This window comes from Phaseolus vulgaris, chromosome 4 (assembly GCF_051622355.1).
Source record: "Phaseolus vulgaris cultivar YP4 chromosome 4, ASM5162235v1, whole genome shotgun sequence".
In the NCBI taxonomy this organism is placed as follows: Eukaryota; Viridiplantae; Streptophyta; class Magnoliopsida; order Fabales; family Fabaceae; genus Phaseolus; species Phaseolus vulgaris.
The window spans coordinates 8,520,010-8,592,098 of NC_143501.1; the positions used below are offsets into that span (position 1 = coordinate 8,520,010).

General features: G+C 31.2%; 6 protein-coding genes and 1 long non-coding RNA gene across 8 annotated transcripts in view; 2 read left to right on the forward strand and 5 right to left on the reverse strand.

Annotated features, from left to right (window-relative positions):
- The first annotated feature begins 10,490 nt into the window (after positions 1-10,490).
- Positions 10,491-12,524, forward strand: LOC137836406 (Heavy metal transport/detoxification superfamily protein). The gene is made up of 3 exons (XM_068645130.2): positions 10,491-10,613; positions 10,698-10,773; positions 11,905-12,524. Exons 1-3 carry the CDS (start codon positions 10,572-10,574, stop codon positions 12,225-12,227), a joined length of 441 nt encoding a protein of 146 aa, XP_068501231.1. The 5' UTR covers positions 10,491-10,571; the 3' UTR covers positions 12,228-12,524.
- Positions 12,525-17,845: 5,321 nt separating this feature from the next.
- On the reverse strand, positions 17,846-25,584 carry LOC137837109 (bystin-like protein). The gene is made up of 11 exons (XM_068645970.1): positions 25,117-25,584; positions 24,104-24,230; positions 23,928-23,979; positions 23,434-23,761; positions 22,916-22,995; positions 22,188-22,235; positions 21,864-22,010; positions 19,670-19,742; positions 19,512-19,587; positions 19,052-19,140; positions 17,846-18,120 (listed from the first exon to the last, which is right to left on the reverse strand). Exons 1-10 carry the CDS (start codon positions 25,420-25,422, stop codon positions 19,061-19,063), a joined length of 1,317 nt encoding a protein of 438 aa, XP_068502071.1. The 5' UTR covers positions 25,423-25,584; the 3' UTR covers positions 17,846-18,120; positions 19,052-19,060.
- Positions 25,585-29,901: 4,317 nt separating this feature from the next.
- LOC150027873 (uncharacterized) lies at positions 29,902-33,118 on the reverse strand. The gene is made up of 3 exons (XR_016520358.1): positions 32,983-33,118; positions 30,214-30,369; positions 29,902-30,142 (listed from the first exon to the last, which is right to left on the reverse strand). It is a non-coding gene; the product is annotated as an uncharacterized LOC150027873 (long non-coding RNA).
- On the reverse strand, positions 32,652-40,934 carry LOC137837110 (UBP1-associated protein 2A). Of its 2 annotated transcripts, none has more exons than XM_068645972.2 (2): positions 39,409-40,934; positions 32,652-33,173 (listed from the first exon to the last, which is right to left on the reverse strand). In XM_068645972.2, the coding sequence occupies exon 1, from the start codon at positions 40,759-40,761 to the stop codon at positions 39,409-39,411; it is 1,353 nt and encodes a 450-aa protein (XP_068502073.2). In that variant the 5' UTR covers positions 40,762-40,934; the 3' UTR covers positions 32,652-33,173. The 2 variants fall into 2 exon arrangements, with proteins under 2 accessions (XP_068502073.2, XP_068502072.2); XM_068645971.2 differs by lacking the exon at positions 32,652-33,173 and adding an exon at positions 36,718-37,083 and having other exon boundaries at positions 39,409-40,875.
- A 1,402-nt stretch (positions 40,935-42,336) lies between these two features.
- On the reverse strand, positions 42,337-43,362 carry LOC137838231 (putative disease resistance protein RGA3). The gene has a single exon (XM_068647486.1). It carries the CDS (start codon positions 43,360-43,362, stop codon positions 42,337-42,339), a length of 1,026 nt encoding a protein of 341 aa, XP_068503587.1.
- A 3,805-nt stretch (positions 43,363-47,167) lies between these two features.
- Positions 47,168-50,777, reverse strand: HIT3 (HIS triad family protein 3). Its single transcript, XM_068645973.1, has 5 exons — positions 50,504-50,777; positions 49,960-50,017; positions 48,839-48,928; positions 47,545-47,662; positions 47,168-47,427 (listed from the first exon to the last, which is right to left on the reverse strand). Exons 1-5 carry the CDS (start codon positions 50,635-50,637, stop codon positions 47,360-47,362), a joined length of 468 nt encoding a protein of 155 aa, XP_068502074.1. The 5' UTR covers positions 50,638-50,777; the 3' UTR covers positions 47,168-47,359.
- An 18,916-nt stretch (positions 50,778-69,693) lies between these two features.
- LOC137837114 (ABSCISIC ACID-INSENSITIVE 5-like protein 3) overlaps positions 69,694-72,089 on the forward strand; it is a 3,987-nt gene continuing 1,591 nt past the window's right edge. Inside the window, exons 1-3 of the mRNA XM_068645977.2 lie at positions 69,694-69,840; positions 70,068-71,231; positions 71,337-71,408. Coding sequence (XP_068502078.1) covers positions 70,473-71,231; positions 71,337-71,408 — 831 coding nt within the window. The 5' untranslated portion in view covers positions 69,694-69,840; positions 70,068-70,472. The remainder of the gene's footprint in view (positions 69,841-70,067; positions 71,232-71,336; positions 71,409-72,089) is intronic.

Here is a 72,089-nt window from a genome sequence, read left to right on the forward strand (position 1 = left end):
AATTTCGGATTGGCACTTCCAATAAAATTTCGGATCCACCAATCCGTAATTCAAAATATGCATTTCACATTCAAAAATCCATCATTAAAAAAAAAAGCATTCTGGATCCACCAATCCGTAACAGAAATATGAATTCCGAATTCACGAATCCATAACAGAATTAGCCTTCCGGATTCAGCAATCTGGAAATCAATAATTTATGCAAAAATTGCTTTCAGAACACCCCCTCATCCGGAAAAAAAAAATATTCAGTTCCGGATTGATGAATCCGTAGCACACTCCCAGATTCTTATTTCTGGTAACTACGGTGTCCTTTTTCAAATAAAAGATTAAGGTCAATTTAGAGATTTAGAAAATTGTGAGGGTGCAGGAAGAAAAATGTAGGGGTGCAGGAAGAAGAAGCCTTTTTTGAATCATTTGTAGGCCCAATTAAGGCCTGAAGGTTGCCCACTTATGTCTCTAAAAAATGTTACAATTATAAGGAAATATGCACATAAGAACAATATTTATAAGACTAAGAACAAAGAAGAAATTCCTAGTATTCTATTCTCCAAAATACTAGAGTCTTCTTCTTTGAAGCTTCATCTTCTTCTATGGGCATTGTGGCTGAATGGTTTCCAACTCTCATTTTGGGGGAAATCAATTTCTATTGCAGTTTATGTGTTGAACAAGTGCCCTCACAAAGAAGTTCAAGGATAAAGTTCGAGAAGATGTTTGGTTTGACAAAAAACCCAACAGTAAACCATCTAAATTTTTGGTTCATTATGTTTTAAACAAGGTCAAAATGTTAAAAGAAGAAACTGTAAGATAAGAGTGAAGTTATGATCCTAGTAAGATATCATTCTACAGGAGCCTATAGACTTTATGATCCAGCAACTAGAAAAATATTTATTAGTAGAGATGTGGTTGTAAATGAAGCATAATCTTGGAACTAGACAACTCATAACAACAGTCTCAAAACCAACTTAGTGAACTTAAATTTTTAGAAGCTCATATTCAGTCACATAGATGCCTAGGTAGAGAAAATTATCAAGAACACTTGTAGATTTTGAAATATTTCCTAACAATGCAATAACAAATGAAGGATATTTGCTGCATTTTTCTTTGTTGGCAGAGGTTAAACCTATTGATTATGTTGATTAATGAACTAAAAAATGTGGAGATCTGCAATGATAAAAGAACTACAAGCCATAGAAAAAAAACCTGGATTTTAACTAAAATGCCCTTTAACAAAATATTAACAGATGTTAAATGGGTACTTAAGTTGAATCTTAGTCCTAATGGATCAATTGTTAAACGTAAGGCAAGATTGGTGGGTAAGGTATTCTTACAGAAACAAGGTCTTGGTTATTCAAAATTATTTGCTCCAGTTGCTAGAAATGAGATAAAAGACTAATTATGGCATTAACAAGTGGAAAAGGGTGATCCTTATTTTAGTTACATGTGTGAAGTCAACTTTCCTAAATGGCCCAGTTGAGAAAGATGTATATGTTACATAATCACCTAAATTTAAAATTAAAGGTAGTGAAAACAAAGTATATAAATTGAAAAAAAAAAAACTTTGTATGGCTTGAAACGACCCTTAAAACCTAGAATAAGATTGTAATTTATTTTGTATTGAAGCATCATTTTCATAAATGTCAATTGAACATGATGTCTATGTAAAACTCCCAAATTATGTGAATTTGCTACGAATGTACATTTGTGTATATGGTCAACTAATCACGAGAAGTGATCTTATTGAGAAAGAACATTTTAAAACTTTATTCACGTCTGAATTTGAAATGAAAAAATTAGGAAAGTTGAAATATTTCTCAGAAATGGAGTTTGTAGAAAATTGCAAAGGAATTGTGTTTCATTAACAAAAATATGCTGAGATATCGAGAAAATTTAATATGGAAGATTGCAATGGACAAGTCCAACAAAGATGAATATAAAAAAGTAAAGAATTGAATGGAAAAAAAGAGGTTGTGGACATTACTTTGTAAAAAAAATGGTATAGTATGTCTGATATTTGCCTTGTAATTGGATTGATCAGCAAATTTGTGAATAATAAAAAAAGGTACATTTACTTGTTGCTAATAGAGTTTTGAGGTATATTAAAGGAACAACAACATTTAGAGTATTATTTCAAAATAAAAATCTAACTACAAGTTTATTTGTTGAGTTATTTATTTAAATTGGTGTGAGAATAATAATGATAAAAAGCGTCAGTCCGTATTTATTCAAATTCTAAGATGTATCAATCTCTTATGATCTGTTTGGGGTCTACTATTCCTCCAGACGAAAGTGAGGGTGCACCTCTATTTGGATCAACAAATAAAGGAGGGTGGGGTAGCAAGGGAGTGGGTCGATGGGAACTCGAAGTCTCTTCTCATAGTTGTAGAGAAATAAGAGAGATAAGAGAGAAGAGAGAAAGCCACATAGAAACGCACATGCAATGACCTATGTGCCCTCGCTTTTGTTTATGATATTTTCTATGAAGTGTCTTTGTATCTATTTTTTTTTTAACTATCCTAATAAAACATACAAAAAATAAAACTAAAATTATAAAAAGATTAATTATAAAAATATAAAATATATTTATAAAAAAATATATTAATAAAATAAATATTTAAATTTTAAAATAATAATGATATTTAATATCAGTTAAAATAAATTTTTAAATGTGTAAAATAATAATAGAATTAATCAAATGTGTACAATAAAATAAATTACATCCTCCCCACCGTTCAAAAGAAAACCTAAGAAAAAGAAAACATAAAAGTAAGTTTAGCCCATTTGTTTATCCCCAAACCTCTTTTAATCTTACTCGTACGTATTATTAATTTGTTAAAGCTTAAACATAATTATTACTTATAAATTAATATTAACCACCTAATAGATCAAAAATACTAAAAAAATAAACCTATTTTTTTCAAAAACCAATTTAATAAAGAAAGATTTGTACTTATTTATATATTATAAATTGATTTTATATTATTTTTAGTTAAGGTACGATCTTCAATACATCTTTCTCGAATCGAGATATCTATATTTCATGCATGTGATCACTATTAAAAAATAAAAAAATCTAACTATTTTTAGGATTTGTAAAATAATAATTACTCTCACTTTTATTTATTTATTATATATATATATATATATATATATATATATATATATATTATAGGAAGGTTTTGGTTCTTTGATTTAATTGGAGAGTGGTTGTGGGAAAGGGGATGAAAGTAAAGGTGGAGAGACAAGAGAGTAATATATTGAGGCATATGCCAATGCAATGGTTGTAAGTTGAGATTTGTGAGCATTGGCTTGGTTTGGTGCCTACCTTGATGAAACATATCACAACTTCATCTCAACTTTAATGTCCCCTCAACTAACAAGAATAAATAGCTAAATAAGAAAAGAAACAAAGCACCTACACCCAACAACATAAAACTACACGTATATAAACCTTTTTTTCTTATTTCAAGCTAATATTTCCCACTTTATTTCATCTTCTTCATAAAAATACAAATATCTTTATTTATTTCTAAGACTTTTTTATTAAAAATATTTTTTAATACGTCCACATTATAACATTAAATGGAGAGGGTATAAAATTTAATTCATATGCATTGTTACAAAAAAAACTACACAGATATTAATCAAAATTCACTCGTAATACAATAAAATCATGAAATAGAAACCAATTTTAGAAACAAAAAATAATTAGTTGTTATACTGAATAAATTAGAAATCATTTTAAAAATTAAAAAAAAAACTGATTTTTAAATTAGTTTTTATTATTGTTAGATAGTTTTTAAATTGGCATCTAATTAGCGACCAAGGTTTTTGCTACCAAATTTAGAATCTAAATAATTAGTAGTTAAAACATTGGTAACTAATTAGATACTAATTTAGAAACTATTTAACAATAATAGAAACTAATTTAGAAACCAACATTTTTTTTACCCTCTAAAATGGTCCCTAATTTAGTCACTATAACAACTAATTATTTTTTGTCTCTAAATTGGTTTCTATCTCATGATTTTCGTAGTGTCGGTTTCCTCATTAATTATATAAATGCATATATTTGTGATATTTATTTATTTATTTGAAGTAGCAATATGTATAAATTAAATTAAATTGAAGAATATATACTGCTAGTGCTTAGGTTTAATATGATACGATTTGAGTTTATTCCAATTTGACTTTGTTATTAAAAGATGTTTCCGATGTTAATGACAGTGTCAATACTTGTTGAATGCACGATGAACAATTTTCACACTTTAAAGGGAAAAAATAGTTGAGAATGAATGAAAAGGGTCTCAAATAAAATTCCTTCTCGAGATTCTTACATATTTCATGTTTCAAATTCATAAAAAGGAGAAAAAAAAATGGAATTTGCAACCCATGTGGCTGTACGAGGATGGAATAAGTTCCTTTGTAGAAGTTGTACGTTTACCAAGAAATTAACACCATGATTTCAAAATCAATAATTATTCATGGTACATATACAATTTTATTAATAATCAATTACTAAAAAATTATTTTATATAATATTAATTATTTAACCATCCATGTAGAATAAAAAAAATTAAAAACTTATAGTATTTTTCAAAAAAAAATTGCAAAATCTATTATTTTACATTGAATACTAATACAATATATATATATATATAAATAAATAAATAAAGGAAGTTCTTCTCTTTAACTGTTTGTTTTGTTTTATCTTGTATATTTCAGTCATTTCATTATTTTTTTAAGTATTTAACAAATAAGTAATTATTTTTATAATTAATTGAAAACTGTTTTTCTTTTTTGTTTTAAAAACTAATATTCTATCATTTTGTAAAAAAAATTACGACGAGCAGGTTTTTTTCCCGTATCTTCATCTCTTTTAAAAAATTATAGTTGTTATTTCTTCTTATCATTTGATTTCTTATTCTTTCTTTGCAAAAAAAATATGAATGAATGGCAGCAACGGTTTCTTCACCGATGACTCAATTTGTGACTGTGATCTCCGTCAACAACATTTGGCGGATGACCATCTTCAAATGCCTCGCGTGGGCGATCTAGATGGAGATGTGAATGAGGAGCAAAACAACTTATTCTTCTTCACTCCAATTACATCCTTCTTCATGGATCACCTATTCTTCTCATCACAAATGTGGTATCGAAACTTTTCCAAATTCACCAATAGAATTTTGAGTCTATGATTTCTCGCACGAGACAGGAAAGATTGGGTCTTCATAACTTGGATTTGCAATGGTAACATGTTGTTTGTTCAGCCTTTCGCAACCAAACCTTTAAAGTCATTGCTGAGGAGCGGTGTTCACACTCCCTTCTTTATAGGTTCGCTTTTTATTCATTTTTGTCAAATTGATCATTCTTTCATTTATTTGTTCATTAAATTAAGAATTATTAATAAATATAAAATATAAAATATTTGTTCTATTAAATTAAGAATTATTAATAAATATAAAATATAAAATATTTTTTTTATTGTTGTAGTAATATTATAAATTTGGAAATATTAATGATAAAAGTAAAAAATGTAAACACACAGACACATTGTGTTTCTGCTAGTATGTAGAAAGGTAATTAAAACTTTATAAGCAGTGACTTTTTTTTATTTTTTCTCATTGTCATCCTACCACTATAATTACTTTCTTACTTATTAAATTAACTATTAAATTAGTTTTTAAATATTAGGGTTGGCAAAAAGGTTTTTAACGTTAGTTAAGTTAAATATAATGTCATCCAAAAATTTAATTTAAAAAATTAAAAACTGTAAAATTATTTTTTTCTTTTAACTAAAAAATATTTGTGTTAAGTCGCTTAATAATGCGACACAAGAGGTTTCTTTTCAAAAAAAAGTTAAAATAAAAACATAATTTTTAAATTAAATAACTTTTAAAATAGACAAATTTCAGCATGTGCGAAGTCTACGCTAAATGAAACAAATTTTAAAATAAAAATAAGTTTAATTATCTTTGTCATTTTTATATTTAAGACAATATTTAATATATTACAGTGATTTTTAAAAAAATTAATTTTGTTTCAAATTTTTTTAAAAGTATGCAATTGTTTCCTTCTGTTTAATTTTCATTAGCAACGTTAACGAAGATAATGTGACATATAACGTGGCAGAATTATTCATAGTTGGAATTCATGTATTGATGTGTACTCCAACCTAAGAAAATATTGTTAATCAAAATAACAATTTATAATTAATATTATATTTATTTTTAAATTTTGAACAAAGACTCATAAACAGTTGACGGAATATATGGCTAAGACATTGAGATTTGCAGTTGTGGATGAGGAAGAGAGTAGCTACAGGAACAATGCCAAAGAAATGGGAAAGTTTTTCAGTTCCACCAAAATGGGTCTTCAATTACATCACACAGTCTACATATGCACATGCACAATTATTGTCACATCATAAAGTTGTTAATAGAAATTTAACATAATAGATCAAAATTAAATAATTTTTTTAAAAATCATAAAATATATTAGTATTAATCAAGTTAATGATAAATTAAATAAATTTTAAAATAAAATAAAAAACATTAGTGTAAATCAAGTTTTTAAAATAAAATAAAAATAATTTAGGACCTAAGGCTAAATTAAATAAATTTAAATAAAAATATTAATGTGGATCAAATTGACGCTAAATTAAATAAATTTAAATAAGAATATTAGTGTGGATCAAATTCACGCTAAATTAAATAAATTTAAATAAAAATATTAGTGTGAGTTAAACTGACGCTAAATTAAATCATTTTTAAAATAAAATTCATTAGCGTAGATAAGTCAGTACAAAATTAAATAATTTTTAAAACAATAAACACTAGAATGGGCAAACTAACACTAAATTAAATAACATTTAAAATAAAAATATTAATATGGACCAAGGCGACACTAAGTTAAATAAATTTTAAAATAAAAAAATATTAATGTAGGTCAAATCAACACTAAATTAAATATATTTCAAAATAAAAAATCAAAAGTGAGGATCAAACCCATGGTAAATTAAATAAATAAAAAAAAAAACATTAACGTCAGCCAAGGTGACGCCAAATTAAATAAAACTCATTAGTGTGGATCAAGCCGACACAAAATTAAATCAGATTCTAGATGAATCTGATCGTTTCAATCTTAAATCGGCTAGGACTTTTTTCTTGGAACCAGAAGTTCCTTGTGTTGGGGTAAATTCATTTGGTCTTCATATATTTCGCCTTCCAAAATTCTAGTACTTTGGAAAAAATTTCATGGACGACTTTGTACAGATCAGCATATTCAAAATAAAGGTTTGCATATATGTTTTATGTGTACGCTTTATGAAAAGAACGAGAAATCTCTATTTTTTTAATGTTCTAAAACTTTGCATATTTGGATTCGACAGATTTTTCTTACTTCTCCTTTCTCTAATAAGGATGATATTCTTTCTTTTATTAAGAGTGATGGTAGTCCTTTGATTAAATTGATTAAGCTTGTTGTGATAACTTTTTCTATTTGAATGATATGGCATATGAGGAATTATGCTAGATTTCAGGATAAGATTGATGTTTCTAGGGCTATTTCAGTAATTAAAGATTTAACTTGTCTAGTGTAAAATTTGTCTAAAACTTCAATGTATAATGATATGTTGGATTTCAACATGATTAAGTTTTTTGGTATTGCTTGTACTGGTAAAGCTCTTCGTCCTCTACCTGTTATATGGGAGGATGAGAGTTTCCTTCACCAGGTTGGGTTAAAATTAACATTGTTGGGGCTGCTAGGGATATCCTGGTCTTGCTACTTGTGGAGGTATTTTTCGTGGAAGTATGGAGGAGTTTATTGGTGCTTTCTCTACGTTTCTTGAAGTTCAGACTGTTATGGCGGTTGAGTTTTATAGAGTTATATATGTTATGAAGGAAACTCAAAAGATGAGGCTTACTAATGTATGGTTTGAATGTGATTATGTTTTGGTTTATGCTCCATTTATTGCTATGACTAATGTTTCGTGAATGCTTCGTAATCGATGAAATACTTGTTTTAACTACTGTGGAAAAATCAGGTTTAGGGTTACTGTATTTTTTTATAAGGGAATGTGTGTGCTGATAAGTTAGCTAATTTAGGATTTATTGATAAAGAATCATTGCATTGATATAATAGGCTTCCATGTAGTTTGTTCTTAGAATTATGTATGAATAACTATAGTCTATCTATGTATTGTTTTAGTAAGGGTTTTGGTCTAGTCTCCCATATTTTTTTTTTAATAATACTTTTTCATGTGATGACAAATGATTATTGTTACTTGAGGTGTAACCTAAAATGTCAAGTTGCATAATAATATCTAACATGAAAACCTTTATAAAAAAGAAGAAGAAGATAATATAATTAAATTTATATAATAAATATTTACATTTTTATATCAAATCATGTAAATTGCAACATGGTCTATTCTTTTGTCATGATCTATTCGTGATTTTTTACATGTTTTGTAAATTTGATTTGTTATCATTCTTACATTGAGGTGTAACCTAAAATGTCAAGTTGCATAATAATATCTAACATGAAAACCTTTATAAAAAAAAAAAGAAGATAATATAATTAAATTTATATAATAAATATTTACATTTTTATATCAAATCATGTAAATTGCAACATGGTCTATTCTTTTGTCATGATCTATTCGTGATTTTTTACATGTTTTGTAAATTTGATTTGTTATCATTCTTACATACTTTTTATTGCTTCCGACTATTTTCATTTTTGATTAATTGCATGACTGATAATATTCTTTGCAACTAAAGTTGTGATTTTAGACACACGAAAATTGTAATTCAGTTTTTATTTATTTATACAATTTAAATATTTTTCACTTAAAAAAATTATTAAATAAAAACTAATTTTAGAAACAAAAATTTAATTAGTTACTATATTGACCAAATTAAATATTACTTTATAGATTAAAAATTTATTGATATCTAAAATAGTTTTTACTATTAATAAAAAATATAAATTATTTTTTAAATTAACATCTCATTAACTAATTAATATCTAACTAGCTATCAATGTTTTAGTTACTAATTTTATAATTGAAAGTTGTTGGTAGCTAAAACATGATAAGATACAAATTTATAAATTTTTATTAATGATAGAAATTATTTTAGATATAAATAAATTATTTTATCTATAAAATAGTATCTAACTTAGTGATTATTTATCTATAAAAAAAATTATTAATTATTTTTTGCTTTTAGTGTTCTAAATTTATATAATATAGCTTTATTATATATTTATGTTGGTTTTTGTTATGATTCTTTCAAATTAAAACTTTATCTTACCTAGGTATAGACTTTTTATTTTACATGGTGTGAACACTCCAAAATCAAACAATTCATAAAAAAAAATATTTTCTACATCATTATTAGAATGTTCATTTTGTATATTAATTACGTTCATAACTAAAGAAAAATTTATAAATCATATTCAATATGTTTGATATTAATTTATGTAAAATGTACATATATTCTAGATTGAGTATATATATACAAGTAACCAATGTAGAAAAGTGTATATTTAATGAATTAAATCCGTTAACATTCAATTTTCATTATAGATTTAATATAAAATCTTTATTATCACCTGTATAGAATATCATTTTACGCTGATCAAAAAATATAAAAATATATAGAATAGTGTTGGGGCATGAATTGAGTTTCACTGTTCTGATATTGCAAATAAAATCAAATACCCCCAACTTAAAAAAATAGTACTATTTTGCTTTATCTAACCCAATATATATAACACATGGATACGGACACTAACACGGATATGGAGATACGTAAAACTACTTTTAGGATTTGGGAACATAAATCTATATATTATATAATTATGAATTATATAAATTGATAATAAATATTTATGTGCATAAGTATCTTTCAGATTTTTTGAGAGCATGGAAGATTTTTTCATGATTGGTTCAAATGAATTTGTTTCTTATTTCTATAATCATAATAAAAATTTATACAATAAATTTGAATTTTTAGAAAATTATTGTATTTATCTTTTTTAAAATTATGTTAAGACCATACAAGAATTTTCATAAATCGAACAAATATTTTTTGAATTGAACACTTTACCGATAAACGTCCTACGAGTGTCGACACCGATACGTGTGTCTAACACGAATACGCCATTTAAGATAAATGTCCGATCCTCGTAAAACACAAATATTATTCTATAAAAAATATTAAAAAAATATATAGGAATTTTAGTGAGGAGATATATTTTAAGATTAAAAAAAATGAGACAAAAAAAAAGGACAGGTGATTTGTGTCCAATAAAAACACATTTTTTCTAGCAGACAAAAGAGAGAATAAAAATAAGTATTGATTCGTCCACCTATCAGTTCCAAATATATTCCTCATCATGATATTCCTAAATCTTAATGTTAATGTTTCAAACTCCTATCTTCTTCATCAATATTAATACCATGCACATGATGCACTTGCAGTGGCTTTTCTAAATGCATTGTTTCTTGAAATCTTCTTATATATAAATGCAGAACCATTCTTACTCCTCCCAACATCTGCAACATGTTTGGGTGGAGGAAAAAGAAACTTCCCAATGTTTTGTCTGTAAGTGCCATTTTTTTTCTCACTGCAATGCAAGAGAATTCATCTGTGTGGTTTAGTTTCAAAGTTTGAAGTTATTTGTTGCAGATAGTTGAACTTAAGGTGCATATGGATTGCCAAGGATGTGAAGGAAGAATTAGAAGGGCAATCTCCAAATTGAATGGCAAGAGCTCAACCATGCACACTTGCACATTGTTTCTTTTCATTAATGTTCTCTTTTTCTAACCTTTAATTTCATGCATTTTCTCTTTCTACATATCTTCCTTTATCATTTGCATTCCAAGTTAGTCTTTACCCCTAATAAAATGTGGAAAACTCACCCAATTATATATCTTTTACATTTTCAATCCAATTTGGTTACCCTTTTACATATCCAAATCTTCATTTTTCCATCACCAAAAAATTAAATGTATTTAAAAAATACTTCTATCATTATTTTTATTTTTTCATCAGAAAAAAATGATTAATTAATAAGAACATTTTAGAAATATTTTAACCTTATGTATAACCCCAACATAACCTCTTAACACATACTAGTTACAAAATATCATATACCCTATAAGAGGTGTTCATATACCACCATCCTTACACCTACAAACCAAATAACCTAACCAAAAAGATTTTATTAAAAAAAACTCTGGAGGTGATTGGAATGATGTGAGAACTATGAACAATAGAGGTGATGTCTGTTGTATCTTCATAACAGTAGAGGTGATGTCTATTGTATCTTTATTTCTTCTGTATCACAATACCATTATATTACAACTTTTAATATTATTATTTTAATATTTTTTATATAATTTAATCAAAAATTTATTCTTTATTATACATATTATATATAACTATGATAGTTGTCAAACAATTCAAAAAGAATTATAAAATATAAATTAATTTTATAAATAAAAAATAATTAATTGTTATAGTAATTAAATTAAAGAACATTTTAAAAACTAAAAAAAAATTAATTTTTAAATTATTAAATAGTTTTTAAATTGGTATCTAATTAGTTACCAATATTTTAACTATCAATTAGTTAGATTCTAAATTTGGTAGTTGGTAATTAGATACCAATTTAGAAACCATTTACAATAATAGAAACTAATTTAGAAACCAAAAATTTTTTTAATCTCTAAAATTGTCTTTAACTTTTGTCTCCAAATTTGTTTTTATTTCATGAAAAAAAAACAAGTTTCTTCTTTTTCTTAGACCATAAATGAAAGTGTGTGAGAAAAAGCATAACTTGAGTAAGTTAGTGAATTTTAGGGTTGATGGGGTGTGAGATTTTGAAATGCAGGAGTTGATAGCTTGGACATAGACATGGATCAGCAGAAGGTGACAGTTACAGGTTATGTAGAGAAAGGGAAGGTCCTAAGGAGTGTAAGAAGAACAGGAAGAAGAGCAGAATATTGGCCATTCCCTTATGACAGTGAATACTACCCTTATGCCTCACAGTACCTTGATGAGTCCACTTTTTCTTCTACCTATAACTATTACAGGCATGGCTACAATGAGAGTGTTTATGGCTACTTTCCTGATCAAGCATACTGCACTGTGCAGGATGAAACAGTCTTTCTCTTCAGTGATGACAATGTTCATGCACCCTGCGTCATCATGTGAACACTTATTTAAGAACAATATTACTTTCACATAGTTAAAGCCACCATTCTACACTCTTATCAAATTTCTCCATCTTCTCATCAGAGTTAATGTAAAAGATTATTTTTCCTTTTGTGGTTAATTGTTATAATATAGAATAATTCAAAGTTGGGTTGTGAGCGTATGACTCATCATTTAGCTTGGTGTGTTTATGTAGTCATAATTAATAAAGAAAAATGTTACTTTCTTAAATGCATAATCAAATGTATTATTATGTATCCATATTCATATTTCAATAAAATATCACTTTTTCTTTTACTTTTAATCTTTGTAATCTAAAACAATTTAGTGGTAAATTGTTAATGTATTAGGATTTAGGGTATTACACTACAAGAAAATCATTAAATAGAAACTAATTTTAGAGAAAAAATAATTATTAGTTGTTATAGTGACTAAATTAGAGATAATTTTAAAGACTAAAAAAATTATTGATTTCTAAATTTGTTTCTATTATTGATAAATGGTTTCTAAATTGATATCTAATTAGCTATCAAGGTTTTTGCTACCAAATTTATAATCTAAATAATTGGTAGTTAAAACTTTGGTAGTTAATTAGATACCAATTTAGAAACTATTTATTAATAAAAAAAAACTAATTTAGAAACCAATAATTTTATTAGTCTCTGGAATGGTCTTTAATTTAGTCACTATAGCAACTAATTAGTTTTTGTTTCTAAAATTGATTTTTATTTAATGATTTTTTTGTAGTATTAGGATTCTGAAATTTTATTAAGTGTTTATAGAAAAGGAAATAAAAAAGAGAGTAGGTATGGTAGCCATAGAAATATCTAAGAATTTTGATTTAATAGTTGAATGAAATTGGAGATATCAACAGAAAAAGAGAAAGAAGAAGAAGATGATGATGATGATGGTTATGGAACCCATTGAAGATAACCATACAATTTCTCAGATAAATTTTGCATTTGAATAACTCATTATAGCTTGTTTTGAAACATAAAATATATGCACTGTTTCATTTTGCTGTAAACATTAGTCCTTTTGAAAAAAAATTTATAGCATTATGACTTGAATATATTTTACACTTTCAAGTAATTTATTTATAGGACTCTTTTTATGATTAAAAAATAAGAAAATAAATTTACGATGGTCATAAATGATTTTGTACCGGTATGGGCGAGACCGAGTCCACTTGACCGAGATCAGGGGAACCTGGTCGAAAACCTCGGAAGACTTGGTCGAGCGGCCGAGACCTTAGCAGGCTTGGCCGAGACAATCGAGACTACTGGAATATGGCCGATGGCCGACTCATGCCATGATGATTTGGCCGACGGCTGACCCCTATTACAGTTAACGCTCAAAGCAATATCAGTGAAGTTAATCTATTATTAGGAATTAGGTAATGCAACCCTAAGCGGTATCCACCTCGATAAACGAGCCCAACAAGCTAGGCCCATTAGAATAATATAAATAGCATGCATCCCAAGAAGTAAGGTATGTCATTTATTACTGTTCACCTACCTGAGAGCTGACCACCCGCTTTACTGACTTGAGCGTCGGAGTACCTTCGCAGGTACCCCCACCATCCGGTGTTCAGCCGAGACCGAGTGCCGAAGGAGAAGCAGGAGGACGAGAAGAATCTCAGCTCACCACCCAGTCACCTGACCGACCAAAGGAAGGAGAAGAAGATTTCAATAGTTCTCTAGGTCCCATCTCCCTAGTAGGAGGACGAGAAGAATCCCAGCTCACCACCCAGTCACCTGACCGACCAAAGAAAGGAGAAGAAGATTTCAATAATTCTCTAGGTCCCATCTCCCTAGCAGGAGGACGAGAAGAATCCCAGCTCACCACCCAGTCACCTGACCGACCAAAGGAAGGAGAAGAAGATTTCAATAGTTCTCTAGGTCCCATCTCCCTAGTCCCATCTCCCTAGCAGGAACAGATTCTATAGTGATTCTTAAAGTAGCTATCGTTTAAGGTTATCTAGTTGCGTTAATAAAATGTTAAATATAATTGCATTAATAAAAGGTATTTAAAGTGGTTATTTAGGAGATGCACTATTACTACATTAATACCAAACAGTTAAGTTATGTTAAATTCTTTAAATAGTAATTTTTTTTGGATAATTAATATGTAAAAAAAACAGACCCAAATAAGGATAAAGAAAATTTAAGACCATACATAAAAACATAAATACATTTTTTATATTCTTCAAATAATAAGAACCAAAACATTAGCTAAAACTATGTAAGATTAGTTCTAATCAAATTTATCTACTCCTAATTTCTAAAAACTTAGTTGCTCATTTATTCAATAGAACTTTGAAGTGTCTCCATAGGCAATGATTCCTTTTTACTAAATACCTACAACATAAATCATATATATGTAAGTTGTTCAAGTAATCATAGAAATTATATTACACATGTTTCCAAGTATCATCTACATTTCCTAATCACATCTAACACATAATATAATAATCACACTTAAAACTACATGGTTGCCTACTAAAAACAATAATCAAGTATTATATATATTAATATACTATAAAAAAAACTATTTAAAAACAATTAATTTTAAAGACAAAAATAATTAATTACTATATTGACTAAATTATATTATTTTATAAAATAAAAAATTATTAGTATCTAAAATAATTTTTAAATTGATATTTAACATTAGCTACCAAAATTTTAGATACTAACTACTTTAAATTCTAAATTAGTCATTATAATAAAATTCAATTAACTTTTATAAAATTAATCATTATACAAATTCTAAGTGGATACAAATGTTTAATTGGGATAAATTAACAAGTAAATATGTCAACCTCTTTATTAAAGACACCTCTAACTAAGCTAGTTCTTCCTAGCTCAATGACGATGTGATGTGAATATGTTGTGATGGTGCCTCAAAATACTAATGAATACCCACATAAACTCCACTTGCATATACACATCAAGGTGTTTTGGACTTCCTATGGTAATCATCAATATATCTTAATGACCTCATGGAATGAATGTTCCTTGATCGTATTGAACCTATAAGGAATCTTGCAAATCAATTTCAACCATTAACTTAGCACATCAACATGTTTAGAGTTGAAATAGTACTTAATTTTTCAACTCTACCAACCCTACTATACTTATGAAGCTCGGATATGGTCAAAAAGGTGTTGTCGATGTTTCCGATACACCGTGGACACGGACACACGGCGCACGACACAGTCGGACGCTTTTTATTGGAGGAGACAAGTTTTCTTCTTTGAACACGTCAGAAAAGCTAGAAAAAAAACGCGGTTCAGTCTTTTAAAGACCTCTTCTCTTCCACACTAAATCTCAGATAAAATATGATAAAATCTCAAACAAAATATTAAAATCTCCAAAAAGTAAAAGTTAAACACTATGTTTTTCTTGATTTTTTTTCATATAACAAAATATATTACTACATTTTAATTTATATATAGCCGTGTCCCGTGTCCTATAATTTTCAGTTTAACCGTATCTCTATGTCCGTGTCTGTGTCGTATCCGTGCCCGTATCCATGCCCGAGCTTCTTAGTGCTACACACACCAAAACCAAGACTTAATATTGAAGTCCCTGTAAATGTCACAACCCCAACACCATAACATACAAAAATCAAAGTCAACCACCTAAAATTGCAGTAGCATTATTGCCTGACTAAAATCTGCATAAACACATCAGACATTACACGTCCCTATTCTAATCTCCTTCACAAAATATTTACTTGACTTGCTTTCTCAAGTGCATAACATTATTGCACTTGAGATTCAGTACAGCTACATTTCCAGTGGCCATTTGGGTTAATATTTATAATTCTTATGCCATGGAGCAATGATCTAGACAGAGAGATGAACATCACTCTTTGGTTGCCAAACTTTCCATTCATGAGCTAGAGCTTCGAAGACCCTCTTTTGAACTAAGCATTCACTTTAACCAACTAAGTATGGTAATCTTCACCATTTGTTTTCTCTGCAACTTCTCCTTCCTAATCCTCCACGCTCCACTCCACACTTTTTATCTGATATCCCTAGACTGAAAGCAAAAAAATACTCCAAAAAATGTTTAAAACTATGTGTAATTCTAATTCAACTCCCAAACACTTATAAGGTGAAGCATTAAATACAATTTTTTATTTACAAAACAAAATTTATAAGACCTATCATTAACAAAACTCCTTATGATCCATGGAGAGATTGTAAACCAAACATTGAATTTCAATACTTTTGAATCACAGTTCTTCATGGTAAACACCAAGGAAAGTTTTGGAAAGTTTGGCTTCAAGAGAGATGAATGAATCATGCTTGAATACTTTGAAACACCTAAACAAAAGACATCGTTATTAATAATTTCTTAACAAATTTAGTCTCTCACAGTTTGCAAACGTTGTAATCTTTCTTCTTCAATAACTTTTGTAAAGACATCAATTAGTTGATCTTAAAATGTAAATTCATTATCCTTCTTTGAACTTGACATATGATACAATGATGTTTAATTTCGATATAGTTAAAATGTAAACACTATCATCACAAAAAATAAGAATAATACCTTTTAGATGCCCATCTCAAATCCATTCTACGTTAGCTTCGAAAAATCAATTCATGAAGATTCATTAATAGCATCAAATATAATGTATTATACATAAATCTAAACTATTACAAGATTAGAGAAGTAACCTTTACCCACACAATAGTATCTACTTTTCTTTTCTAAACTATTTTTAGTTAGAAATTAGTTTAAACGCATATACCATATTCAACGAGTTTGCTTTGTACAAAATATTTTATTTGGATTGAAAATATCATTTAAAAAGGTAACATTCTCAAATGCAGGAAGTTATTCTACGACACTTCTTTGATTAAATCATTTAAGAATGTATTTTTACATATTTAATGTGTTTTTTCATCCATTTAATATAAACAAATGAAAATAAAATATGTATTCCCTCTGAAACATGAACATAATTTTCATATATTATATATCTTCTTGCCCTGTGGCATTTAATATCTAATCTTACAACATAAGCATAAATCACGAATAGCCAAAGTTCACCCATTTGAAAACAAGAGTATTTCGATTGTTTATCCCTCATTCTCTATATATCTTATTCGATCTAGTCTTATTAGGATTTAGTCTCTTAAATTATATCAACAACAAACCATGAAATTTTCATCTTAGTAACAAATTTTTTTATCACCTTTATCTGTGTAAGAAAATGATTAATTTATTGAAATGCATTCTTAACAGTGTAACAAATTTGAACATGAAAAGTCAAATAATAATTTAAATAATGTACTAAATTATTCTTTTAATGATGGTTCAACTTTCAAAAATTGACCTAAAAAATAGTTTAGCACATATCTTTTAACAAAAATAGTTCGACTTTTATGGTATATTTCAGATCAATTAACCACTCTGGGTCATTTTAATGTTTTTAAACACCCGATGTTGAAAATCAGGCGAAGCAAGCATTTTAATTTTGGAATTTACAAATTGTAAAACAAACCATTGAAGAAAACACAAGTTTTCCTGTAATTTACATAACATGATGAGTACATTATATAAAATGTACTAATATAGATCATTTGCAGAACAAAACGAACGAAACCACAAGTACCCTATATTCCACATATAAAAAACACCAGAAAACATTCTAGCAAGTTTAATTGTGTTTTCGATAAGAATACATCAGAAAAAGAATAAATGAGATTGAATGTCAAAAAGTAACAAAGTAAACATAAAAATGGCCCAAAAATAAAAACAATAAATCTCATGCATTAGAGTACAACATTGCTGACATCAAAACTGCACCCTCGGGAAGCTTAATGAGGGCATGTCTCTTGAACATTTTCTCTATGAGTGAAGCGCGATGAAAATCCCTGCAATATAAGCACATCAAGACTTCGAAAGACATGTAATACCACAAGCTACAAAACAAAAATGATAGAGCATGAAAGCCAAGCACAGCACATATGGAAGGCCAGATAATACAAAGTCATCTATTACAACATATCAAAATTAAAAAAACTATTAGTTAAAACTACTGTACTTCCAAGCTGACTGAAGATCCTTCTCCGTTGCCGTTCAGACTTGCTAGGGGGGATAACATTACTCTAATCAACCATATAAGATATTGCTGACAATATCTCCAACTCAAAACCCCAAGGTTGTGGATCTGTGAATCTTCCTTTTTATACATGTTGCTCAACTTTCTTATTTTTACTCAATCAATTATGTGTTGGGAACACACACGAGTATCCTTATTTATAATGAAGAGATATATAACAAAAAGAAACAAAATCAAAATCGAATAATGAAAAATAATATATTAGATATTTCTCTATCAATTTATATCATAATTCCTTATTTAATGCAACCAAATCATATTTTTAACATAATAAAATCATATCATACACACGCACAAACATATAATAAAATAACCTAAATTTAAAGACATTAATAATTGAATCGTAACTCAGGGTCGGCTGATGGTTTGCAACAGAGATACACATGAGAACAGGGTATCATTTAGCCTGTCCAAAAGGGTTTTATACCATACCCAACAAAAAAGGGAGAAATTATGAAACAATCCCCAAATATTTGGATGAACAACTATCACTTAGGGACAAAGAAAGGTTTTTTGACTACATTTGCTTCAAAGAATACACTACGAGGAGCAAACCAAAAAGCCCAGGGAGGCTTGACATTGCTTCAGTTCAGAACTAATCCATAAATGAAAGTGTAACAGGAAATGCATAAAAAGGATTGCTAATAAAAAGATAAAATCTAATGGCAAGATCAGAACCATACCACATCAAATTAATCCTCCTCCATTGGTACATCTGGAATGTCAAATCTATCTTCTTCAATACTCTTGTTTATCACAAATGCTGGACTAGGTATTGATTGTCAAGGAAAGAGTATGGAACAGCAATATTTATCACAATCATAGCTGAGCTGGTTCCAAGTTAGAATTAGACATGCTACAAGAAGTATGCCAGTTGCCGTAACAAATCAACAATTTCTTGCTCTTAAATTGGTGTCTAAAAACTATTATGGCAAAATTGCATTAAAAGCTTTTTCGTATAATTAGTTATATTATCAGAATTTTTTGTTTCTTGCAGCGTCAATACGGTGAAGTTTACATTCAACTCAGACTTTATACTTAAGCCTCCTACAGATCATACAACATGAGGTAGACTGTAGATACCATGTCATGCATCAACCTTAAGAAAGATAAGTGGGGTAAGGTGGAAAATGTAAAGGATATAAATTGACATAAGGTCTTCCTCCTTTTCACCTCGGTTGCGGCTGTGTTCTAGCTCTCTAAGAATCTCAGGTGTAACCTGCAGTAGGAGTTAACAATATTAATCACGGCCAGAAATTTGAAACAGAAGACAAGCAACCCATTAGATTTTATGCTCTCACCAATTTATGCTTCTGCTTTTCCATTAGATCCCTTAATCTCTCCTTATCTTCACTTTGCAGCTCGTTCTTATACCTGAAATATCATACAAAAGCAACTTAAATTAAAAAGGGGGCAGGAAAATTAATCATTACTGTATTTCACGCTATGCTAACTATAAATATTATTCACTGATTTAGGGAAAATAATGGATATGTCTTGTGTTTGTAAGAAATTAGGTAGTATTTGAACTGAAAACATGTAGGGCCCACTATATTTCATTTCCTCACAACACAGCCATAATTTAGAACAGAAACAGGAATTAAAGGGTGCTTTTTTTTCAAAATTTCAAAACCAATTGTTTGCTTATTATTTCTTATGTTTGCATATAAAAATTTGTTACCAATTACTTTCCACTTTTAGGATAATTTCAAGCACCAAAAACTGAAGCAATGCATCCTTAGATTACTAAATGAAATATTAGTGGTTGGTTTTATAAATTTTGTTTAAGACTTTGTGATGATAATCACGAGAATTATATAAAAGTTATGAAATTAATGTCATTAAGTTATTTTTAATATACTTTTCCTTTATCTTTCTTTTTAGTGCCTGTGTGTGTAAAAAATTGTCCTCCATAAGCTGCCATGCCATCTGTGATATTTTTACCGCAAATTTTGGCTCACCACCATACTCCATTATCCGCTATTATTAACATTGCACCAACATCCAACTCTAATAATGCTAGATTATAAGCATTTTGGGAACCCACACTTAAAAGTTACGTGTTAAATGGGGAGAACTAAGCACTTAAATACTCCATCGAGAATACTCAATGTAGAATTTAGACACTCCATAATACCCAGCTCCTTATCACATTTCTTGATGGGGCTGGCAATCTTAGCCTCCTCCCAGAACTGTTATAGTGGGATACTAGTGGCAAGATGAACGTTATTTTGATTCTGGTGTGTGTATGTGAGTGTGTGTCAGGCGTTGAGCAATAAAGAAAACCACCCAAAAATCTAAAACATATTCTAATTAAATTTAAAATTCAAGAGGTTCAAAACAACCAAACAGAACAGAAAAGAAGAAATGAAAATAGGATGCAAAACTTGATTTTTCAGCACCATAAGCTCCACTAGAAGCACCATTGAAAACACCATTGTTGTGTTTGCCGAAAATTGAGAAGAAAGGTGAGAGGCTTCGGAGAGTGGACTAAGAAGTTATGAAAGTGAAATGAAAAAATGCTTGAGATTCCACATTGACTAGAGGCATGACCAAATTATAATGAGTACAAACCCCACCTAACAAACTAGTTTTGTAAGATTGAGTTAAATTTAAAATTCACTTTCTAAGAAAAATAATTGGAGAATATGTAACATGGCTCTAAGAGGTTATATAGCAGTTTTACCCTTTTACCCTTGAAGAAAAATCAAATCTGGGCCAAGAGGTTATATAGCAACTTTTTCCTACCTTCACGAAAAAAAGATCTGAAACTCAAAACACCACCATTTTGAGGATTCTTCCCCAGCCCCTTAGGTTACATGGAGCCACGCCAAAGTGGCATGATTGTGCACCATTCTAGCCATGAAAGGCATCACTATCGCCACAACACAACCTACAATCACAGTGGGTGGTTGCCCTGCTCCGCACTAGTACTATTGCATGCTATTGAGTACTCTGCTAGGGAAGAGGACCCTTCGATAGAAATCTTTATTTTCTATATCATTTTTTTCTTTTATTCTTTTTTAATTCAATACATACAATGATACAACTTCACCACTAAGTTATTGTTGGTTATTGTTCAATCACGATTGTTGTTAGAGACCCCACGTTGACTAGAAATATACTCAAATTATACTATGTAAATAGATGCAAACCCTCACTTTATAAATAGTTTTGTAGGATTAAGTTAGGTCTAAATCTACATTCTAATATGATATCAGAGTCTTTCTAACTAAATTTATTGAACCTATTGTGTCAACCTCTAATGAACTACCCACAAATATCTAGTCTCACACTCAGATTACTATGTCTCCAATGTGAAAGGATGTGTTTAAAATCCCACATTGACCACAAAAATAATCAAACTATAGTATATAAGTGAGTGTAAACCTTATCTTACAAACCAATTTTGTAGGATTGAGTTACCCCAAAACCACTTTCTAAGAACTGTATAGACAAGTATTAAAAATAAAAAACAAAACGTTAATCACTGACCTCTGCACAAAAGTAAGAAGTGACTGGTGCCATATGACAGGCATTATTCTGGTTTCATTCAAAAATCTCATAAAATGAGCAACAACTGCATCAACCACACGATATGGCAAAGCATATTTTTTCTCCAGTAGAAGCTTTATGAAATAACTGCAATTATTGTAACGGTAAGTTTCTATCAAATATTGAAGGGAAAAAAATAAAAGTTTCATCAAAATGACTTATGGTTCTCTATTGCTGTAAAATATAAACTCCACTCATAAGAAATTGCATGAACTGTATTTTCATAATTATACTTTATTAAAATACTAATGCAATGCTAAATACCTTGTGGTGCCACAATATTCCATTCCAGAAAGCTTCAATAGAGCAACACTGCGTACACATCCAGATATTTGGATACATCAGACATTGAATGACTCAAATAAGTCAAACTTTTACTTTCAGTCTCAACAAGAGATAACACACATACAGCATGTATTCGTTTCATTATGTCAAAATGCCTCATACACTAAGTAGATTGCCAGCTCAGCAGAGTTAGATACTGCCAGAGGTTTCCTAACATAACTGTAATAGCTCTCAATATCAATCCTGATCTTAGTTTAGAGATTCAGAAAATCAATAACACAATTTTCCAGTTTCTCTAAAATTCCCTAAATCTCATAAATCTTTAACATGAACCATAGTTTTAAATCCTAGATTGTGCCACAAGTCAACAAAAACATTATAGTTTTTATTGGGTAATGGTACCAAGTAGATATGTTTAAAATCCTTCTGCTATAAGTTAGGAATGCTCAAGACAGAAAGGCCGGAAAACAAAGCAAACACCTAAGCTATTTTATTGGGTAATAATAACAAGGAGAAATGTTTAAATCTTTGCACAGTAAGGGAAATCCATCCCTACATCATTTCTCCAAAATACTAAATGTTGTGTCCCCTAAACTAAGGTCCAAGAAACCAACTCTCAACCACTATGACACAGATCTCAGTGAACTTTGGATAATAGTTGTTATACACACAAGTTTCAATGTTTCAATTAGACAAAGTTAACATACCTTGAATGAAGTGGAGGAATAGAAACCTTTTCTATAATGCTTCCAACAATGACTGCTTCCCTGAGAGTGCAAGTGCGTGACTGTACATGAAGAAACTTGTCAAACATTGCAACAAAACTTAGCAAACACTTGAATTATAAGTTTTTTTTTAGACTACATATGGTTGGAGTAAACTGGAATTAAAAAGATCTGGTTTTATTTCAATGATTTAATTCAAATCATGAAAAATACCAAAGAAAGCATAAATAAATAAAATAACTCATTTATCATTTATCACTCTACAAAACGGAATACCAGAGCTAATAATTTCACTAATTTTCATACAACTTCGTAGGTAATTTGTCCAAACAACTACACAAAAATGGAAATGAGCAAATTATCAACATATGCGCAAACTAGATATAAAGATTCTGTATTCCTCACAATCAAAGAGGCACTTTCTATCTGTCAAGTTACTGTGATAGAACAAATATGTCATTCACAATGCACCATAAACCAGCATAGACACAAGCAAATACCTCACATAGCGGAAACAGTATTCCCTTAAAGAATGCAGCAGGTTTGTACAATGCCTTTTTCAGAGTTTGGTATAATGCAAAATGCAACCGTTTATTCTTCCTTATATCTTCTCTCACTCTTGGAAGCAACACAAGTTTATAGAAGCGTTCTGCCTTTTTTGCACCAAAATTAGAAGCAAAAATCCTAGTAGCTTGATAAAGAGCATTTGGAGACCAATTCTCAGGTTCAGTTATATACAGGACCTCCTCCCAGAGTTGCATAGAGGGGATGTGTTTAAATGCCTTGGGTATTTTGCCTATTGTATATTTGCTGAGATGGTTCCCAACCCTGCCAGTATGGAAGAAGGCAACAGCAGTAAAGTTGAGGGCAACAGCAGTAAAGTTGAGGGCAACAGATAGAAACTACATTTAACCAGCTAAATAACCTAACAAAAAACAATTTATTAATCTAATTCACATATTGATAACAGAATTGAATAGGAAGCTATACATACCCCTTGTATATGTCAATAATGGATTTATCCAATTTTGGGACAGGTCGCATTTCTGTACACAAAGATATCATAAGTTCAAGAGTGAGAATAATACCTTCAAGAAGGCAGAAAAAACATGCTAAAAACATTCAACACCAAAACCAAAATGAAAGAAAGCATGAGCAGAAAAGTATTGCCTGAAGCAACAGAAGCATCCTTTTCTTTTATTCTTTGGACAATGAGGTCTGCCAGTGTTTTCTGCTGACCAGGATCTTTCGATAAGAAAGCTTCCATTAGTTGTTCATCCTCCTCATTAATTTCCTCCTAAATTTCAAAAAATGATCACAAAAATCACTCACACCATAATAATGGGGGGGAAATTATTAAAAGGAAAAATGTTCACTCGACTGTTCACTGATAGAAAACATGAATTACTAATAGTTTATACTTTCTACATCTCAAAATCTCACTGTAATTCATACATTTAGTCCAACCAAACATTTCTTAACCTCCTCTCCAATTACACAACTACAAATTGTCACCTTATTTCTTTTCTTCAATAAATATCAGATTTTAAAAATAAATAAATAAACTCTAAAGGTACCGAGTTCACATCTATCAAGAACCAAAAAAATAAACTCCACATTAGCCTACTTGAAAAATCTTCCATAATCTACAAAGTACTGATAGCTGAAGAAATTAAAAAGACAAAAAATGAGCTTCTCTACTAAGTTAAAATCAACTCAACTCAAGTCCATAGTAGCATTGACTTTTATAGACACTCTTTCATCTCACTGCTTGAAAGTACTATTTTGAAGTGCTCCTTAAAAAGAACTTTTTCTCTAGAAAAAGAAACATGAAGAAAACAATAAAACTGACTTCTACACAAATTAAAATTTGTTTGTGTACAAGTTATATGACAGCTGGTATATAATAATTCATAGAGAAGCTATAATTAACGGGTAAAGAAGTCAATTCCATTTTCGTTTCATAGTTTTCTCCCTTGAAAGTCCATTCGGAAAAGCTTGATTTTAGCTATGGTTTTTAAATTCCTGTTCAAGACCTATAGTGCAGGGAAAATATAAAGTGAAAGTCATTTGGCAAAGCCAATGGTTAAAAGAAGTGAAAAAAGCATTCATAGTTTTCGGCAGTTCAATGAACAAAAACTCATGAAATGAAGGAGAGCGCAAAGGTGAAAGATTCAACTCACATCATATCCCGCGAACTGGCTCTGCGTTTCAGAGAAGCCGCCAAAGTCATCGATGTCGTCACCGTCTTCCTCCGCGTTGGGAATCTCTTCGAAGAGAGTGGCGGCTTTGTCCTGTGCCGCCTCATCTTCCTCCTTTTGCTGCAGCAGAGCCTCCTTCATGATCTTTGAGCTGAGTTTGGAAGCGATTAATTTCTCTTCCTGCTGGTAATTCTTCGGCGCTTTCGAACGCTTCTTCGTCTTCGCAGGGTCGGCGCCATACGGATCAAACGGTTCAGGGTTCTGAATCCGCTCCTTCCTCTTCGCCATTCTTCACTGCAATTACTCAATGGATAAGGAAAATTCACGGAGTATCAGCTTCTTCTGCTGCCTCTAACACTGAATCTCTGTTATCGCCACCACCACTGAGAGGTTTTAGAGAAGAGGGTTTTCTTTTCTATTCTCCCTGAATAATTGGTAAACCCTAATTATGAATATTTTGATAGATATATTTTTATTTTGTTATAATTATAATCAATATATTAATATTATAATTGCAATATACTTTGATATTTAATATAGAAATATAGTTTTATTGTATATCATATTTAAAAAAATATTATGTAAACTATACTTACAAAAACAAATGATTATTTTCAAATATTCACCTCATTAAGAAGATATTATAATTAAACAACTTTATTTTTTAAAGTTCTATTTAAATCCCTTCTTTTAAAACTGATATTTTATTTCAGTACAAACAAACAATTATTATATATTCTTGTTTTCCATATTTGATATTTAATTTCATAGCCTAATCTCAATAGGTCTCTCCACTTTGATACTACTAAATATTACACTCTAATTTATATTGTTTATTACTTTGATATTATTATTTTCAAAATAATTAATTATAATAAATAACACTTTATTAACATTTTTCTAAGAAACATATTTAAATAATCAATTTTAAAACACATGTCATTACTTATAGGAAATTAGGTGAAATATTGTTGGAGATCTCACATCGACTAGAGATAAGGACATTTCATAATATATAAATGGGTGCAAACATCAACCTTATGAGCCGTTTTTATGGGGTTGAGTTAGGCTTAAAGTCCATTTCGTAATATGGTATCAGAGCCATTTTGAACCTATCCTAGCGAGTATTTGTTGGGCCTATCGTGTCACCCGCTATCGGACCACCAAAAATATATAGTCCCACGCACGAGCTTCTATCTATCACTCTCGGCGTGAGATGGGTACAAACCTCAACCTTATGAGCCGTTTTTATGGGGTTGAGTTAGGCTTAAAGTCCATTTCGTAATATGGTATCAGAGCCATTTTGAGCCTATCCTAGCGAGTATTTGTTGGGCCTATCGTGTCACCCGCTATCGGACCACCAAAAATATATAGTCCCACGCACGAGCTTCTATCTATCACTCTCGGCGTGAGATGGGTACAAACCTCAACCTTATGAGCCGGTTTTATGGGGTTGAGTTAGGCTTAAAGTCCACTTCGTAATAAATATTATTAATTAAATGACTGCTACAAACTTTAAACTTATTTATATAAAATTTAAATAATAATTATTTTTCATAAGACTTGGGTGCAGAAACAACACTTCTATCTAGATCGTGTAGGTCTCCCAATAATATCATGATTATAGAAACCTGTTAAAAAGTAAAGAACATATGGGTTCAGTTTATTCTTCTGCACCCCCAAAATTTTCAACTGCACTCCAAATATAATTTCTATAAACAAGATTTCCAAAACAAAACTTTCATAACAAACTTTCTAAAACACACTAAATACATTTGGAGAAAGCTTTATGAAATAGAATATCCAGAAAAAACTTTATAAAACATCTATAGTACCTTCCAAAATGTATTTTTTAAAACATTTTTCTAGAACACGGGAAATATATTTTGAAACAAGATTTATGAAACAAACTTTTCAAAACACAAATAATAAATTCCAGATCATCCTTCAAAGACTGCAATAGAAAATAAGATGCAAGAACAAAGATGAAACAGCAACAATAAGGATGAAAATTATCGAAAATTATCGAAAATAACTTCATCACAAAAATAATAGCTTAATCCTTTAATGTTTTGCCAAATATATAGTTAGCATGAAAGAAAGAAGCAAGGCAATTGGTAAGACTGTTTTCACCTCCATATTTTTTTCTGCCACCCCATACACAACATGAAAATACAGTTTTATCCTTTTTGCGTCACCCCTATAGAGTAGCTTTTGGATTATGTAATCCGGAAACGCATTTGAAAAAAGATTTTTGGATTACATAATCCGGAAGTTAAAAAAGACTTCTAGATTATGTAATCTGAAAAGTAATCATGTATCTGAAAAAAAGACTTCCGGATTATGTAATCCGAATGTTAATTACAAAATTGAAAAATGACTTCCAAATTACGTAATCCGGAATATTACAGAGAGACATTTTTTAAAATATGAAAATTTATGGAAGTGAGAGAAGAAGGTATGAAGGTGTAGGAAGAAACAGCCAATTGGTAATGGTATTATACGAAATAAAACCAATATCAAGTCCAATTATCAAAAACAATAACAATTTGGGGAAGTAGTGACAACTTCTTCCTGCACCTCCATGATTTCTTCGAGAACCTTCATAAAGTTTTAAAATACCAAAATTATCCTTCAGTAAAAAGATAAAAATGAAAATGTTGTTTGTCTGCGAGTGAAAAAAAAGAAGTTACTTCGTGTGGTGGGGTGCAGCGCTCGAGCTCGAGTGGTGGTGGTCCTTGATGTGGTGATGGAGGTGGTGCTGGAGAAGGTGGTTGAGGTGGTGCACGGTGGTAGGTAGCAGCGGTGGTAGGTGGTGCTGGCATTGTCACCGTTGGTGAGGTCATCATTCTCATACTCTGGTAAGTTCTCATTCTCATTCTTCTGCCTTAAATAATTATTTCCACATTAGTTAATTTGGTGGATCCACGGATCATACAATCTGGTGCCTAAGTAAAGCGTTCCGGATCAGATAACTCCTGTGCATACCGGATTCGAAATCTGTCAAATTCATACTTCCAGATTGTGTGATCCGGTACCAAATGGACTATGGATTACGCAATCCAGAAGTGATTTTAGAACTTTCAATATGCCTTACTTATTACGTAATCTGGTACTCATTTTGTTATATGAATTTCAATTACGCATTACACAATTCGGAAGACATTTGGAACATCAAACATGACTTACGGATTACATAATCCGAAAGTCATTTTGCTGTGAAAATTTTGACTTATGGATTACACAATCCGGAAGTCACTTAAAATGACTTATGGATTATACAATCTGGAAGTCATGTTTAAGTTGTCAATTACAAAATCTTTCGAAAGTGAATGCTATTTTTGTTTTGCAAACTTATGTGAATTATGAAAATTATAATAAAATGAAAATTTATGTTTTATGAATGAAGGTGTAAGTATGGAAGAATTAATGAATTTTGTGCATCAACATGATTGTTTGAAGGGGACTATGGTATCCATTTTACAACAGATGAGGTGAATAAAATTTCATTTCATTCATGTTTATTGCATTATAATTTGAAGAAGTGATTTTGTAATATTGTTATAATAACTCTGTGTAGGTGTTTCCTTTGCGAGAAGACCTACTTAAATGGGTCCGTAGGGTTGGTTATGGACTTAGTTTTGTTATTGTCATTATTAGGTCTGACATAGCAAATGGTAAGCAAGGGAGAAAGACATATGTCTTGATAGGTTGTGAAAGGGGGGTAGTTACAAAAAGTACAAGGATGGTTTGGAGGTTAGTGTAACTGTTACTCGAAAATGTCAATGTCCCTTTAAATTGCGAGGTAAATATGTCGGAAAAGGTCAAGGTTGGGTACTTAAGGTAATATGTGGTACTCATAATCATGATTTGTATAATACATTAGTTGATCATCCATATGCAGGTAGATTAAAAACGAGTGAACATTCAATGCTTATTGATATGACTAAAAGCAGTGTAAAATGTTGGTAGATTTTGTCGAGGCTTGGAAATTTGTGATGGATTCATGGAAGACTATCATTGACTGTACAGAGATTGCTAAATTTGATGAGTTTGTGAAAAAATTTGAAACTATTTGTTCACCGTGACCATTACTTTTTGAATATGTGAAGAACACCTGAATTATTCCGCACAAAGAAAAGTTTGTCAGTGGTAAGTGCATATTCATAAGACTCATGTGCATTGATTAATTGAACTTGTATGCAATCTAATTTTTTTGTTGAATTTTGCAGGCTAGTGTTGAAAAATGGATGACAATACCAGATATGAGATACTTAATAGCAAGCAGATACAATATTATCTTAGAGTATTTGTCATTGAAACAAAATATTACTATTTTTCCATTGCGTACTGCACCCGCTACCGATGCTAGTCTACACTGATTACTATGTATTGGTCATGTGTATGATTCACACTTTGTGCGCGTAAGGTTATTACTCAACACATTATTTATATTCTTTGTTTGCTAATTTCCATTTGTGATGCACGTAAAATTGTTTGATGATTGTCCCATACCTACCGCTGACATTTTATGGTGTACACATTGTTACCCAGGGACAAGGTTATGGTCATCATATTACAGTGCTCGGATGCAATCTTTTACCCAATTAATCAATATTAGCCCGACATATGTGAACCTTGGAGACGATTGATGTAAACATAATTTATTATGTGGGTTTCTGATGCAAAATTTATTACTTAAGTTTTGATTCAAAATTTATTACTTCAATTCCGATTCATAATTTATTCGCATTTATCAGATAAAAATAAAATAACAAACATTATACCATAAATTAATTAAACCATATTGTACACATACAAAGTTACTATTATTACAATCATGTAATAAAAAAATATATCAACGACGTCCACGAACATTACGTGATCGTCTCGTGTAGACTACCCCGTCATCTGTCACGCTCATACTCTCATATGCGCCAATGCCTTTAGTGACCTAACAACAATCTATCATGCACTGGAGGATACTGACAATGTGCCTAAATATACCCTGCACCAATTTCAAAATAAATTAAACTTGTCAAATATATTGTTTAATCACATAAAAATAAAAAAACTTACCGCCTATGCACGCTCATCTTGAGACGAATGACCTGCTTGCTCAGCATTTGGACTACAAAGGCAACGACGTGGTACAACACTGGGTCAATCTCCAAGTTCACCTCTGCGAATGGATGTCGTTGGTCTTTTGCGATCATGATCTGAGATCCACCACCTCTAATTTTAGCCATATATATCCACAACACAATTTGAATTTCAATTATTTACAAATAATAAATATTATAATCATAAATTTTGTACATAATATAAAATTTAAATAAGTTTTTGCCAAGTGGGTTGGAAACTAAATACATAACAAAAACGTAAAAACACAAAAATCACAACTTTGTAAGAACACTACCGAATTACATAATCTGAAACACTAAGTACACAATTTACATACCAAAATCTGTAATTCGGAACATGTTAGCCTAAACCAGATTAGGTAATTCAGAATTACTTAATACCTAAACCGAATTACGTAATCTGGAATTACTTAAATAACTTAAACCAGATTACATAATCCAGTATTACTTTACATTTTCAACTGTACCGGATTACATAATCCGGTGCCTATTAAATGCAGGTTTCAAACGGATTACACATTGAGTACCAGATTACACAGCAGCACAAACACAAGTTTCAAAAGCAATGCAAAATAAGTAAAATTAAATTTACTAACCTGTGAAGAGGGCACTTGTGGATGTGTGAGTGACAGAGAATGTGGGGTTTAGAGAAATTTGAGAGATGAAGAAAAAGAAAAACCTTGAAATGGGAGGGGGTGGTACAACGCCGCTGGAAGGGAAATGGAAGAAGAGGCACGATGAAGGTGAAAGTGAAGTTTAAGTTAAATGTTAAAAGTATATTAAAATATTATTTTAATTTTTTAATATTTTTATTGAAGGGTATATTAGTAAATGTGCTTTTAGTATGGGGTGGGAGAAGAAGTCATGGAGGCGCAGGAAGAAGCTGTCGGAAGTAGTTTAGTAAGCCCAAAATAGAAAAAGAGGATTACAGCAAGGCAATTGCTTCATGCACCTGATCAATTGTGACTGGCACCCGACGAACTATTTAAAATCTCATCATGCCCTTGTCTTCTTTATTTTGAAAAAAATGGAGTAGGGTGCAGAAGAAACTTGGTTTTCCTCTTTGGTGGTGGTTTGAGTCGCAAAGGAGGTTGTTTTAGTGTGGTGGTGGACGGGCCATTTGCACTTTAAGGTCCGTCGGTTGATATTGTTGTGAGGTAAGAAGATATTTAAGCTATTTTTTTGCATTTTGTTCGAGCTGGAATGGTCACGAATATTGATATCTGGAAGTCTGATTTTAATCTTACGGATGTAAGCATCCGAAAGCCACTATTAAATACGTAGTAGAGAAATACGTTATGGATATGATTATCCAGAAGTGGATTTTGCATTCTGGATATACATATCCAGAATAGTTAAGTGTGTTCTGGATTTAGACATCCATAAGTATAGTTTTTGACTTATGGATTTCTAAATCCAGAAACCAAGTATTTTTTTTAATTTCATTAAGGGTATTTTGATATTTTTGCAAATCATGATTGGGTGTCAATTCAAATGTGTTGAACCCGATTAGGTGCAGGGAGAATCAACCTTACATCAATTTACACAAAAATAAGATTCAAAATCAACAGGACCAAGGAAATTTTGTGAACACTGCTTCTTCCTACACCTTCAGTGTGACATCCATAATTTTTTATATATCCAAAATGTTTCGAAATAATTTATATTTTGAATTATACGTTTTTGTATACAAAAATATCTTTTAAAATAATTTATATTTTGAATTAAATAATTTTAAAAAATTCTCTAAATTTATAATTAATTTTTGAATTATGTAATTTAAAAGAATTATTTAGACTCCAAATTACATAATCCAATTTTTTTTTTTAAATATAAAATTAATTTCTATAATTCATAAACTACTCTCAAATCAGGAACAAAAACTTCCGGTATATAATTTAAAATATCATTTTATATAATTTGAAATATCATTTTTTTAAATATATTCTGGATTACTTAATTTAGCTATTTCCAAATCTTATACTAACTTTTAGATTATCTAACCCAAAATATTTTTTTAAAAATAGTTTCCAAATTTATAAATGTAAAAAACACTTTCGAATCCGAAAATATAACATAATAAGGATATGAAGAAGATATAACATAATAAGGATATGAAGAAGTGACATAATAAGGGTATTTACACACAAGAAAACATGGATGTGTAGGAAAAAACAGTCTTTTGTTAAACACCAACTTTTTAAATGACATCTCAAGCATGGCTGCTTCTTCTTGCACCCCATGTATTTTTCAAGCATCCCATAAATTTCAAAAATTCCATACTAGCCCTTTAGTAAAAAATCATTAGAGGTTTCGTGGTTTAATTGTGTTCCAAATAGGATAATCTAGTGCATCTACAGAATGCTTAAAAAATTAGCAATTCTATTTTGAATTAAATAATTCAAAACTCATTCCCGAATTCAGATTATCATTTCAATCTATCTATCCCGCAATACATATAAATTATACAAATTATGTAAGCCAAAATCCGAATTTGAAAGTGAATTTGGAATTACTGGATGCTTATTAATCCAAAAAGATACCGGATTCTTATGAAGTGAAAATATTGAGGGATTGATTCCGATTTACATAATTCGAAATCTTGTGTCTAGTATGGAATGAATTCCGGATTATCCAAACCGGAATGTTCTTTTGATTTATTAAATGGCTTACGGATCATGCAGAGGCTGTAGAGGTTGCTTACCTACATTGAGTCCATGAAAAGCAAGTATGGAACAGAGCCTGGTGGAGCACCATGCGGCTTTCGGCAGAAGTATGTAGCAATTAGCATGCTTGATGGTAGGAACATAATCATTGAGTTTAAGATTCCTACTCTTTACAAGGATGATGAAAAGTTGAAGACCTTGAATGAGATGAAAGATGGGGGATATGTTCCTGATACAAGAACAAAACCTTTGTGAAAAAGAACCACACATTGAAAATTTAACAAGAACAACCACAAATGGCTGCGGGGTGAGAGAAGAGAGCAGAAAGAGAAAGGTAAAAACTATTTAGGGTTTTTTATTTTTTACTGAAGAACAAAACAGTAGTTTTCAATTTATTATGAAGGTGCCTGAAGAACACATGGCTTAATTCAACAAATTGAAACCCACATCAGAAATATAAGTACTTGACAAAATATGGCGGCATCAAAAGATGAAGACGTGAGAAAAATGACCAACAAAAGAGTTCAATCAAAGGAAAAAAATACTCCAGAATCCAACTGATAAGAATCTTTTACTTCAACGTGAGGTATCTGTAATGCATTGGAACGACAAGTTCTACAAACAGGAAGAGAATCAAAGTGACCGCACTTAAGTGGATGGTGTATTTTCTATATAATACACATAATTATACATTATAAACTAACTTACCTTACAATTCATTTCAGTTACCTCTTAATTTGATGACAATCAAAAACCAAGTCCGTTATCACAAGTACTGGCCAACTTTGTCTCGTACTTCAGATGCAGAATTTGTATGAAAAAACATACATGTTTAAACTTGTATGACAGACAACATGCAAATGCATGCAAGCTCTGGAAGAATGCAACCCATTCAAAAAGAAAGTCAAGAAATCAATAATGCATCTGCAAACATTTCACTTATAACTGAAGCAAATTTTAAAACGACGCTGGTAAACCCCATCTATCCATATACAGAGATATAGGTTGTTTCAAAATCAGTTGAGTAATAGGTCCTTTTGGGGCAGGGAGGGGTGAGGAGTAGGGGAGTAAGAAAAAGCGCAATTTAATCAACAGTGATGAAGTTAAATGGGCCAGGAAGAAGTTAAATTGCAATTATAGTAGTATAGATAATGCAGAGGCAGATTTAGGAAATTCATTATGATGCAGAGTGCTGAACCTCAAATTCGCAAATTGCTGCCCTTTAAGATTCACTCTCAAGCGATAACACCTAACCAAAAGCTCACTCATGTTTCTATGGCCCTCTTCAAGCTCTAGAAAGGATAGGATAGGTCAGGTGGCCTGTAGTAAGCTGGCTTTACCAACCCATCCAGTTTTCATGTGTCGCTCCTAAAGAAGATTGTCAACAAACCAGTCTGTTCAAACTCTACCCTAGCCTTTGCACTCCAGGTTCAACCAGTATACATGTTGGATAACAGAGAGGTGTACCATCAAGTGACTTAGAAGTGCTGATCTGGGTAATATCTCCTTCCTTGTGAAGAAAGGCTGTGAGCAAGAATCGAATCTTCGGTGGGAGGGGGTATTGTTTGAAATAAGGGACCTATCTAAAATGTATTCCAGAAAAAATACAGAATAACAGACCCAACTGACTCACGCCAATTAGTTTGGCACTTACACGGGTAAGTGGTTAGAGTTAAATTGGTATAAATAGCAGTGAAGATACTGCACAGAAGTATTTTGAAATTCATTACAGTGGAGATTTAATCCTATTAGTTTCGCTTTCATCCTCTCTCTACATGTACTGTTGTGCAATTTTTTTTCTCGTTCTGTGGATGTCAGCTGCCTCAAAAGGTATTAAAGCTCCAGTCTTGGAGCTGTGAAAATCAAAGATCTAAGGAATGACAAGGACCAAATATTAATAGCATGTGATGATGAGGCAGTGCGGTGTTATCGAAAAATGGTCATGGCAGCACATATGGCATAAAGTGGTTGCCAATCAGGGTTTCCTGTGCCAGCCAATTGTGGCCACTTTTGGATGTCGCAGAATGGCATCATGGAACAGCCACGGCACAAATCACACCCCAGCCCTGCACCTGGTTTCGAAGAACAAGCAAGGTTAGCACAAGCCAAATAGGTTGGTTTTTGGATATAGGGTAGGGTCATACAACCAGACCCAAACACAACCCAAACTATAAAGCCTGAGTTACCTCCCAGCCACAACCCAAAACACAGTTGTTCTATTTCACCAACCTTAGAGCGCCACCACCTTCGACCCACTGCAGTGCCACTGTCTGCCCCTTCCTGACACAGTCCCACTGATCCAAACTGCAAGGTCCCTTTATTTTTCTGTTTCCTCTTTTGTTTGCACCACCCCCTCCCTCTTTTATTTACTTTTCAACTCAATACTTATGTTTAGTCACTATTTTAAGCCTTGAACTTGAACTTACTGGTATTTTGCTTTGATTATTTTGTTATTTAAATTTCTAGACATTGTGTGGTAGTGATAAGAAAAATGGTGGAAGTAGTGAATGTTATCATGACAATAAAGATGATAGTGACAATAGACAAAAGTGTGTGACATGGTGGTGGTGGTGGTAGTTGTCATGACAACTGTTGTATTTGCGACGATAGAGATGACAAATATGATAATGACAATAACATTGGTAGAGAAAATGTATATGGGGTGATGTGATGATGACAACAATGGTAGGAGTGGTGACGACAACAGTGGTAGGAGAGGTGGTGATGACAACAATGGTAAGAGAGGTGGTGGCGACCCCAATGGTGGGTTGGGGTGGTTGCAAAACACTGTAGAAGAATGGCAGTGATAGTTATTTTAATGGAAGTGGGGTGGTGAGAGAACACGAGGAAGGTCAATTTTCTATCCTAATATCTTCTAAACCAGCCCCCCCTTCAGGATAAGAATTACATTGCACTAACAGGATAAAAACATATCCTATCGTTGCAACAACCAATTAATTAGAGCAGGATATGTTGTCCTATCCTATCCTATCATATCTTACAACCAAATGAGCCCCAAAAGGAGGGGAAATAGAGAACCTACAGAGAAGATACTACAATCTTTGTGTTAGAATTAAAATTCTAATCTCACAGATTGCAAGAAATGGCAGCTATTCTTTGGCTGTCTGGCGGAATTGGCTTGAAAATCATGCTTCAATTGGTTGAACATAAATGGAACTTCATTTCAGCAACCACAAGTTGCCTTGAGGACAATGTGAAACTTTTGGCTTTAGAGGGGAATATAGATAACCCCATTAGTAGTAAGTTAACTATGACAGAGTTGGGTGACTAATATAGTACAAAAAAAAGAGAAATGTTGCCTATAAATATTGTGGGGAGATAAAGAGGAAAATTAACTTGTCATTTGAGAAAGGATCAGATTCTGTGAGCGGGGAAAATCCTAATCTGTCATAAATCTATGGAAATCATTCATTTTGTATCTTCTAAACCCAACTGGGATTCTGATGCATTTTTATCATCACTTTTCCACTGGGAGAAGGAAGGGAAAAAGGCAGAAAAAGTCATAGATGAGGAGATCTAATGGTTGCTCATATCTAAAATATAACTGAACAAAATTAGGTAAGCAGGATACTTTTCAACGAAAGTCAATAAGTCAATTATTGGTCTCTAAGCAATTTTTTCAAGGTATACTGACCAAAAACACTTAGCACATTAATCAAATTTCATTTCAGTAATCTTGGGTGAAAAAAGAATAAAAAAACATACAGGTGAAAATTAAAAAATTAAAAATAGATGAAAAAAAACATTACAGATGAACCATATAACAAAACACTACAAAGTAAATCTTGAATACCAAGTTGAAGCTCAACGCCTCATACAAACATAAATTTCAAAACATACTTGGTTCTTTAACTTGGATTTCTCATAATACATATATAAACTAAAACTCATTGTACTAAAATAGTTCTTCAAGGAATTTTTGAACTAAAAGTGAAATACTACAGTATTTTATAATGGAAATAAGTACGCTGTGAAAACAGAACTTCATTTGGTAATTAAAATATTCTGATCTTTGAAGTAATATTTCATTATAAAGACGCCAATTGCATTTGCATCAGCTCCCTAAACTTCAGAAGAATCACCAGGCCAGTAATAAAAGATTGATGCTAAAGTAGAATCTGCAAAATGAATAAAAAAGCATGAAAAATAATTTCAAAGTGGGAAAAAAATGAAAGGTCACCCCAAAAAATTATTTTTTTGCAAAATTGATTGGAGCTATAAAAAAGTTGAAAATCAAGCAACAAAAATTATTTGACATTTGAACAAAAAGTTATTAAATTGCAAGACAATTTGTGAATTTCAAGTAATTTTAAATACTGAAATATAAATTGTATCATACTGAATCTTAAGCTTTATAAACACAATGAAAATAGCTTGAAATACATTATACAGACGATGTACAATGATCAATATACTAACTTTTAGGTAGAAAACAATAATTATAAATCTTACAAAAGAAAATCATAACCTATGATGAGTGCTTGAAACACCTATTTCAAAAAACTGAAATGGGTTAGCCAAATATAGGCCATACAATGAGTCAGTAACAGTGTGGAACTCATTTCAAAAGAACAAAAATTGAACATTGAAATAATTAAATTGAGTGCATTTAGTAGTGCCTCTTTGGTACCTTTCTCATTTAACAAATTATGTTTATCTAACTTTCCAATTTCTTTAATAAGATATGGTGAAGGAAAAGTAAAAAGATAGAACAATGAGCCAAATTGTATGATTACTACCGGTGATAATGAATTACATTGATTCATCCAAGATTCAAGTAATTTTTTATTCGTCATATGATTCTAACTGTTGGCTAGCCAAATCAAAATAGTGGGATTGAAAGCAAGGATCATCAAGCACTTATATCGTAAATGGTTTGTTTTAGTAAAACAACCGATTTGGAATTCACAGGAATTTTAGAAAATCAATTTGGTCCTCGAAAAATTGGTGACATAACACTTTAACATAAATTAGATGTGGACCAGAACTTGCCTAAGTTAACATTCCATTACACTAAAAAGATGTCAAATTTCACACCTCTACTTGTGTTTAGTGAGATGGTGGAAGTGCATCCAGTACAACTAAAAAGAAGCGAGATTTTCTTGCACAGGTGTGACACATGTACATCAGCTGCCCCACTGGCCTAGGTCTACAACCACAAAGCGAACTAGATCATTCCTAGAATGTCTCCCACTTTGGTCCATTATGCTTCATACAACTATAACCTTAGCCTGGTTTGTGTGCCTAACAATTAGCATGTTTTTCTATGCAATAGTAAATCAAACCCAATAACAACTCAACAATGGAGGGGAGAAAAGATGAGAAAGCGTCAAAGAAGTAACTGAGAATATGAAAAGGATAAGACGTTTTTTATGCCGGTGTCAAATCCACCATAATGATTCAAACGCATGAGACTCTCGATCCTAGTTGTTTGACATTATTATATTGTCCTCTCTATATCCAGTGAGAGCAACTATGCATAGACAGCAAACATCATGTTCCTTTAAACATGCACATCTTAAATAGGGTATAGGATCAACAGCAATATGTTTTTGTCCTTTCTTACACTGCACAGACTCAGAAAGCCAACACAAAGAAAGTCATACTACTTTTCAAACTTAAACTCTAAACACACTGTAAGTTATAAGAATGGTATCAACTCAAACAATGGTCCTCACCATGCACTAACAAAATAAATTTTAAATTACAGAAATTCGAATCCACATTCCAGCAACCTCTTACCATAATATCACCATCATATTCGCAGATTTCTATCATATTATCCAAACTTGAACAGTTAAACCACAAGAAATCAAAATGTAAGAGAATTTCTTTCAAATGCAAGAGAAAAATACCGAGGTTCATGTCCAATTTAACAATTAACACCCCAAAAAATTGTCACTAAAATCTCCAAGATGAGATCAGAAAATTATAGCCCAAAAACCCTTATAACAACTTTCTGTAAGCGAGCTAAACAGTGCTAAGGACAGAAAAAAAAAAGCCAATGCAAAAAAAAATTATCAAGGAATGCATCATACCTGAAGCAGAAATAGTACCCCACACATCAGTCAATAAAATTAACATACTTACACTGACTTCACAAATCTTCGATATCTATTTCCTTTTGTAATTGAGCATAATAGTAAAGTAACCAAGCAAAAGCATAATAATAATAACAGCAAGAATGACAATAGTAATAAAATAACAACAATAATCTAATTCCTTTTTGTTGACATCATTTTAACCTCCATCAGTCTATAAATCCATAAGAAACGAGAGGTTTGTATTAATGGTTAGAATATACAGTATTACCTACATAACTTGAGGGGGTATGTATAGGGGTTAGAATGGGAGGTGGAAGGTGAATATAAAAATATCGTTAAACTTGAGTGCAGTTCTTATAACGATTATGGCGATAATTATGATCAAAGAATAAAGCACACCTAGTGGCCCGTGTAAGGCACAACGCCACCATACTGTCCCACACCATGATACTGCTGCACTCTTCCAGATCCACTTATCCCCACCTGCTGCTGGCTTGCATATGAACTTGGCAGCCCTACTTGATTCCCATACCCCCCAACAACAACACCCCCATGATTCACACTCCCTTGTCCAACATAACTGCTAGTGTTCGTCCCCGGTGACCCAATCCCCAACAACCCACTCAATTGCAACCCGGCACCCCGAGATGCCAGCAATGCCGTCAGTGCCTGCCCAACTGCCGGATTAACTGACTGCACTGCCGTCCCTGCTACATCTCCTCCTGCCGCTGGCCCGGCTGGAGCCATCAAGTGCCCCGTCATTGGCACTGCCCCCACACCAACAAACCCACCACTATGAGAACTACCTTGCACCACCCCTACTCGCTGTTGCTTCGAACCATCAATTGCCTTCTGGCAATGCAAAATATGCCCCTCAAACTTCTTGTGCGGCCCCTCCAACGCCCGCTTTGCACCCTCCACACTCTTATAAACAAACAAACAGAACCCCTTCGGTTTCCCAGTTACCTTATCAAGCCCCAAAGGTCCTTCCTCAATCTCCCCAAACCGCGCAAAAAACGAAAGAAGCCTCTGCGGGTCCAATTCCGCACTCACATTGCTCACGTAGATCTTCCTCTGCGAGAAATCTGAAGCCCCGGGCGCCATCGAAATCGTCGCCGTCGTCGCCTGGACTGGGCCCACGGACGCCAGCTGGCAAGCCGCAGTGCGGTTGCCGATCCTCTTCTGCGGCTGGCGAAGAGCGTTCCGCGCAGCGCGACGGGTCTTGAAAAGGACGAAGCCATAGCCCTTGGACTTTCCGGTGGCCTTGTCCGTAACGGCCTTGCAGTCCTCGATGTCGCCGTAGGAGGAAAAAGCGGCGGTGAGGGTTTCGACGGTGGTGTCCCAGCCGAGGCCATGTACAAAGATCTTGCGGTGCGCGGGATCGGCGTCGGCGGTGCGTCGTATCCGTTCCGCCACGTCGCGGTGCTTGGAGGCGGCCTCCATGAGAAGTTTCGCGATCTCATGCTTGCCGAGGGGTTCTAGAAGGTCCCGGATTGGCTCCTCGTCGTCGCTTGGAGAGGAGCAAGACGTGGAGGGGGCCTTGGAGGTTTCATTGCTCGGTGCTAATTCCTCTTCAATTTCTTCGCTTTCTTCTTCTTCTACTTCTTCTTCTTCTTCTTTTTCTTCTTCGTATAGTTCCTCTTCTTTATACTCTGCTTCAACATTCAATTGGGGCTGTTGTTGTTGTTGCTGTTTGAGAGGGGGCTCTGCGGATTTCGCCGGACGAGGTGGCTGTTTTCGCTTCCTCGCCATTGTCGTCGTCGAATTAGCGTATCCCGAGTGCTGCAACTTCAGGTTAGGGTTTGATGATTTTGGTTACGATCTTCGGAAGTACGAGCTTTTCGGTATTGTGTCATATTTATTTACGTCTGGTTTTTTATACTAGGAAACACTTTTCGAAATAAGATTCTTTTTTTTTTCGAAATAAACCTAAATAAAAAATAATTCTTCAAGTACATTCTCGTGCTACAATTTCTTTCCAAATTTTGTTAATACCTCGTTAATATTTAAAACCGTGTTTAAATTCTTTTTTATTTTATTATAATAATTATTAGTTAATCTACTTCACATAATCAATAAAAATCATATTTATAATTCTAAGGGAGATTATCTTATTTGTCAAGAGTTTTGATTAATAAAACATTTTAACTTTCAAATCTTCCAAATTGCTTACAATTTATATTTTTAAAGATTAAAGGAACACATGTCATACTTTTTTGGCACAAAACAACCAAGGAAAACTTTAGTTTAACAGTTAACTAAGCTGAAGAACATTTCATCTGGATCTACATATTGGATTTTGCATCAGAAAATTAAAATAGTTGTTATGTGAAATTGGTTGAGAGAGTTATTATGAAGTATCTTTTGGTACTATCATTATAATGGCCATAACATCATTTCTTTCATGGTCAGAATTATGTTTTCAGAAAATCGAATTCTCACATTTCTTATTTCAAAAAAAGGGTTTTCAAAATTTGGTTACGGAACCAAATTCTTGGCTTTTTTTGGATAATGAACAGGAGTGAAAAAAAGGTTGTTTGGTGAAAAAAGATTCAAAATATTCTGCACCTCATTAATGAATAACCTTCCATGAAGATTGAGTCTTCCGAGTTGCTTAATACTGAGCTCATTATTTCTATCCATGAAAAACATATCCAGTACTTGAAGATTCTTCAATTCTCCAAAATGCATTGGCATCATTTTCACTCTTGTATCTATAAATTCAGGCAACATAATTTTTTGAGTTTATGCAAATTTGAGGGCAACTCCTCGAGACTTAAATAGTAGTTCAACTTCAGTATTAGCAAGTTATAAAGCAAACCTATTGAATTTGGTAGCTTTTGTATCCTAGTAGACGAAAGGTCCAATGAAAGGAGATGTTTAAGACCGCCTACAGAATTTGGGACATCTTTAAGGGCATAACAACCATGGAGAGATAAGACGCGTAAAAACTTATTTTTGAAGAACAAATCATGTATCGAAATCTTGAAATACCATCCATAGTAAATGTAAGTTCCCCAAATTTCTATAATGGGAAGAAATGAACAAAGTCTTTTAGCATCAGTTAAACTCCCGAAATCATTAAAACATTTGACGTCATTGAATTCAAATGAAAAATAACGGGTTGTTTTCGCTATACATTGACCTTTATCAAATTTCAACCTGAAACAAAAATCTCCATAAACATATTTTGCCAAATCATTTAGAAGGTCATGCATGACGAAACACCTTTTAGTGCTTTGTTCAAAGAAAGACCTCCTTGTTTCAGTGCCTTGTTGAAAGAAAGACCTTGAAAAAAGATCATTAAAGTATTGTTCACCAACTTCTTCAGGATGTCGTTGTAGACACTGTAAAAAAAATTTGGGTCATCCACAACAAAATTAACTCCTCCTTCATAAACTCATAATCTTTGGGGAATAAAGCCCAATAAGCAAAACACCTTTTAAGATGAGAAGGAAGGTGATGATAGCTCAAATATAGAGCAGGGATAATTTCATTGTCTTCTTTTAGTAAGTCCCATATGTCACTTACCAATATGTTTTTCAAGTCTGAAATGGATGACTTTGTGCGTAAAAGACATCCAATTGTTTTCAAAGCTAGAGGTAATCCCACGCACTTCTCAACTATCCTTTTATCAATCTCCTTTAGCTCTTCATTCAATTCAAGATCACCATCTTTCAATGCGTGATTTTCAAAAACATTCCAACATTCATCCTCTCCTAATTGCTTTAGGCAAAGCACTTTAGACCTCATGATAGAAGCAACTTTCTCACCACAAGTTGTGACAAGAATTCTACTTCCTGGAGCCCCATAGGTAAGAGGAGTTCGCACAGCTTCCCATTCTTCTGGTTTTTCGTTCCAAACATCATCCAAAACAAGAAAAAATTTCCTTCCTAACAATTTTTCTTCCAATCTTTTGTAAACCATTTCTAGATTCCTACTATTATCTTTTTCACCGGTGAATGCCTCAATAATTGTTCTTGTCACAGTAAAAACATGAAAATAATCTGAAACACATACCCAAGCTTTGATATCCAATTTTGCATCCTCGATCTTTGGGTCATTGTAGACATGTTGGGCAAGTGTGGTCTTACCCAACCCACCCATGCCCACAATGGAAAGTATAAGTATTGAGGGTTGGTTTCGATTATCGGTTTCCAATTTGAGCCAATTAATGATTATATCTTTTTCAGCATCTCTACCATAAATAACACTTTCAACAACGAAAAAAGTTGATTGTAATTTCTGTGACACTTTACGACCTGATCTAACTCTAGAATAACTACCCTCTTTCAAAGCAAGAACATCCTTTTGCCTTGAAAGATATTCTAGTTTTTCCAAGACTTCTTTCATCCCTGATTCAATTAATTTTCTTGTTAAATGAAATGAAAGTAGAGTTAAAGAGATTGGATACCTTGTAAGTAATTTTTAATTAACTAAGATTTGGTTTATCAGTTTTTCTTTATCTCTTTATTTATCGTTTTTTTATTCAATTTGGTTTAATAGTGATTTATATATCTCTTTATTTATTATTTTTGAAAGGTCTTAAATTATTTTCACTTTTATTTAAAAATAGTCAGATAATTTTTTTAATATTCTTCCATTGACTAACTCTAGAGTGAGACTTAACACTTTTACTGTGGATTGGTGCACTTTGTTGGTTCTACATTTGTTTCATAAGGTTAGTGCAGTTTTCTGCAATTATTTGAATAATGTTGTGGCGTTTTCAATCTTCAACAGTGATTAAAATACTATGCAAACAAGGTTTTTTTTTTTCCTAGTAATTAATTATATAGTTTTTTTTTATTTAAAGATATTTTTACTCATCTTATGTCTATGTTCTTTATGTTCTTTTTTTTTTGTTAATGATCAATTATTTGTTTGTCAATGTAGGTTGTTTGAATTTTTTTATAATATTTATGACGGTGAGATATCTACATGATCTTCTAAGTCAGGTATATGGAATTATTTTGATATACTATGATTTTTTTTTAGAAAAATAGGATATGTTTTTAGTGGTAGAAGAATGGCATTCTCCTGATGGCAATATTAAAAGGCTTTTACTTCATTTATCATTTGACACATGTCTAACAATAATACTTTTATAAAATCTTTAATAAAAAAAATCTATTAGATGTTTAGAATGTTTAATAGTCTCTTAAACATTTTGATGATCTAATATTTTTTTATTATCTAATAGTTCATACACCTTCTGAAATCACAACGAAATAATAAAAATGTACGCATATATAATACTTATAATAGTGAGGATTTATCTCATCAAAGAATAAATAAGCATGGAAAGAGTATAAACCTGTTTATGTTGAATATAACACACAAAAATTTGATTTAGTTTGACTTAAGTCTACATAGTAATTACCTTTTTAACTTTTACTAAGTTATCTTATCTTTTACAAATTAGAATATACTTAGATTCCAACTAAAAATTCAAATGAAACTAGAGATAATAATTATAAAATTCATTATAAAAAGAGGACATGTGTTACGGTCTTAAACAAAGCACAAGAAGAGAGAAATAAAAAGAGAGAGAAAGACTTATTCAAGAGGTTAAATGTGTTTTAACTCTCTATTTTAAATTTTCTTTTCTATGAGGTGTCTCTAACCTCATTCTCTTATGCTCTATTTGCATATGAGTAAACACTGTTCACTCGGATAGAAAAACACAAATTTTTTGTGTTTGTTTCCAATGAATTAAACAATTCGGAAAACATCCGTTGTGCCAAGAGAAAAAAGAAAATGAAACATTACATCATATCATTGAAAAGTCAAAACTGCCCTTAATTATTATTTTTATACCCATGAAAAAACTATGAAATAATTAAAATATATTTAAAATTTAAAATAGAAATATTATATATAAAAAAATAAAAAAAATTATAAATAATAATAATAACTAAAATAATAATAATAAAAATAAATATAAATATAAATTACATACTTAATAATAATTAAAATAAATTTATTAAATAATAATATTAACAATAATAAAAATTAATTTTTATTTTTATTTAATTTAATTTTATGAAAATATTTTTTATATATATTTATAAAATTTTAATTAACTAAATTCTACACAAAAATATCTATTATTTTATTATTTAAATATTTTTTAAGGAAATGGTAAATTTGTAAACTTACATTTTACACATTTTAGAAAAAAAAATCTCCTTACAACCATCATATCACTCACAATCTTCAATAAATTTTCCTCACAAATTCACTTTAATATACCATAATCCAAACAACCTCACTATTTACTCTAAATATCAGAATTATGTATTATTTATTGATTTAATATTAGATTATTTTAATTATATATGTCCCACTTTCCTATTTATTTTTTTTATATATAAACAGTCTGTAAATTATTAAAGATAGCATAGAAGTCTGGATGGATACTCCAAATAATTTAAATATTTTCACTGCAAATAATTATGCTTATTCCCTGTAACGGATTGGAGTATGAACCTTATGAATAATTATGTCACATCTCGAGGAATAGGTTACTCAATTTTTTTTCATAATTTCATTTTCGTCATTAAATGATCAAAGAAACGTGATTTTTTAAAAATAGTATTTATATGAGATCTCTAAATTCTTCAGATGTTTAAAAATAATCAAATAAATATTTATGCCATGTTAAGGAGGCAATTACAAAATCTAACTTGAACAAAGCTGCAAAAGATTGAATAATTTTTAAACTACACAAAAACTGGGGCAAAAGTTTGAACTTCAGTTTTCTTTCAATATGTCTAAGATAATTTTAAATTTGTTTAAATAATTTATATTCTGGAAAATATATTGAAAATTATTTTTCTTTCTTAAGACATCCACTATTATTGTATACTAGAGTTAAAATATAATTTTTGTAGTTTAGGTTTAGTGCAGGACACATTATACACTTACCGAGACTGTATGATTTTTTAATTAGACGCTTACTGATTTCATATTTGAATTATCTTGTTCCATTTTGAGAATTTCTTAAATAACTATTGTATATGAAATTATAGTGTTATGCACTAGACAATCAATATTTTAACCCATCCTTGAATTAAGTTTTCAAAATAAAGATCTGTCATTAATAAATAAAACTCAAAACTTCATTTAATTACAATTTTGAGTGTCTAAGAGGCATTATGCAGAAAATATAATGCGTGAGACGCTCTCTGGAGTAAATAAACCAGTAGACACTCCCTACGGACAATACATAACACAATAGAGGCTCTTTGCAACTTACAAATTGCTAAACGCTTAGGCTAATATAAAGATAGATATTGCATTTAATTAATCACATCTTTCTTTGGTTTGAATTTCTTATATAAATTCTAAATCAAGAAAATCATAAGCTGTTATTTTGGGTATTAGACGCTTAAACATTCTCTTTCAATCAATATTTAACCTTGAAAATAGCATGTATGGAATCTTTAGACATATTCACACAGTGTTCAAGAAGCCTTTCCAAAACCCAATTTGGACATAGACTATAAAAAGAGAAAAAAATTGAAGTTATGAATTGAAATAGGAAAGCATCTAATGAGGTTGCTCATGGAACTGTATGATGATAATGTTCATAGAGCGTCCAATGAAAAAAACGAACGACATAATAGTGATATCAGAGCAATGTTCCATGTGAGACCTGTGGAATACATCAATAATAATATTTTTACATTGATTTGTATCATTTCAGATGACAACTTACATGATGAACACTGAATTGACAGAAGCGGTACAAGCTATCAAGGACATGACCACTGCACTTTTGAACCAAAGGCATGAAGGAACAACTGAATCACAAGATTTAGTGGAATTTAGAGAAACCACCTCCACAATTCTCTAGAGGTTACAACCTAGAGAAGGCTAAATTATGGATCGATGAGATGGAGAAAATATTTAGAATTATGAATTGTTCTAACAAACATGTGATAAATTATGCTATATTTATGCAAAAGACACTATGAAGATCGAAGAAGAACTCACCCCAGGTGGGGTGGGGCTGAGATGAGTACCACCTCAGTTTGGTAGGACTGTGATCTCTATTAACTAAATTAAACATCACTACAACATTGGTTGATGGCACTAATGTTAAAGTGGCAAGTAACACCATCAACAACCACAATTTAGAAAATGACTTTGGAAGTTAGCACTTAGAACTAGACTGCATTCACCACATGAGTTTAAATACATGCAAACACTGGTAATGTAACTTAATCACATGTCATTTCAAGTACACCACATGTTGCAATTTATTGTTGTCTTAAACCATTACTGAAAGATAGCACAACCACATTATTACTACTCTCATCTCTCCCTGCAAATCCTTTCCAACATTTTAGCCTGCAGGCCAGTTCATCTGTCTTCCCCCAAGGAGGTGCACATGAATGTGGTAAACTGATTGGCCTGTCAAAAGTAAAATCACAACTCAATATACTGTTGAAGAAATCACTCAAGAATCAAAGAACCAAACAGAAGATGATTTATCAAAGCTCAGGAGTTGGCCTGGAGGACAAAACTTACATCCCTTTGGCCCATCATTTATTACAATCCTGAAGCCGTCATCCAGACCTTCTTGCTTTGCAACCAGCTTCGCGGTGTACAGAAGGCGGCCAAGAATATCAAAGTGCCTTTCCTCTGCCTGCAGAAAAATCAACAAGAACATGAACATGAACAAGCATAATGAAAACCAAAGCTTCAGTCACTAAGTTTGTTTAGTCACAAATGTGTAGTATATAGTTCTTTTTCTTTTGCTCTTGTCTAGAGATATAGTTGCAAGAGTGTAATAAGTTATTCATAACAACGAATGAATAAATAGTACATGATTTCAAACTAATATCTCAACTTTGCAGGAATGGAGACACAATACAAAAATGGTAAATTGATTTACAAAAATTTAGTGATATAACTAACGAGTTATGACTGAATGTAATTGGTGTTAAATTGATGGAAGAGATTTCATGATCTTCCATTTCCATGGATGTAAAAAAAATTAAAACTGTTTGCATAATTTCTTCTTTCCCAAAAAAAAGAATAGAAAAAAAAAACTTCTTTCCATGATTCCAATCTATTATTTTCCAACCATGCTTTTAGGTTCCCTCTAACCATTTAATCAAACTATCTTCTATTTGATCTAAATTTTCTCATTGGAAACTCCACCAATTGTTTAAGGTAACCAAACCACTTTAGACAACCTTCAGGGCACAGTATTTGCAAACATAAGCCATCATTTAGAAAAAGTGACAACAGAAAAATGAACAAACAAATAGGAGTAGGTAGCGTGCAAATTGTCACATTCTCATCATAAAATATTAGGTGCTAACCACCATGAACCTGCTTCAGAGCAAAGCAATTAAAAGTAGAAACACACTAAACTTTATCTAGTTAAAGAACACCACACAGATTCAGTATTTTGAAAGAATAATTACAAAATAACCATAGCTATAATTACTTGTTAGCTAAATTTTGGTACATCCATAGTTCCACATGGAAAGGTTAATATCAAGTACATGTAGTGATCACATAACAAAAAGAAGATGCCAACACTAACACTTTATAGTTCAAAATTGTATCATTGTTACCACAGGGCGAGCGTTCTGAAGGAATATATAATTTATCATTTGCTTGAAATACTAGTAAATAATGGGAGAAGTTACATTTTTACTTTCTAAAGTGAGTTTAAAGAGGAAAATAGTTTATGTTCTTTTTAAAGTAAATAACTATAGCAAGCATGATCATACATGGGTGCAATTGATTTTCCAAAAGTTTGAGACACCAAAATATGCCTATATACACAGAAAGTAACACTAATAAGTACCTTGGATAGACCACTTAACCCATCTTTGACTTTAGGAATGATAAGAATATGTGTAGGAGCTTGAGGAGTTATGTCCCTGAAGGCAAGCACCTGTCAAAAAGGGGGAAAATAATAGGATCATTAATAGTTATTATAAACAAATACACCAGAAGTCTGGGCAAGCAAAATTTCACTGTTACCTAGCTTAGAGTAACTACTATGTGTTTCTCTTTTAACCAACCTTTATAGCATAAAGCACAGAGGTTATGAGCAAAATCTGGCCATGCTCTCTTAACAATAAGGACATAAATGGCCAAAGGAAGAGAGAAAAAAGTTAACAAATAAACATTTCACTGGTGCCCACACAATGACCGTCAGAAACAATATTCTGATCATGAGATTGAATCTTTTTAAAGGGAGAAGAAATTAAGGAGGGCAAAATGCAGATAGGGAAAAAAATCAAACAGAACCTATTACAAAGTGAATTATGTTAGAAATTAAAGTTATTCTGAACGGTAAAAAACATGCAAAGATCCTTTAATTTCCCAACATTTAAGGCTTAAATTTAATGGTCAACAGTTTCTAATGCAGAAATCTAAAATAAAATGGCTCAGGGGCAACCAAGAAAACAATAAAACTGTAGTACAAACAAACACAATTTGGAAAGATTTCCCACAAAGAAATTGAAATATTCATAAAGACATTACTAGATGGCAGGAAATAAAAAGTACTCCAATAAATTTAACCATGTAATCAACAAGCTTTTTTACATTTGAGCTAGAAGCCTAAAGGAGCCCTAATTTAGAATGTACAATCCAGCAGAAATGCTTGCTTCCTGTGAAAGCTTTGAGTTCACAGAGATTACATGTAAGGAATCCTACATTGAGTAGAATAATCTATTTGATGTGCTACTTAAAACCTTGAGACTTTTCTACCTAACTCACTAGTCACTTCAGTTGAATTCTAATATTGTGCTAATGTCCCTAATTATTACTTTATTTATTTAGTAGATTGTACTGTTTTCACCATGAACAGCAGATTTATGAATTTCTTCTCGTACGCTCACCAAGAGACACCAACATAGCGCTCACCAATCATAAATATTAGCATAGAACAAAACACACCAGGCATCATTATATTACCTTATCATCCTCATAAACCACAGTAGAAGGAATCTCCTTATTGATGATCTTGTCAAATCTGCAAACCAGATAATACAACATCAATGATAGGTATTCATAAAATTCTCAAGAAACTGAGATGCCTTCTCAGATCCTTTTCCAACTTCCAGCACAAAGAGGTCAAACCCTCTTGGCTCTTGCAACATGGCCATATAAAAACACTAATCAAATTTCATCAAATTCCAACCAGCGAAACTAAGGAAACAACCAGTTTCAAATGGAAATGGGCCATCCCATCAATCAAGCATACATCTTTACTTCAAAGTAGCACCAATGAGGACATACCTAACACATTTCTTTCCAAAATAAACTGTTGAGAACATAAAAGTGTAATCTTTTTAGGGTTTTTGCAAACTAAATCAAAACATCGAACAGATAGATGGGAAGGAATTATGTGAAACAGAGAGATACCCATGAAAGAGGGAAAATTGAAAAACTGTTAAGACCAAAAAGCAAGTAAGGGGAGAAGGAGTGGTGTAGTAAAGAAGGAAGCTTTAAAACATACATGGTTGGAGCATCAGCATCAGATGGAATGGCAGCAAGAGCAGCTTCCTTCTCTGAAGCCATGGCGCTGGAACTAGTTAAGTGTGATGCCAAGACACTGATTCTGTCCCTTATATTGTTGTTTTTGGCACTCATTCATAGAACAATACTTGGGGAAACCCCAAATCCAATGAGCTTTGGGCTGAATCCAAACGGGTCCTTTTTGGTTTCAAAGAGAAAATCCAAACATGTCTAATTCTTTGTTCTTAGAATGAAAGGTTCTAATGTTATGCCCCTTTGTCTTGTCTATTAGATTTTTTTTAAATATTATATTATAATAACGTTAATTATTAAAATAAATAAATTTTAAAAAATTATTAAAATGGATCAATTATATAAGTTAACACGATTTTATTACGACAAAGTCGTATCAAGATGATACAATTAATATATAAGACTTTAGTAAAAGGAAAATATACTTTGTTAACTTATATGGAGTTATATACAACTCTTGAGTGATGTGTTTAGAAATAAATATATATAATAAAAGATAAATTTAGAATTAAATAATATAAAAAAATATTAAAATAATAATATTGAAAGTTGTAATGTACTGTGAATTGTCAATGTATCATTATCCTTAATAGAATTATGTTTTAAGTGAAGTTGTATCACTTAGTACAAAATATTAATTAAAACTATAGTGAAAATTTTAATAATTTTTTAAAATTTTATCTATCTTAATAATTAATCTATTAAAATACCTTATTTTTGGTAAACAAAACATTGTATTCTTCTTCTTCTTCTACCAATGATAATGACAAGGTTGATGTGTGTTATGTTTATGACATGCTGTAATTTGTGTTTGATTTTAGCTTTGGATAAATAATTTACACACTTAATTAATTCAGATTATCATTGTACTAGAAGTACTAATCAGAATTATGTTTATCTATCGTATTATCATTTGATTAAAATTAAATATGTCTAATTATATAATGATTATTTTACTTTTAATTATTATTTTGAAAGTTATATAAAATATATTACTTTTAATAGATTACAAAATATCGCACAGCGATACTATGCTTATTAAAATTAAAACTTAATTAAAATATATAGATAATGTAATAAGGTTAGAAGTGCATTGTTCGTAGATTCAAGATACGCGATTTATTTATACTATATATTTTTAATATTTATATTTACTATTATTTTTAAACGTGTGGATGCAAAAAATAATATTTTCTAACGTATTTAGAATATATATAATTACGTTGGAACTAAGGAAGATTGTTATTTTCTATTTAGATCTAAATTAAAATTAATTATTTAACTCCAGCTTTAATCGATTCAGAAAATGCTTTTATGAATTTTCAAAAATTGTATCAATTTTTTTATTTTATTTAACACACAACACATTTATATTTTTAAATTTTTTTAAATTTAAAATAATATATTAATTTTAACAATAGAAGTTAGTAAATCCGAATTTAGTTATTTTTTTTCTATTCATTGTTTCAATAAAAAAAACTTATATTATTTTAAAAATTAAAAATGTACAAAAATATTGCAATTCTTTTTAAATAATCAAAGTTATTAAGTTTTAATTCAACTATGTAATTTAAAAGGAAAAAGTAAATATTCTCTTTAAATTTTTATCTCTTTTGCAAACAGATATTTAAATTTATCCTTATTGATCCTTAAATTTGATCTCACCTATAAATAAACCCATATTAGATAAAAAAAATTCACTATTACAAATTACACAATAAAACAATGTTGTTTAATAGTTGGTTATTTAAAGCAGTGTAAAATTAAAGAATGTGACATTTTTTTAATAATGTAAATATGATTCTATATTAAGTGTTGTTTGATCAAATGAAAATTACTTTCTATACATCAACGAGTAGCCTATGTTCAAAAAGTGAGTATATATACATATGCTAAAATGGGTTAGTTTAATTACTAAAAAATGTCTAGGTTGGTCGATCATAATAAAATAGGTTATAAATTTTGATTTTTTTTTATCAAAGGCAGGATGATCTACTATTTTCTTTTTAATTTTTCTTAAATTTTATATTTTTAAAATTTATTATATATATAAAGTATATTTAATTATATAAATATTTTCTAAATTTTTAATTGATTAATTAATCTCTCTAATAGAATAAATTAAAATAATTATAACCTTTACAAATTAAATTACATTATTATAAGTAATAATTGAAACTTAATTTATAAAATTTAATAATTTATGTTATATTAATATTGTATATTTGGATCTTTCAAATTATATAATAAAAAAGTTATTTTTTTAACTATTTTTTATTTATTTTTAAATTTAAAAATAAGAGTGGATGGACCAACCTTTTTCATTATGCTTTTGATCCACCAATTTGGTAGGTTAGACAAGACAAGTCACTACAATTTTTTTTTATTAAATAACAATCAAATTTAGAGATAAAACATAATTAGTTCCTATATTAACTAAATTATATATTATTTTAGAGACTAAAAAATTATTTATGTAAAGTGGTTTCATTATTAATAGAAATTTATAAAATGGTTTCTAAGTTGATATCTAAATTAACTATCAAGGTTTTAGTTACTAATATTTTAGATTTTAAATTAGTATCTAAAAGACTAATAAAGACTAATTTAGAGTAGTTAGTAGGTCAAACCTTTAGAAACTAAATTTGATACCAATTTAAAAATTAGCTTATAATTTTTTATTAATAATAGAAATTACTCTATATACTAATTTTTTTTTTAATTTATAGAATAATCTCTAATTTAATGAATATAATAACTAATTATTTTGATATCTAAAATTAATTTTTATTTAATGGTTTTATTGTGATGAGTGAAAAAGGATCAGAAGATTAAAAACTAACTCAACTTAAACCAATGTCTATTTTATCACCCTAAATATATATTTGGTAAAGTATACTTAAAGTAAAATATAAAAACATATAAAATTATTTATCAAATATTATGTATCAAAATAAAATACGAATATACCAATTAAAATAATAATATATTAAAAGAAACAAATATCATATATATATATATTATTATTATACGTGTTTGACGTATTATATATATTTAAAGTAGTTTTAGAAAAGAAAAATAACCCATAATAAAATATGATGTAATACCCCAATGTACTAGTGTACAAATACAACCTAATATGACAAGTGGGAACATATAGATGTAATGGGTGGTACATTTCATAATTAGCACTTGTCAAGTGAAAGGAACAACAAGTTCATTTTCCTAGTAAAAACACATACAGGATGAAAGACTCAAAAGATTTTTCTTTTTTTTCAATAATTACTTAAGAGTTTATATTAAAGAAAGATGATTTTGAAAACCGAATTGATTATAATTCATTTAATTAAATTTGAAATAAACGAATCAATTAACTAATCTAAACTAACTTTAATAATTTGATTTATATGATTAATGTCCTATAACAAAATATATAAGCAAAATTATTTAAGTTGATATTATTCCTTCCTCATTTATGAAATAATGTTATTCCCAACGACCCTAACTACTTTGGTGGCTCCATGGCCAAACTTTCTCTAGTATTAATGAAAAGTACAAAGAAAAACATGTACAAAAGAGTTGTGCCCCCAACGTTTTCTTCAATTTCTGGCTTGCAACACCATTTTCTTCACTTATACACCAAAATTGTTACACTGTGATCTCTTATCTATCTGGTGGGTTCTATAGAAGATTGGGTTTCTTTTTCCATTCCATGGCTTCTCTTGTGCTTATTTTGTCTTTTCTAGCAAGAACCAAAATTGGAAACCAAGCTTCCATTGTAAGTGATGCCTCGTTTGACACTTTGGAAGATGATTCGAGTTTGCTTGAAAGAGGCACTGAACTAAGAAAGTATGAGAAAATGTTGGAGATGATGGTGGGTGAGAAGATTGTTGAGGAGCCAAAAGTTTGTGTCTATTTAGTTTAGTTTAGCCAAAGTTATTGGTTCTTCAAATTTTATTGGAACAATTTCAGGTCAAGTCTTCAATTAATCTCATCCTTTTACCTTTTTATTCTATGTCTCTTCACTCCCTTGTTTTTATTTGAAAATTATGTACCTTTTAATGCAACTTTGTTAGCATTAGTGTGATAAGGGTTTAGTATATAGTATATCATTTGTTTGAATGTCAAATTAGAACAAGTACCAAAGTGTTTCAAATATAGGATTTTTTTAGTACACTACTAACTCTTAGTAGTTAAATTAGAACTTCGAACAAAAGGAAATTATATACTAAGCATAAGTTATTCAAAGAAAGGTAAGTAAAGAGGTGTCATAATTAAAACAAAATATTGTATATTCCAATTTTACCAAATCGAAAAGTAAATTCGAGAAGAAGTTCAATACTATAGTTATCTAAGTACATCTATGACTTACTTTCTAAATTAATGAAAGATAGAAAGTGTTACATGACTACTATTAAATGAACAAATTCGACATATGTAATTGAAAATAAACGATATGGAAAGTGTAATCATTGTACAATAAAGATATAAATGTGTGTCAATAAATTTTTGGTAGATTGTGTGAAAAATAGGTATAATAGCATGCAATTTTCAAATACTAAGTTCGAAAACTTCTTCTTCTTATGTTAGTGTAGGGATAATAACATGCAATTTTAACAAGATAAGAAATGGAGAAAATATTTAGTGATTTTTATATTGGTTTGTTAGATAGCGCTTACTATGCCTAATTTTCAATCAATAAATTGAGTTATATTATGCAGACTAACACTGTAAGTTATAACACGAGTATTATTTCGGCTCGTATCAACTCTCGACTAACTTGTACGAGTATTGTTTCGGAACGTAGCTAGTCCTCAAGCAACTAAAGGCCTAGAACATCAGTGATGGACTTCATCTGAGCATAAATCTCAGACAAAACACGTCCTTCATTAGCAACAACTTTGTCTTGAGGAAGAGTCTCCTCCATCAGGTTGATCTTTGTAGATTGATTAACAACGTCTGACATTCATTATTGGAGATCCATTTTTGATATACTGAACTTTAGAGTTGCATTTAATCAACATCTGCATCACGTTTTGCTTTGACAACTTCTTTTTTAGACTGCATCAGAGCATCTGTCATCATCTGATTCTCTTAATTAGATGTTGACTTAGTAAGGCAAGCTAGGCTTTCTCAGACGATTTGGATTGGATTGGTGGAGCTAGTCTTTTACGTCGAGGAGACAATTTATGTTTGAAGGTAGATTTGGTTGTTATAGGTCTCCAATTTAGCCACTGAATTAGCCACCCTAATTTTTTTAATTAATTACTTCAACCCATTAGTGATCGAAACGGTGGTCGATATCACCTTTTACTTTAACGCTTGAATTAGCGATCGATTTTCCCATCAAAAGTTGGTTGCTAATTTGGTTTCCTGGAATTTTGTGTAAGAAATTATGTATATTAATTTCTATAAAGTGACTCACATGACTTAGAGTTTGGGCTTTGGGCCCAAATATGATTTAATAATAATAATAGAATTAAAGGCCCATTGGTTAATGTGAGAAATATATATATCTGATGATATACCTAATGAAAACCTACATCTGATGGAGATTGGGTACTAAAGGCTATAGGGTTCTGTCTCTGCAAATAATAGTTGTCTCACTGTTAACCATCACGAAAGTGTGACAAGAACGGAATTGCAAGAGATAGATTGGGATAAAGGAGATAAAGTAACTGCTCAATTAGGATCACTCATGGATCAAGGTAAGTGTCTATTCCTTCTTGATTGTATGATTGTGTGAGAATCATGATATGATAAGATCTATTTGTGAACATAAATTGTATGTGTTCAATTAACGTTCATTCATGTTTAAATTTACATGTGGTATCAGAGCCTTGTTGCTCATTTTTTGTGATTCTCCATTAATGTTTTTCCAAAATTCAAAGAACCCTAATTTTAAAATATTCCCAATTTAAGAATCCTAATTTAAAATTAGGGTTTATAAATTAAGATTTTCATTCCTCTATAATAATTCCCTAATTGTCCTAAACCATCAAAATTAAAAAACCCTAATTTTAATTAATCTTAATTAAAGAACCCTAATTTTAAAATTAGGGTTTATGGATCAACGTCATTAATGGTGTAAAACGCTTTTGATTCAAAAGGTTTTACGATAAATGTGAAAGGGAAAGTGAACCTTTACGCTAATGGAGAAACCTTGCCTTCAATTGCATGATGCGTTTCCTGCACCTTAGATTAAAGCTTAAATTCATTCCTGCACCTATTGAATTTAATTAATAATTTATGTTAATTCATGTGCACCTTACGTCATTGGCTGCATTTTATTGTGAATAATGTGTTGCAGCATTTTGGTCCCAATTTTTTTTAATTCAACTTTACGTCAAATTTTTATTTTATTTTATTTTACTATATTTGTAATGTAATTTTAAAGAAATTTTGTTATCTTATAATGTAATTTTATTTGAATTAAATTAAAGTTTAATTAAAGTTTTAATGAAATTTTATTATGTCATATAATGCAATTTACATTTAAATTAAAGTTTAATTAATTAATTAATTAAAAGTGAGTAACGGAAAATTAATTTTTTTGTTTATGTATTATTATTTTTTAAATGTAATTTAATTTACATTAAATTAAAGTTTTAATGATTATGTTCATTAAATTAAAGTTTAATTAATTGATTGAAAGTGAGGAATGAAAAATTATATTTCCGCTTTATGTATTTAGTTTTAAATTGAAATTTTGGAATTATTTGTATGATAGATTTGTAATCACCAAAGTGATCAAATCTTTAAATTTTATTTAATTCCAAATTATGGATGAAATTTTATTTCATATAATGATATTATTTTTTGGAATTATTTGTATGATAGATTTGTAATCACCAAAGTGATCAAATCTTTATGTTTTATTTAATTCCAAATTATGTATGATGAAATTTTATTTCATATAATGATATTATTTATGGAATTATTTGTATGATAGATTTGTAATCACCAAAGTGATCAAATCTTTAAGTTTTATTTAATTCCAAATTATGGATGAAATTTTATTTCATATAATGATATTATTTTTTGGAATTATTTGTATGATAGATTTGTAATCACCAAAGTGATCAAATCTTTAAGTTTTATTTAATTCCAAATTATGGATGAAATTTTATTTTATATAATGATATTATTTATGGAATTATTTGTATGATAGATTTGTAATCACCAAAGTGATCAAATCTTTAAGTTTTATTTAATTCCAGATTACTGATAAATTTTATTCCAATTACCTATAGAATAGATGCTAAATTATTTATATATATGGGTAAATGGAAATTCATTATTATAGGGCATTATGGATCACCCAAAGGTTGATTAGTTGTCCTTATAATTAATGGATATGATTGTTGGTAGTGAGTATGTGTTATTAGTTTTGCTTGTATATCCAAAGATAACAAGTGTTTCTAGTTAATGCATATATCTTACCAAATAAAGTTAATACTATTAGCATCATTATGTTTTGTGTATTAATGAATCTCCCAAAGGAGAACATTAGTATACATATAATGTTTTCTGAATCTGTATGGTATGTTTAGTTTATGACTCAAAGTATTAATGTTAAGCATGTGTGATCAAGTATATGTTCCTGTATCTTTATGCGAATGAGCATAACAAGTAATATTAAGTCTGCTCTTTCCAAAACTGATAGAGCAAAAGAATTTATGAAAATTTGTGGAAGAGCGCTCCCAAACTATTGATAAGTCTCTTGTTGGGACATTAATGAGCACATTAACCATCATGGAATTTGATGGTTCTCGTACTATGCATGAACATGTCATTGAAATGAATAATATTGCGGCAAGACTTAAGCCTATTGGAATGGCAGTCGATGAGAACTATAACATGTTAGTTCAGGAAAAGACTAAATTGAAGAATCGAGGAAACCACTCTATACACTCTGTGAACAATCAGGGAGCTGGAAATAAGGTCTTAAAGAAACATGGAAAGGGTAAAAGACCAGTGAAGATAAATGAGTCCTCTACTAAGCTCTATAAGAAGAATGACAATTGTCATTTCTGCAAGAAATTGGATTTGGTACTCTTTATGATGGATTATATAGATTGAACCTTGATAATCTATATGCTGAAACTCTTATGACCTCGCATCATAACGTAGTTTATTGAATGAATGTTCTGCTTTCTTGTGGCACAAACGTTTGGGACATATTTCCAAAGAAAGGATGGAAAGATTAGTAAAGAATGAAATACTTTCAAGTTTGGATCTGAATGTTTGTGTGTATTGTATTAAAGGCAAACAAACAAAACACACAAAGAAAAGAGCCACAAGAAGTACTCAGCTTCTTGAAATTATACACACTGATATATGTGGACCTTTTGATGCAAGTTCTTTCAATAAAGAAAGGTATTTTATCACCTTCATTGATGATTTTTCACGTTATGGTTATGTCTATTTACTGCATGAAAAATCGCAAGCAGTGAATGCCTTGGAAGTTTATATAAATGAAGTGGAAAGGCAATTAGACAGAAAGGTGAAAATTGTCAGGTCAGATAGAGGTGGTGAATATTATGGAAAATATGATGAAAGTGGACAACACCCTGGTCCGTTTGCTAAGTTCCTTGAGAGACGTGGTATTTGTGCTCAATACACAATGCCAGGTACACCACAACAAAATGGTGTTTCAGAAAGGCGTAATCGAACCTTAATGGATATGGTTAGGAGCATGTTGAGTAAGTCAACTGTACATGTTTCATTGTGGATGTATGCTTTAAAAACTGCCATGTATCTGTTGAACAGGGTTCCTAGTAAGGCAGTTCAAAAGACACCTTTTGAATTATGGACAGGAAGGAAACCCAGTTTGAGACACCTGCATGTTTGGGGATGTCAGGCAGAAGTCAGAATATACAATCCGTAAGAGAAGAAATTGGATACAAGAACAATCAGTGGATATTTCATTGATTATCCAGCAAAGTCAAAAGGGTATATGTTTTACTGTCCTACCCATAACACAAGAATTGTTGAATCTGGAAATGCACGGTTCATTGAAAATGGTGAAACCAATGGGAGTAATACTTCACAAAATGTAGAGATTAAGGAAGTTAGAGTACAAGTTCCTTTAACTAGTACCTTTACTTCAAAAGGGTATATGTTTTACTGTCCTACCCATAACACAAGAATTGTTGAATCTGGAAATGCACGGTTCATTGAAAATGGTGAAACCAATGGGAGTAATACTTCACAAAATGTAGAGATTAAGGAAGTTAGAGTACAAGTTCCTTTAACTAGTACCTTTACTTCAAGTATTGTTGTTCCTAATGTAGTTGAGTCACGCAACGATGAAGAAGAACAACAAATTAATGATCATGAAGAAAACAATGAACCTATAGTAGAACAACCACAAGAAATAGTATTAAGAAGATCTCAAAGAGAAAGAAAGTCTGTTGTTTCGAATGATTATGTGGTTTATCTACAAGAGTCAGAAAATGACTTAAGTATTGATAATGATCCAGTTTCATTTTCAGACGCCGTCAATGATGATAATTCTGATAAGTGGTTAGATGCCATGAAAGATGAGCTTAAATCAATGGCACAGAATGATGTATGGGACCTTATAGAATTGCCAGAAGGATGCAAGAGAGTCGGGTGTAAATGGGTCTTTAAGACTAAACGTGACTCTCATGGCAATATCTAACGTTACAAGGCTCGACTTGTTGCCAAAGGTTTTACTCAAAAGGATGACATTGATTATAAAGAAACATTTTCACCTGTTTCTAAGAAAGATTCCTTTAGAATTATCATGGCATTAGTAGCTCATTATGATCTTGAGTTGCATCAAATGGATGTCAAAACTGCTTTTCTGAATGGGGATTTAGAAGAGGATGTTTATATGGACCAACCAGTGGGGTTCATTGAAGAAGGAAAGGAACACATGGTGTGTAAACTCAAGAAATCAATATACGGGCTTAAACAAGCTTCTAGGCAATGGTATCTTAAGTTCAATGATACTATTGTGTCCTTTGGGTTTAAGGAAAACGTCGTTGATCGGTGTATATATCTGAAGGTCAGTGGGAGCAAGTTTATATTCCTGATTCTGTATGTTGATGATATCTTGCTTACAACTAATGATCTTGGTCTATTAAGTGAGACTAAGAAGTTTCTCTCTAATAACTTTGAGATGAAAGATATGGGTGAGACATACTATGTGATAGGAATTGAAATATTCCGTGACAGATCACAAGGACTGTTAGGTTTGTCTCAGAAAGCATATATTAATAAAGTTTTAGAGAGATTCAGAATGGATAAATGTTCGACATCTCCTATTCCAATACAGAAAGGAGACAAATTTAGTCTCATGTAATGTCCAAAGAATGACTTGGAACGGAAACAGATGGATAATATACCTTATGCATCTATTGTTGGGAGTTTAATGTATGCTCAAACTTGTACACGACCAGATATTAGTTTTGCAGTTGGTATGCTTGGTAGATACCAGAGTAATCCAGGATTGGATCATTGGAAAGCTGCAAAGAAAGTTTTAAGATACTTGCAAGGAACGAAGGATCGCATGCTTACTTATAAAAGATCTGATCACCTTGAGGTGATTGGATATACAGATTCAAACTTTGCTGGCTGTGTGGATACACGAAAGTCTACATTTGGTTATGTGTATCTTTTAGCCGGAGGAGCGATTTCATGGAAAAGTGCGAAGCAGTCAGTCATCGCTGCATCCACTATGAAGGCTGAATTTGTGGCATGCTTTGAGGCCACAGTTTAGGCTAATTGGTTGTGGAATTTTATTTCAGGACTTGGAATTGTTGACAGTATTGCCAAGCTGCTAAAAATTTATTGTGATAACTCCGCAACAGTCTTCTTTTCTAAAACGACAAGTATTCCAAAGGTGTTAAACATATGGAATTGAAATACGTTGCCGTTAAAGAAGAAGTTCAGAAACATAAAGTGTCAATAGAACATATTAGCACTGATCTTATGATTGCTGACCCTTTAACAAAAGGGTTACCGCCCAAAACATTTACTGGTCATGTTGTAAATATGGGCATTATGTTACTAGTGAATTATGAATGTTGTTATTAATGCTTATTTGACACTTTGAGCTCATTGATAAATAAAGTTTCTGAAATTTATGTTGTTTTCCACTTTATGTATATGCATGCAAATTATGTTATTATGTTGTGGAAAACAAATTATGTTGTTATTGATGACAATGACATTATGTTTGAACCTATTATGAATTTCTCACTATAAAGTCATATTAAGGAGAAAGAATGATATAATAGTACATGGAAGGAAATGTGTTGATTGAAATGACATGTAACCGCTATGACTCTTATTATTTCTGTATTCTTGATTATGAATAATGATAGAACCAATTTATGTAAGGCCTTTTAAATGCGCATTTATGTAATTATTAAATCATGAAAGTATTATAACTCATATGAGTCAAGTGGGAGAATGTAAGAAATTATGTATATTAATTTCTATAAAGTGACTCACATGACTTAGAGTTTGGGCTTTGGGCCCAAATATGATTTAATAATAATAATAGAATTAAAGGCCCATTGGTTAATGTGAGAAATATATATATCTGATGATATACCTAATGAAAACCTACATCTGATGGAGATTGGGTACTAAAGGCTATAGGGTTCTGTCTCTACAAATAATAGTTGTCTCACTGTTAACTATCACGAAAGTGTGTGACAAGAACGGAATTGCAAGAGATAGATTGGGATAAAGGAGATAAAGTAACTGCTCAATTAGGATCACTCATGGATCAAGGTAAGTGTCTATTCCTTCTTGATTGTATGATTGTGTGAGAATCATGATATGATAAGATCTATTTGTGAACATAAATTGTATGTGTTCAATTAACGTTCATTCATGTTTAAATTTACATTTTGGTGACCAAACTTTCTGCGATGAAATAACAACCAAAATATCGGTTGTGAAATTGTGACCAATTTATTAGTCGGTTGTTGACTGCTTTTCGATTAGGGTTTTCGTTGTCCTCTTTATTAGGAAGCTATTTCGGTTGCAAATGTGCTTAGCGACCGATTGTACTTCGTTTAGCGACCGATTTTGGTGATCGCTAAAAGTCATTTGTTTTGTAGTGATAAGCTTTGGTGCTTTATGTTTTTCACATTTTAGAGTCTTTATACTTGCTATTAGTTCATTAGTAAGTTATTTGCTTCAATTTCATTACTTGTCTAGCTGTTTTTTCCCCTTATTCATTGCCTTTAGGTTTTTGTTAGTTTCCAAAATTACAGTAATTTCACCTAGTTTTGCAAATTTATTCTAAATGCATCTTACATCCAAATATTATAAAAAATTTATTGTGAGAGCCTCAGTATGTTGAAAATATCCAATAAAAAAGGCAAGTCCTAATATCAACTAAAAAGAATATTATAAATCACGAAAATGCATTTTGTCTGACAAAACATTTTGGTGCATATTTGTTCTTGGTTTCCATTTTACTGCAACTATTTCCTTTGGTTTTTCGCTTTCAAAATTTTACCACATATTCCTTGGTAAGTTACCTTCATCTGGTTAAAATTTGGGACCAAAATTCATTATAGAAAAAATTCCACAAATTCTTGATTAACCACTGCCACACCACAATTCTAATTGGCAAAAAGCTAAGTGAGTCTCTATTATTAGTTCTCGTTTTGGAATTTACTGCACCTTATTCCTTTGGTGTTTTGTGCTAAAAAATTTACGACATTTTGGTCATTGTGTTACTTTTCTCTAACCAATCTTCCTTCAGGAGCTTCCCTAGTTGGCTGCAAATGTACCTTTAAGACTAAACTTAATGTAGATGGATATCTACAGCGGTGTAAGGCACCTCTTGTAGCGAAGGGTTTCCATTAAACTCATGATCTCGACTATGCTGAGACATTCAATTCTATTGCTCATCATACAAGAATACGCTTAGTTGTTGCTTCACGGTGGCCTGTGCGCCAAATCGACATCAACAACACCTTTCTTAATGGCGATTTGATCGAACGTGTCTTCATGTAACATCCTCTTAGGTTCGTATTTGATAACCCACATCTTGTTTGTAAACTACACAAAGCTATCTACGGGCTCTAACATTCTCTACAATCCTAGTTTATTGAGCTAAGTAACACCTTAAGAAATCTTGGTTTTAGTTATACTAAAAGTGACACATCTCTCTTTATTCGTTTCACACCTACACACACTACTCTTATCTTAATCTATGTTGATGATATACTCATCACTGATCCTCATCATCTGAGATCACTAACCTCATCACTAATCTAAATGTGTGCTTTCCTTTTAAGGATATGAGGAACATTCATCATTTTTGGGAATACACGTGACTCATTCTACATGTGGTGACATGCATCTCTCTCAAAATCGATACATTTGTGAGTCCTGAATAAAACACAAATGACAACCTCCAAACCTTAATCAACACCCATGGTCTCCAACATTCATCTACAAAAAAAAAATAAATCCTCTGAGGCTTTTCTTGATCCCACCCTTTACAGACTTGTTGTTGGTACCTCCAATATCTTCTTGTTACTTGTCCTGAACTCACAAACTCTGTCAACAAGGTCGCCTAGTTCATGCATGCCCGATAAAACTATCACTAGTAGTTGTAAAACGCATTCTAGGATACTTGGCGGGCACTCCTCAACACGACGTTCTTCTTCATCAAGAATCTTCCTCTTTCATCATTTCATTCTCAGATGCAGATTGGGGAGTGAAACTTGACGATTGCAAGTCCACAACCAATTTCTGTATCTATCTAGGATCAAACCTTATCTCCTGGTCAACACATAAACAAAAAAATAGTGTCTCAAAGCAGCACTGAAGCTGACTATCGTGTTGTCACAACTGTCATGACCGAGCTGCTTTGGATCAAATATCTTCTTCAAGAGCTCTGCATTCCCACAACCATTCCCAGAATTTTCTCGGACAATCTTGACGTTGTCCTCTTGAGTGTTAATCCTGCCATGCACTCTAAATCCAAACACTTCGAACTGGATCCAAAAAGATTTCTCTCCTTCACATCCCTGCATGCTCTCATGTTGTTGATCCCTTGATAAGACATGTGTCAAGTTCCACGTTTCTTAGCATTCGTAGGAAGCTCAAGGTTGAACATGCTACAACCATGAGTTTCAGGGAGTGTTAGAAAAGTAGTAGTTATGTAATTGCTCTTCTATTATGTGAACCTTTTCTCTATATAAATTTTTCTCTATCATTAATATAAAAATACAATATATTTTCTTTGTTTCTCTTCTTTACCATGCCGCTCGATACATGTTAAAAAAAACAAGAGTAATCTAAATACATTTTATATTTACTACTAGAAAATGTAGAACAAAGTAAGCTAAAAACTTATTTAGCTCACAAAACTATGTCTCACAATTAGAAGTCAAGAAAATTAAAAAGTAAAAAAAAAAGTTATAAACAAGAAACTCAAATCAAAGTAAGCTAAAAAAAATGATTCGTAGATGGAAAGAGTGGACAAACCAGGTATTTTCGGCCTAGTCAAAATGATGCCCAAAAAAGAATTCAACACTGAGGGATTCTACACGTAGCTTGCTTGCAATTCAAAGCATCACATAACTTGAGTACAGTGACTCACGTTGCTTGGTTCAATTCACGTAAACACCAAATTGGAAGCAATAAAATGAAGTGAATGTGGGCTCTACTTATTCCATGAATTCAAATGGATTCCACACAATGCTTCAATTTAGCATCACCAAATCAAGTACTTCTTCTCTATTTTGTTTTCAGAATTCTCACTGTGCTCCATTATTAAGCATTCTTCAAATCCTGTCACATATTAATTTTCTGTCCAGTTTGTATACTGCAATGAACATGCACATTTATTGCTATCACCAAATTAAACCAAGGGAATTTGTGGGTACCACTGCAATCAAATGCATCAAAAACTCAAATACATTCACAAGAATTAAACTTAGTGTGCATCAAACAAGATAAAACTGCACCGAATATCTGAAGAATAATTCTTCAAACTGTAATTGAATTAGCGTCAGAATATCACCTAATAGCTTTAATTAAAAACCAACCAGCTCCTTCATGCAAAATCAGTTCTAATTGCATCAGCTGCAACTCAGTTTCGTTTCAGCAAATGCAAATTGATTTCAGTGCAGTGAATCAACACCAAAAAGCACCTTGCTGATCATCAAGCACCAACACTCAGTGTAAATTTCACCGATTAAACACAAGGAATCACCATAATGATTGACTCTAAATCATATAAAACATCCGTTCAAGAGTTTAATCAAACAATTACACCTTTTGATGTATGATGTAAAAGAGAAGAAAACTGACTAGCAGTGTTGAGACAAGTTAGACTCTCTAGTACGTGTTTGTTATAAATGTCTTAACATTTTTTGTCTTTTAAATGGTATTTTGTTACTCATTCTCTATAGGGTCACTATATAGAGTCTTTATGAACTTTGTCAACATTAAAATAATGAGAGTTTTTTTTGTGTATAGACCTTTCTATGTTATCAATAAAGTGTTTTCTTCAATCTTACTCTAGTTTTTCTTGCTGCTTTGTGTACCCAACAATTGATGTTGTCTATGGGAACAAGAAAAGAAAGTCATGAAGAAAAAAGAAATGACCATCAAATTTGACATCGAGAAATGTATATGACCAAGTTGTTGGCACACAAATTCTATCTGAAACAACAACTGTATTCATTTAGTATGACTGAGTCAAGAACTATGGTGGAACAACTAGAAAATTTTACTTCTTTTTAATGCTTCACAAAAGATGTATGGACAATATAAAAATGCTTTGCTCTTCAGGAAGATGATGACTATTTTTTACAACAAGTGTATCGAGTCATAAGTAATAATTTATCCCTAAGAATGGATATCAAATCCATTGTTACGAAGTGGACTTTAAGCCTAACTCAACCCCATAAAACCGGCTCATAGGGTTGAGGTTTGCACCCACTTATATACAATGAAAGGGTCTAATCTCTAGTCGATGTGGGATCTCCAACACACCCCTTCATGCCGAGAGTGACAACAGCTCGTGCGTGGGATAACATATTATGGGTGGTGGCCTAATATTCCTTGCATATTTATAAAAACAACCCAGTATTAAGATCATATGTTGATATCAATTAACATTTCAACAAGTTTATTCTTAGCACTCAAATATGTCAAGTATTATTGATTAGGTTAGAACCCGAAAAATACTTTTCAGTCAGATTTAAGATTCTAGACCAATAATTATAAGCAAAACAATAATACCAATAATCAAGAACATAATATTATGTTAAGAGATCACCTCAATACATACGAGTTTGAACAAATTACTCCCAATCATAAATGGTAGAATTAGCCACACATCTTCTAACACTTTGCTTATAGATGAAAACATAAAATGACTCAATTTGTCTGACACAATCTCGCTCAAGCGAGAAAGGCGTCGATTTATGAAAACGTCACTGAGGCATTCTCGCTGCGAGAATGAGCTCGCTTGAGCAAGATTCTTTGTTGCAAAGTTGGCTTTTTTTGGTGCTTTTATGCATTCCCGGGCCTTCCAGCTATCTCGTTTTAGCTTATATTCTTCTTCTTTAACTCAGTCATCTCCATTCTTTCCTAGAAACCTGAAATTAACACCAAAAATTTGGGAATAAAATACTCTTATTCAAATAAAGATCATAAAATATGTAAAAATGTATAAATTCATAAATTAGGGATTATTTTATATATATTTTAGTAATTAATACTCATAAGTGCCTATATTTTAATATGAAATATTACTGAAACTAAACACTTATCACAAATATCCCTTACACGAGGTCTTTTAGGTTGTCGCCTCCGGGTCTTCACGTCTTCCGCCTTCTTGATCTCACAGTGTTCAAGTCATCGACATGATACTTGCAATCACACTCTAACGCTCAAGTCAAATACAATTTTATATTAAAATTATATGCTAAAGTCTAGTGTTTATTATCTCTTACCCTAAGGATGTTTACCTATTTATAATTTTTGCTTTGGGTGCTTACCTACGAGAGAGAACCAAGCTAGTAGGTCCATGTAAAGCCACATGTTCCTAATCATGGTTTCCAGAGATGATTATGCTCCATCAATCGTTAATCATTCTTATCACATTAATGTGTTGGATTGAATGGTCAAGAAGTTGAAATGCGAAAGATCCAATAAGAACTCGACGTCTTGAATTTTCACAATACAAAACCTTTGAAATTTTTGTTAAAAATAAGTAGGCGCAACCCAAGAATTAGAATGAGCTAGTATAAACAATTTTTCTTTTTTTACTATTTAGACAATTTGTTTTCAAATGATCTAGCATTTATATTTTTTTTTATTCTATTCAATTTCATTTTAGAGACTACTTGCTACTTCAATTTATAGGTGGCTCCAGATTTTTTTCAATAAAATTTTGTAAGAAAATAAACTTTACCAATAAATTTAGTGTATTATTTACGAATTTTGATCCTAGAAAATACTTATTTTTATTGTAATGTTTCTATTTTAGTTCTTATCAATACAAATCGTTAGAAGTAATAAATTATCAATTTTCTTATTATTCTTTTAATCTATTAAGATAATGTCTTTTAATATTTTCCTAACACTCATGTCTCACTTCATATTTTATTAGTAAAATGAATAAACATATATTTATGTAATTCACTTTTCGCAATTTGTAATAAAAAAACTAATATTTATTAATTCTTAGCTTATCAAATAGCTATTATATATATATAAAGAATGTATTACACAAAATATTAACCACTTTTAGACTTACTAAAATATCAGTACACAAAATTATTTTATAAAAAATATTATAAAGAATGTATTGATCATATTTTCTATAGAACCTTTTTATGCGGATCAAATCATATGTTACAAAATGCAATTTTGACTTTAAATCTTTATCAAATAAAAAATATCCTAGTTGTATATCAATTGCTATTCGACTATCTTAAATTAAAGAAAAAGAAGGATTGGTGCAACGAAAATACCATTTTATAGAGTCCACTTACGTACCACTAATGTGGCAAAATAAAATATTTTTAAAGATAACAATACATTTATTAAAACTATTATTTGTTGAAATTTACATACCTTTTTTCAATTCTTTATTTAATGTATAAAAATTGTAACTGATCGTTAGTTATTTTTTACTATTTATAAATTTCTCAAATAGGATTGGACCTAGAGAATTATTGAGATTCCTCCTCTACTTCCTTCGGTCGATTTGCACTTCAGTTCCTCTCCCTACAAACTCCTTCTTCTCCTATACTTGTTTTACTCATCGGTCTTCATGAAATCCGATGCTCAAGTCAAATTTAGTATTTGATACTCGGTATTCTGAATACTATGTAATGACGTACCTAGTTCTTAGAATATGTGTTATTTATATTATTTTAGTGAATTTTTCTTATTGGGGCATATTAGAGAGTTTTGGTCATGTTTAATAGTGTATTACCTAACTCTTAATTGTTGATTAGCCTAACTAACTCTGTTTAAGCGTAATTGGATTTGTAGTGTCGTTCGACATAGTAACTGTGACCAAGACATGGTCTTGATTATACGAACCCTACCAATACAATAAAATTAATATGTTTTAACTTTTTTCCATATAAAAAGTTTCTTTGATTTTTACTCCTTCGAATTTTAAACTATTGATTTTGGTCCATAAAATGAACAAACTTAGTTTCCATTAATATTTTTTTATTTCCTGTAAATTATGAAATTAATAGTATCAATCCTAAAGCTTATTTTAAAATAGGTAAATAATATGTTATTTGGAGATATCAATATTAAATATAACACAAACATTAATAAATTTATCTGAAATGATCTAATAATGTTACATTAAACAAATAAGTTGTTAATGAGTATTACATCGAATAGGAATTACAAGGCAAACCCTTTATTTTTCAAGAATTTTAAACTAAAGAATATTTTTTTATCAATATTAAAATCAAAATTTGTTAATTTTAAGTAAAAAATTTAAGTCTAATAATAATGAACATTATAAAAATTGGTACCTTTTCCCCACTCATCTTTATGGTTTAATTATTATATTTTCTACCAGTAAAAAGAAAGACAAAGACTGGTGAGAGAGAAAAGGCAGTGGTTCTTCCATTTAACAATGATACTAATTAAGATTGTTTTTTTGAAATGTTTCTTCTACCTTGCTTGGTGTGCACTGCTGTTCCCACTCCCAATGAAAAATTTGAAATGCCAATTTTTGTAGATTTTGGAAATTTCAAATTTGGTCCTCCCATATGTAAAACAGTACAAGTTGGTGAAATACTACTGAAAGTAAAGTGACCCTTCTAAGATTTTGGTTTTGTTCTTAGCTCACAAGTCAGAACTAGAAGAGTCTATTCTTCAATTCCAAATTTTTTATTCACTAATGAGTTTATCTTTTTTATTTGAAGGAAGACAAAAAACTCAATGACCCTTTTTTCTAGACAGTGTAATGAGAAAGGGAATGTTGAGCTGATCATTTTTTTATCACAATAAGGGGTTTGATTTGTGCTTTGCAGGATCAAGTCTGTTCCTTTTATCTAATGAACAGTGGTGATGATGATGGAAATAACATGCATGATGATTAGCTGATGGCTTTTATCTTTTGCTTTCAAGTGCCATCCTATGTTGGTGTGCGGAGCATCTGCAACATTGATTCCCTTAAAATCTGATCTGGCTTATTGTTTTTTTCTTCTGGACCAATTTTCACCCACCACTTCACATTTACTTGCTTTGTCTTTGTGAGTGCTGGTTATCAAATCTCCATAGCTCAAAGAAATCGCTTTTTGTTAGAGTTAGAGTTGATTATTTTCTGTGTATTTTTTTGGGGAGAGGGGGGATACTGACCTGATATTGAGGTGCTTTCTGGGGAGCTTAGGAGATGCATGATATAGAATTGTAGATTTGTGTTGGGGTTAAGAAAAATGGGATCTCAAGGTGGGGCAGTTCAAGAGCCAAATACTACTACTAGTACTACCCCTTTGGTTAGGCAAGGATCCTTGTATAATCTGACCCTAGATGAGTTGCATAACCAGCTTGGGAATTTGGGGAAGCCACTTGGCAGCATGAATCTTGATGAGTTGCTGAAGAGTGTGTGGATTGCTGAAGTTCGTGGTGAGGCCCCGGGCTTGGACTTTGGTGGTGGTGATGCTGACATGCAAGATGGTCCTGCTGCTTCTGCTTCCTTTCTGAATCCTCAGGGAAGTCTAACTTTGTCAAGGGATCTAAGCAGGAAAACTGTTGATGAGGTGTGGAGAGACATGCAACTGAAGAAGGGTACTTGTAGGGATAAGAAAACCCAGGAAAGACAGCCTACAATGGGTGAGATGACTCTGGAGGACTTCTTGGTGAAGGCTGGAGTGGTTCCTGATTCAGATGGGGTTTCCTCACAGCATGGCCATTGGATGCAATACCAGCACCCTTCAGTGCAGCATCAGAATATGGTTGTTGGGGGTTATGTGGCTGGGCATGCCATTCAGCAGCCTTTCCACACTACGTTGAATCTAGTTTTGGATGCAGCATACTCTGAACCGGCTTCTTTAGTAGGAGCATTATCGGATACACAAACTCCCAGTCGAAAAAGGCTTGCCTCTGGTGATCTGGTGGAGAGAACTGTGGAGAGGAGGCACAAGAGAATGATTAAAAATAGAGAATCTGCTGCTCGATCTCGGGCAAGAAGACAGGTTACATTACATTTTTGTGTGTGTGTGTGTTTGCATGTGATGTTATTCTTTGAAATCTGCTTGTGTTTCTAATTTGATAAAGGTATCATCTCTGCCTGTGGACAGGCATACACACAAGAACTGGAGATTAAAGTTAAGCAATTAGAAGTGGAGAATGAAAGGCTTAGAAGACTGAATGTATGTTTGTAATTCTTACCTTTGCTTTGCCATTTTTATCTTTTTCTTGTTTAATGAAATATTTGCTTGTCACATCTCTTTATGGCCTGATAATGTTAATTTGCAGTATATAAGTATGACAATTCTAATCTTACAACAAACTGGTTTTGTAAAAATGAGTTAGACTTAAACTCCTTTTCTAACAAATTAACCATTCTTTTATTTAGAAAGGGAAAAATGATAATGGGAATTGGCTCAAAACTAATACTATGAATGTTGAAATTAGTTGAACTTCTAAGATAGACTGGTCTTTTATCGCTAATATGATTCTGCATTATTTTAATTGCATTTGGATCTACATTTTTGGTGTGTTTTACATGGAGAGAATGTTGACTAAAAATAAAATAGAAAATTTTGTGGGCTAACGTGTGTTTTTTCTCTTTCCTTACAACCATAATGTATCCTAATAGTAGTTGGTTCACAATGCAAAAGTTGCAGGAAACTCCATTGATTGGCCCTCTGAATATTTCATTTACTGTATCTGTCTTTTGTAATTGAGGCTAACTAACGAGGGAAGTCGTTGTGGGAAAGGTTGAAACAAAAGTACTTCGTGTTTATATGTGTACGTGCTTGTTTCCGGGGCATATTAATTGCAAATGTGTGTAGCACCTTTGTTAAATGCTTAGTTATAATCAAACATTG

What these genes read in the sequence shown, in the direction of transcription:
- LOC137836406 (XM_068645130.2), top strand. Translation starts at nt 10,572, where the DNA reads ATGTTTGGGTGGAGGAAAAAGAAACTTCCCAATGTTTTGTCT. An exon ending in AACTTCCCAATGTTTTGTCT is followed by an intron (nt 10,614 to 10,697) that starts GTAAGTGCCATT and finishes TATTTGTTGCAG; the next exon opens with ATAGTTGAACTTAAGGTGCA. An exon ending in GGCAATCTCCAAATTGAATG is followed by an intron (nt 10,774 to 11,904) that starts GCAAGAGCTCAA and finishes TTTGAAATGCAG; the next exon opens with GAGTTGATAGCTTGGACATA.
- LOC137837109 (XM_068645970.1), bottom strand. Translation starts at nt 25,422, where the DNA reads ATGGCGAAGAGGAAGGAGCGGATTCAGAACCCTGAACCGTTTGATCCG. An exon ending in GGATGCTTCTGTTGCTTCAG is followed by an intron (nt 23,980 to 24,103) that starts GCAATACTTTTC and finishes CTTTGTGTACAG; the next exon opens with AAATGCGACCTGTCCCAAAA. An exon ending in ATTCCTCCACTTCATTCAAG is followed by an intron (nt 22,236 to 22,915) that starts GTATGTTAACTT and finishes ATGTGTACGCAG; the next exon opens with TGTTGCTCTATTGAAGCTTT.
- LOC137837110 (XM_068645972.2), bottom strand. Translation starts at nt 40,761, where the DNA reads ATGGCGAGGAAGCGAAAACAGCCACCTCGTCCGGCGAAATCCGCAGAG.
- LOC137838231 (XM_068647486.1), bottom strand. Translation starts at nt 43,362, where the DNA reads ATGAAAGAAGTCTTGGAAAAACTAGAATATCTTTCAAGGCAAAAGGAT.
- HIT3 (XM_068645973.1), bottom strand. Translation starts at nt 50,637, where the DNA reads ATGAGTGCCAAAAACAACAATATAAGGGACAGAATCAGTGTCTTGGCA. An exon ending in TGGTTTATGAGGATGATAAG is followed by an intron (nt 48,929 to 49,959) that starts GTAATATAATGA and finishes CCTTTTTGACAG; the next exon opens with GTGCTTGCCTTCAGGGACAT. An exon ending in AAATGATGGGCCAAAGGGAT is followed by an intron (nt 47,428 to 47,544) that starts GTAAGTTTTGTC and finishes TACTTTTGACAG; the next exon opens with GCCAATCAGTTTACCACATT.